The 72,089-nt window shown below is 35.8% G+C and overlaps 3 protein-coding genes across 3 annotated transcripts; 2 read left to right on the top strand and 1 right to left on the bottom strand.

Moving 5' to 3' along the window:
• The first annotated feature begins 35,739 nt into the window (after positions 1-35,739).
• Positions 35,740-36,201, top strand: LOC145060158 (uncharacterized). The gene has a single exon (XM_079007871.1). The coding sequence runs from the start codon at positions 35,740-35,742 to the stop codon at positions 36,199-36,201; it is 462 nt and encodes a 153-aa protein (XP_078863997.1).
• A 216-nt stretch (positions 36,202-36,417) lies between these two features.
• On the top strand, positions 36,418-36,987 carry LOC145060157 (uncharacterized). The gene has a single exon (XM_079007870.1). It carries the CDS (start codon positions 36,418-36,420, stop codon positions 36,985-36,987), a length of 570 nt encoding a protein of 189 aa, XP_078863996.1.
• Positions 36,988-39,552: 2,565 nt separating this feature from the next.
• On the bottom strand, positions 39,553-42,483 carry LOC145056824 (uncharacterized). The gene is made up of 2 exons (XM_079004551.1): positions 42,226-42,483; positions 39,553-41,760 (listed from the first exon to the last, which is right to left on the bottom strand). The coding sequence occupies exon 2, from the start codon at positions 41,725-41,727 to the stop codon at positions 39,832-39,834; it is 1,896 nt and encodes a 631-aa protein (XP_078860677.1). The 5' UTR covers positions 41,728-41,760; positions 42,226-42,483; the 3' UTR covers positions 39,553-39,831.
• Positions 42,484-72,089: the final 29,606 nt, after the last annotated feature.

Here is a 72,089-nt window from a genome sequence, read left to right as displayed (position 1 = left end):
AAAATAGATAAATTTGGACTTGTTATGGTGATTAAATAATAAGAAATTATTTATATTAAAAGAGTATGATTCCATAGATCAATTAATTTGTTATTGTGTTCATTTTGCATGTTACATCCTGAATATTAAGTTATTCAAAATGCCATAGTTAGTCATACTTCTAAGAGTATGTATTGATTTAAGATTGTCATGAATTGTTTGTAGATTGTCCATAAGGATTGGACATCGCATAAGGATTGTTGTAATATTCATGAGTACTTTGAAAATAGGATTTTTTAAGTATTGATTAAACCCGCGCTTAGATGTTACTTCATGGATTCAATCACGAGTAATTCTAAGAAGATTATATTTTCTATTCTTCAAACGGAGATATATAAGTCATATGTTTCAAATCTGTTTTGCATTGCTTTACTGTAACGCATCTCGTAACTGGGTGTTATAAAATGTAATTCCATGCATGATTTGGTGGGTAAAATATAGGATTCTATAGTCAAAGTTGATTCGTTCCTTTTTCCTTAACAAGAAAAGAGATATATTTGGTCCCCTTGATGATTTGTTACCGACATCTAAAGTGCTCGCCGAGCCCAGACTAAATTGATGTTTTCAATTAGTAGTCTGAATTTAGTCGTCATAAATTGGAAAGTCGAGAAATAGAATCTTGGACCATGAGATTGATTCTAATCCATGTCTCATGTCCATACGATATCATTTAGAACGCATAGATAACTAATCACTTATCTTAGGGCCAACATCTAATCAGAGTTTGGCAGTGTCTTTGGAAAACACTATTTACTAGTTATTCGGAGTTGTACTTGCAATTATAGTTAGCGACTTATCCAAGCAGGAAACTGTTGGATTTATGTGTCTAAGGTCCTAACTAAATTGGTATAATGTTGATAAATAAAAGTAAAGTCCTTTTTTGGATGCCCTTATGACTAGGAAATGACTTGTATTGATCAAAGGATAGCTAAATGATTTGTTAATTTATTATGTGATTAACAAAATTAATTAGAAATTGTTAATTAATAATTTGTTAATTTATTATATGAATAATAAATTAATTATAAATAGTTAATAATTAATATGAATTAATTAAAGATAGCCATAATTGATTAATTATTAATCAGAATTAATCTGTAATTCATTGGAATTAATTAAAGGTGCAATGGATGAATTGTAATTACTCAATAGTTAACAAAAGAAGCAATTCTAGGAAAGTCCATGGCATGAACGATTTCGCAAGCATATTTAGGGTTTCTAGAAGCACCCTAATTACTGATAAGGAAAGGGTTCAAATTTGGTATTGTTTGCAAGTTACCTAGACTATAAATAGGACCCTTGGGATACCTAATTTTGTGTCTTTCTCATACTTAAGGTGGAGAACGAAATTATCCTCCTCTTCTCCCCTTTCTCTGTTAATCCTAGGGTTTCTTGTGTTGTAGGTGTGAAACATTAGAGGCTCGCATACTATTGGAGCTAGGTTTTCCAAGGAGACAACAAGATTTGATTAACTTGATTGGAATCAACAAAAGTTATGTATTATTAAACTTGAATTTCGATTCATAGGGTTTAGTTTATGTTATTGTATAAGTAAGTTGCTATTAGATGTGCAATAGACATAGATCCATTTTAGATTGCATGTACCCTTAAGTTTCAAGAGAATTTTAGTATTTACAATGGTTTTGTAACCTAAACTAAAGGGTTTTGTTGCATAAAATAAATAGTTTTTCATAAAAACCCGCAACGAAAGCTTTAAAAATTTCTTATAAATTTCGAGTGTGAAAACAAAAAAAAACCATCAAGGATCCTTTTAAAAAGGTTAGAATAATATTATAACAACCATATGGTGTTTATAAATAACAACCTTTGTAGCCTTTGGACCCTTTTGGATTTGGGGTGTTAAAGTAGATGGCAAGAACAAGAAGCTTGATCTTCTCTACAAGTAATCCACTAACAAGAATAAGGTACCAAAATTGCTAGATTTCTTCTTGTACAACTTTGTTGTTTAAGCCTTAAGTGCTTAATCAATTAAGCACTAGAAGTAAGACCCAAAGTAAACACTAAAAGAAAGTAATGTCTTCAAAAGAGGAAAGAAGGCTCTTAGATGTTCACGGTTTTGAGAGAAAGAAAGAAGAAGTTTTTAGACCAAAACACCTTCTTCATGTAAGAGACCCTCTATTTATAACCCCATCCAAGCATGGCCTCTTGAATATAATATTCAAAAGTATGGGATATAAAGGAGATGCATGGGGAACATCATGATGGAGGTTGACAAGCAGCCTCCTTACTCTTACAAATTTCGGCCATATGGCCTAAATTATATAAATAATGTTCACTAGTCCTTTAACCATGGTAGAGTAAGCCTTTGATTTAATCAAGTTAACCAAAGTGTCCAAAACTTTGTACATGACTTATTATATGATACCTTATCATATAAAGACTATTTTCTACTTCTTATAGAACAATACTTTTTGTCTAATTAAATACAAGAGTTGAATTTATTTATTAATAACAAATTACTTAATAAATATTCAATAAGTACCAACTTGATTAAGGTGTGACCCTATAAAATCATGTCATTAGCAATGTCACTCAATAATGATTCTTGGGCATACAGATCTAAAAATTTACCACTTGCACAAAATTCATTATAGATTGACATAGACAGTAGTTGGCGTCTAGCAACGGGCTACTGCCCCTAATGACACACAAAGGGGTGTCATCAATCAACATCCAATTGCAGGAGCTCACTAGCTACAATTGAAGTATAAGGTAAGTGTATGAATACTCTCTTTGCTACCGACATCAAGTTGGATATGATACATGGAACGTGATCATTCTCATTTGCCATCCAACTTATAAGAAAGGCGCCTTAGATGTCTAACTCTCAACTTATAAGAGGAAAAATCCCATCTTGACTACATACATACTCTCATATAGTTCATGCTTTACACAACGAAGGATTTTATAACTGTACGGTTACGAATAGCATTTAACCATGTCAAAGTATAACAATCCCCATACTTGAGTTCTCCAATATGCATCTTAGGTTGAAAGATATAAAGATATTTACCTATGATCAAGATTCACTTATGATATCGATCCATGAAGCGACTCTTGATGCGGGTCATTTCCAATAGCTGTTCTCAAACAAGTACATATGAATTTGGATGCAACACCTTCCCATTTCACCTCTTGAAATCATCCAAGCCGATTCATATTAGTCTTAATTCACAGTTGCTCCCGTAACAGACTATGGACAATTTTTGAATAATTACATTCTTCAAGGATTGAATAACATGCTAATATAGAACACAATAATATGTTGGATTAGTGTCTAAGTCCATAACTATTTTGGTATGTACTTGACCCGATGGTGCATGCTCCTTTTGGGTTGCCTTCACCAAAGCAACTTGATAGGATGAATTATGGAGAGAGAAGATTAACTATGATTTATTAATATATTATGAGAATAATATATTAAAGGAGAAATCATATTGTTTAATTAATATTAGTTAATAATTAATTGATAATTAATTTTGTGGCTAAAAGAGATTAATTAAACTTAAGGGATTGGAACTGTAATTATAAGACAATTGCATTTGGGCTATGGATCACCTTGGAATAATAGGTTGGACGAATTCTATGGGGAAACCCATTAGAAATCGTCCAAGGGATATTCTAAAAGGGTTCATGGGCTGCTTAGGGCTTAAGCAGTCAGATTAGGGTTTCCTAGTTGAAAACCCTAATAGCCTACATGTATATATAGTACCCTTAAGCACCAAAAACGGGGATAAGAGTTCCTCTAGTGTTTTGGACGTTCATGGGCAGCCTCCTCTCTCCTTATTCTTCATCCTCTTGCTCTTGGTGTTTGTGAACCATTAGAGGAGTGACACATGTGACTCTAAGCTTTCTAAAGTCATTACAAGGAGGATTTGAGATTGTTATTACTACATAACAATCAAGGTAAGTTCTAAAAACCCTTTCACATGTTAATATGATTAATTGTATGCTAGAACTAGGGTTTAAAGTCTTGGATGAATTGCATGTACAATAGAGAAACCTAGATCCAAGCATTAGGGTTTGCATGAGCACATAGGATGTTCTTATGGCTAAAACCCATCAGTGGTATCAGAGCCAGGTTGGTTTCTATTGTATTGATGCCTTGGTTATTTGTTCAAGCTTCAAAATCGATTTTTCGGCCCCCTAACTGATGAACTCGGCGAGTCCATAGAGGAACTCGGCGAGTTCGAGCGTCAGAAAGAGGGAATTTCGGGATTTCTTGCTGTTTTGCTTGAGGATACTTGCCTTAACTGTTTTGGGTCTTTAATATTCGAATTTTATCTTATATTAGAGTATATCTTTGATTAAACAAAAGATAATTACCAATTGATTAGATAATAACTTCCTTATATGATTAAAGATTGATTATTTGTATTAATTGGGTAACTTATCTTGCAAGAAATTGAAATTAGGTCAAATATAGATAATGTCAAAATTAATTGCTTAATTTCTATTATTTGTTATTTGATCCTTGTGTTATGAAAAAAAGTTTCATTTGTGCCCATGTAAGTTTTATGGTTTAAATTTGAATTTAAAAGTTTTGTTTTGAAATTTAAATAGTTGAAACCCTAATGTTTTGAAATGTTTCAAAACTTGCCCTCAAGTTTGGGAATTTAAAATTTGATTAAAAGTTTAATTTAGAAATGTTAAATTCTAAGACCCTAGTATTGTTTTGAAAAGTTCATATCACACCCTTATAGTTTTATTAATTAATTAAAGTGTATAATTATTAAATTAGACCACCTAGTATTTTAAAAGTGTAAAATACACTCTATACTATATATATCTGATAAGTTATTAACTAACTTGATGATCGATTAGATCTTCTTAACAGGTAATGCGATGAAGTAAAAACAGTAAATAACACAAGTATAGATCAAGATGTGTCGAATGATTAGATCAAACAATCCTCAGCAGAGCTCGACTAAGAACTTCCGTTGTAGAGGATTTTAGGGTTACAAGAATGATAACAATAAACTTGCTGAATAATTCTCTGATCGTTCTATTCTATCGTTACGTTCTAGGAAGCATGCAAGCTCCTATATATACTAAACCCTACTAAACTCACGGATGGACAGGCCCATACCGGAGATACAAAATGGACTAGCTAACGAGCCCAATAGACGCAATACATTACACAAAACACGACCCAACAATCTCCCCCTTTGCGTCAAATTGGAGCGAGACTACTTCTTCTTCTTGCTTGGGCCAGCAGCGGGAGCCTTCTTTACAGTATCAAAAAGACGTGTGATAAGAGAAAGGATAGTCTGTCTGAACCGAATGTACCATTGAATCATATCATCAAAGTACTTGATATCATCCACTGTGTTCTGCTTGCATTTGTGGATGATCCCCAAAACGTGCTCCAAACATGCAGTGGTGTAGAGATGTTTTTCAGCCAAGGCGAAAAGACATTTATGTCCTTCGTTTCTGGTAAACATGACTGAATTCCTCCTCGAGTCAATCTTCCCCATCTGCATTTGGTTGAGATCACTGGCAGAGCCAACAGGAGAAATTGTAGGTTTCTTCTTAAATACGCTCGCAATCTCCTGATCCATCAATGCAACTTCCATGATGTAGCACACGAGCATCCTCTTGATATGGTCGATGATCGGACCGTATTCAGCTTCGTTGGTGAGAAGGATGTTGTGCAAGATAATCCAATCATGGGGATTAAGGTTGGGAAGATCTGCAAGGGAAATAACATGTTCTGTTTTGGCAGATCCCCGAAGTACCTTGAACCGAACGTTGATGAAGTTACCTTCACTGTACGGCTTCAAGACCCGAACGTTAACAATTTTCTGAGCGCTCCGAGTCTGATATTGGGGTTGAGCAGCCTTCAGATAGAAATCGATTAAGTCCCGATCAACCTGTGGATGAGGATGAGGGAACTTTATAACGTTGGAAAAGGCATGAAAGATAAAAGCCTTTCGGGTCAGTGGCATGTCGAACTGTGAGTCGACAGTATTGGAACGATCTAAAGAGATCACCGGTTCCAGCCACAAGATAATCGGTGTGTCGATGGCTTCTTTAATCATCCTCTCAAGAGTCCAGGAAGGAAACAGAGTTTTCCTGCTCTCAAGAAGGTCGTGGGCTTCCTTCTGTTTACGTTCGGCTTCTTCAGCCTCTCTTGCCACACGAGCACTGATGTCAGCCTCATTGTGTCGACTTTTACGCTTCAACAAGTCGGCGATTGTTTCTTTATCTTATTCTTCTTCTTCAGCAATGTTTTTGCCTTTGTCTTTCACACCAGAACCGGAGGCTTGGCCTACTGGAGGAGGTTCGGTTGTGTGTGTTGCTGTGGAAGTAGGAGGTGGTTGAGACATTGTTTCCTTCTCTCCCCCTTGTTTCGGAATGGACACGAAATCAAGGAGCCCTTCGATTTTGCTGAGTAGAGCGAGGGCGGGAGCGAGCTTCTCTGCAAGGTCACGCCTCACAGTGTAGTTAAGAATTGGATCATGTGCTTCTAGGATGTTGGAAATGGCAGAGTGGACATCCGAAACACACGATTTGATGACCTCCCTTTCAGATCGAAGAGATTCAATCTCCTGTTGAGAGTTGGAGAGTTGAATGCTCTTGACCTTCAGAGCGGTAGTCTTCCTCGCTAGAACATCCATGAGAGTGTTCTCGGCAGCCAAATCTTCTTGAAGCTTGGAGAGACGTTCTTCGATGGTTGTTCGGAAAGTTGAGTTGTCGTCAGAAATTGTTTGACGAAGAGAAGCGAAGGACTTCAACTCAGTTGCGACTGATGTTGCCAGCTGGTGGACTAAGGAGAGAGAAAGATCTTCCCAAATCTTAGATTGAAAAACAAAGGGTTTTTCGGAGTTGACTGATGCGTGACAGTTGGGGTTGCCGATGATCACGCATGAGAGAGAATGTCATGCCCCTAATAACACGCCTTCCCATCAGGCGCCGTTTGGAGATGAAACGCTTCAGATTCGCACGCTTCCCTCTTGCGCCGTTTGAAATCAAATCGATTAGACTCCCGCCTGCGTCATCATGTCATCATCTTATCCCTTTAGAATAAAACAGCATCTTTAAAAAAATTCCCGACGTGGATCAATATTTACGACATCCTTTAATAAATCACCAATCCAATTAAAATGCCTTGTAATTAATAGAACCTGAATTTTGGAAAATCAAAGATTTTCGTGCTTAGGGTGTAAAAGAAAAGAAATAAAGCTACACTTTTGGGAAAATATGTGATGTCAATGAAGACACGAAACAAATGATCCCGGGCACGAATCTCTTCCTTCAAAGTCAAGAGAGACTTTAAAGTGTTTGTGTGGTTTCTCGTTGAATAGCGATCAGACACTTATTAAGAAGTGTTGAAAGACTTCTTTTAATGAGGCTTATGAGGGTGGATATCGCTTCGAATCAAAATTCCTAATCTTGATATAAGACAGAAATTAAACGAAGTACTTGTGAGACCGGTGTAGTCTGTTGAACAAGTAGGTTGGAGATAATTTAATTTGGCTAGGAAATTTATAAAATCTCAATAAAAATTAAAACTGGATCCCAAGGGAAGAAATGTTATGGGTGTTAACAATTTCATAGGAATCACTCAAAAGAAAATTAGAGATTTCATATGGTACATTCGTCAATTCATTACTGAAAGATTGAGCAAATTAATTGTTCACCGTCAATGCATCTTGGGTATTTGAATGTTGGGTTTCACTTAGCACGTAGTGGCACGAAGCTAAGATCATAAACACAGAAATTGTGCAACCATAAACCTCAGTGGTAATTTCTGAGAGTCTCAAGGGTTACGTTTGTGAAGCGAATGTGATGGAGAAATACAATGTAGATGGTGTAAAGAAATCAAAGTACCTCTACTATAAAAAAAATAGGACCAAGCAGAAAACTCATATCTCATGTGAGAAGAGAGTTAGGTAGCTCATGATTAGAATAAATAAGAAAGCCTAATTGGGAAGACAAGGTTTGTTTATACCAAGTCAGTAAGGCCTATTATTCAGAATCAGGTGAGGCTTTGGACACATACAGCAGCATGCTTCTAGGGACACTTAGCTAATGAAATTATATATCCACAAGAAAAGGAAAAAAAATAAATAAAAAAAAATAATAAAAGCCAAGCTAAATAAGATAATAAAAAAATATATTTTTGGAGTTTTTGAATTTAAGAAAGAAAAAAAATATTTTTGGAATTTTTGATAAAATAAAAAAATAAGACAAAAAAAAAATTGGAACCGAACCCGAGCGTTCGGTCTATTTCGGTTGAGAAAAACTTTGGAACTGAACCCGAGCGTTCGGTCTATTTCGGGTGAGAAAAATTTTGGAACCGAACCCGAACGTTCGGTTGATTTCGGTCGCCAAAGAAAATAGATTTGAAAAAGAGAATAACTTTGACAATAAGAGAAATGAATTTGGAAAATTTATACATAAGATCTACAACCAAGGAAACTACCTTTGAGTGATGAGCGAAAAGCAGATAATGCAACCGAACCTGAGCGTTCGGTTCATTTCGGTACATTAGCACAATTTCGCTTCTTGCTTTTGAGCTTGAGAGGTAATTTTTGGTACTGAATCTGATTCCATCATACCTAGCCCTTGTAGTATTTTGTTAAAAGATGCTTCAGGAAGAGCTTTGGTGAAGATGTCAGCCAATTGATCAGTGGTTCGAACAAAGTGTATTTCGACATTCCCATTTTCCACATGATCCTTAATGAAGTGATACCTCAGTGCTATGTGCTTAGTCTTCGAGTGTTGCACTGGGTTATGACAGATCCTAATTGCACTTTCAGAGTCGCAATATAGTGGGATCTTTTTCATATTGAGTCCATAGTCCCTGAGTTGGCTTTGGATCCAAATCACTTGAGAAGTACAGGAGGCAGTTGCGATGTATTCTGCCTCAGCGGTAGACAGGGATACACAGGTTTGTTTCTTTGATTGCCAACTAACCAACTTCCCGTCAAGGAATTGGCAGCCTCCAGTGGTGCTTTTCCTGTCTAGTCCACAGCCTCCAAGGTCTGCATCTGAATAGGCTTGAACGAAGAAACCTAAGTTGGATGGATACCATAAGCCTAAAGAGGTAGTTCGCTTGAGATACCGGAGTATGTTCTTCACTGCAAGCATGTGAGGTTCACGAGGATTTGCCTAAAATCTAGCACAGTAACAAACAAAAAACATTATATCAGGCCTGCTAGCAGTAAGGTACATTAAAGAACCGATCATTTGATGATATAGCGTAATGTCGACTGCTGGCTTATCCAAGGATGGAGTGAGCTTGGTGTCGAACGCCATTGGTACTTTAACCTTTGAGTCTCCCATCATGCCAAATTTAGCAAGGAGAGTCTTCGTGTAAGCTTCCTGGTTAATAAAGATGCCTTCGGGTCCCTGTCTAATATTTAAACCAAGGAAAAAGTTAATTGGACCCATTGAGCTCATTTCAAATTTAGTCTCCATCAGCTTTCTGAATTCAGCCGTTAAGCTAGGATTCGTTGAGCCAAAGATGATATCATCGACATAGATTTGAACAATCATAAGGTGGTTACCTTCCTTCTTATGAAAGAAGGTTGGGTCAACCGAACCTTGTTTGAATTTGGACATCTTTAAAAACTTGGTTAGCGTTTCATACCAGGCCCTCGGTGCTTGTTTCAGTCCATATACCGCTTTGTCCAGAATATAACAATGATTGGGGTATTTTTCATTGACAAATCCAGGTGGTTGCTCTACGTACACCGTTTCTTCAAGTTCTCCATTTAGAAATGTGCACTTTATGTCCATTTGGAAGACCTCAAAGTTCTTGTGTGCAGCATAGGCAAGAAATATTCGAACAGATTCCAGCCTAGCCACAGGAGCAAAAGTTTCCTCATAGTCAATTCCTTCCTCCTGGCAGTATCCTTTCACCACTAGACGAGCTTTGTTTCTTATCACATTGCCTTCCTTATCCATCTTATTTCTAAAGACCCATTTGAGACCAACAACCGAGGCATCTGGAGGAGTTGGAATGAGGCGCCAAACTTTATTTCTTTCGAATTCATTAAGTTCGTCTTGCATAGCTTGAACCCAATCGGAGTGATCAAGAGCAGTGTTAACTGTCTTTGGTTCAACTTTTGAGATGAAGAAGTTAAACATACAGAACTCTACTTTTGAAAATAAGGAAGTTTGCTTTGCCTTTAGTTGAGATCGGGTCAAGACCTTTTCAGAGACATTACCGACACCCTATGAAACAGGATGATCTCTGGTCCATTTGACAAGAGGAGGGTAATTTGGATCATAGGATGGATCCAATTCAGCATTTACCATCTCTTCTAGTTTAGATTGACTATCATCGTCATAAGACATATCAGCATTCTCCCCCTCGACAGATGAGCTTCCAGGTGTAGCTTGACTTTCCGGAGCTACAGGAGTTTCAGGTGGTGTTGAGCTTTTGGGTACCACAGGAATTTCAGGTACAGATTGGCTTTCGGGTACAGCTAGGCGTTCGATAGCAGCTGGAGAACAGTTCTCCCCCTCAACATGTGAGCCCGGTTGTGAAGAAGATGGATTCTCCTCCTCAACTGAATCATCGTGCTGTGGAGGGTCGATGGAACTTGATCCTCCTTCATTCATTTGCTTGGCAGCATTTTCGATGAGTTGCTTCAGATGATCTACTTTGTTGTTTGTTGCACTAGCTTCCGAGAGAGCGGCCTTCTCTGGTTCATCGAATAACTCAACAAACTTCTCAAATAGGTTTGCAATCGAGGTTGTGACTTGGCCTGTTTGAGAAAAAATTTCTCCAACTGTGTCTTCACTGGCCTTCAGCTTTTTGACATAGCTGTCATCGAAAGTCACATAATAAGTTTCTTCAATCTTCATCGAACGTTTGTTCAAAACCCTGTATGCTTTCGAAGTGAGAGAGTATCCCAGAAATATCCCTTCATCGGCTTTCACGTCAAACTTGTTATGATGTTCTTTAGAATTGAAGATGAAACACCGTGAGCCGAATACGTGGAAGAATTTGACATTTGGCTTCCTGTTGTTGATGATCTCATAAGGAGTGAGATTAAAGCGTTTATTGAGATAGGACCTATTCTGCGTAAAACATGCTGCAGCAATAGCATCAACCCAAAAATATAAAGGTAAAGAGGCAAAACTTAGCATGGTTCGGGCCGCCTCACACAAAGATCGGTTTCGTCTTTCGACAATCCCGTTTTGTTGAGGGGTGTAGGGAGCTGAGAAGTTGTGACTGGTTCCTTTTTCTGCCAAGAAGTCTTCGAATTCTTTATTTTTGAACTCAAACCCATTGTCGCTCCTGATGTTGCGAACGACTTTCCTTAGCTACACTTCAACCTCCTTGATAAACATCTTTAGCTTGAGAGTTGCTTCAGATTTGTGCTTCAAAAAGAACACCCATGTAAAACGTGAAAAGTCATCAACAATGACAAGAATATACTTGCTACTGTCGATGCTTTCGATAGATGATGGACCACACAAGTCAATGTGAATTAACTCTAATGGTTCAACAACTTTAGTGTTTACAATCGATGGGTGGCTTTGACGACTCTGCTTCCCCATTTCACACGCAGCACATAAATGTTCTCGATCGAATTTGAGCAATGGAAGACCTCGAACATGACCACCTGTGACAAGTTTGTTGATATCCTTGAAGTTGAGATGAGAGAGCCTTCGGTGCCACAGCCAGCTTTCGTCAGATTGTGCTTTGGATAACAGGCAGATAGCTGGATTTCCTTTGATGGGTTTGAGATTCAGGGGAAACATTTCGCCTTTACGCTCCGATTTGAGAATTACTCTTTTTGTTTTCTTTTCAATTATCTCTGAACCCTCATCGTCGAAAGAGACCTTGAGACCGGTACCTCCAACGAGTTGAGATACACTGATGAGGTTGTGCTGTAGTCCTTCAACGTATGCAACCTTTCTAATCGTGAAATCTCCATTTTTTATCATTCCATAACCTTTTATTGTGTCGCATGAGTTGTTCCCGAACTTGACGTTTCCACCGTTTGAAAGAGACTGAAATTCCCTCAGCTCTTCCTTCCTTCCTGTCATGTGACGTGAGCAGCCACTGTCAATATACCATTCTTCGTCGAACTGCTCGTCACTGATAACCTGCAAAAATTAAGCAGATTTAGGAACCCAAAGTTTCTTGGGTCCACGTGAGCCTTTCACAGGAACAGGAATAGTAAGGGAGATGTCAACAAGATATGTTCTTTTTATTAAAGTTGTTTCATCTTTCTTTTTAATGGTGAAAACTTTAAATTTGTTGGGATTTGTTACAGACGGTTTGGGTTCAGGACTTGACGTTTGAGCCTTGGAATGATTTTGATCAGTCTTAACTAAGGAAACCTTCGATTTTCCTTTCAAATCTGTTGAAGATTTTGGATTTTGAGTATGAACAGAATTGGATTTAGAATGGGGTTGAGAAGAATTAGAACGAGAGAAGTTAGACTGAGAAGTTTGCTTGACTTGAGGTTCTAGGTGCCCCTTTTGTTTTTGATCATTAGTGGGACCGAACCTTGAACCTTGATTGCTTTTGCTTTCGGAACCGAACTTATGCTTTCGGTAGTTGGTGTTCTCTGAACCGAACCTTTCCCTTTGGTTGTTATGATCCTCAGAACCGAACCTTTCCTTTTGGTTATTATTACTTTCTTGCTGCCTCACAGCACTTTTCTCTGACTTTGAATTTCTGTCATGATAAGAGAAATGGGCGTTTTGAGATCGCCAAAAATGTTTTCGTTCAGAGAGATTTTTCTTGTATCTCTGATTCCTTTGCTGCTTCTGATCCTTTACTTGCTTCAGCTGTCGGTGGATGTTGGCTTTTTGCTTTTGCTTCTTGCCAGCCGGTTCACTTTGAACTGAAGATGTTTCGCTTGAAGGAGTGACTTTTTCTGCAGGAACTCCTTTCTCTTCAGGAACATCTTTTGTACCACTAGTACTTGGTATGTCGAAGTTATCAGGCTTGTTCAAAGGCTCTGGCACATATCTGCCTTTGGTTTTCCAGGACGTCCGTTCTGACAGACCAACGGTTTCATCAGCATTGTCGATGGGGGCAGACCAGAAGAACTCATCACAGCCATCAGCATTATCTTCATTTACAATGGTTGTGAGTTCGGTTGTCTGATGTCTGGTTACTCCTGTCACCTTATACACCTGATTTGGAGTTGTCCTTACCTTTTGGTATACAACAGCCTTTTCTTCAAGGATCGGGGACTTTTGTTGGGACAAACGAGCAAACTCCACAGAATTTTCTGAAATAAGATTTTTGTGGTTTTCGGGTTCGCTCTTGACAAACTCAGAACAGTCAATTTCATCCTCTACAGAAATTTCACTCATATCATCATCCTCATTAAGCTCAGATGCATTTTCAACATCAATTTTATTTTCTGAGCTTAAGTTGGCATTCAATGAGTCAAACTTTTGTATGGTTTCGGTCCTTAGTTTCAATTTATCATTTTCATCCAAAAGGTTTTTCAGCATGTCCTTATGGTCCTTGGACTTTATGAAAGATTCAATTTTGTCTAGTCCATACATATAAGTCGGATTTACATCCTCAGACGAGACTACGCTTTCGCAATTATATGCTTCAGCATCGATTTCATCTTCCTTAAACTCAAGAAAGGGCAAAATCATGCGATGAATTTTCTGTCCTATTTCACAGTTAAGATGAAGTTGAGTGATGTTAGAATAAAGACGCTTAGCAATCAAACAAAAGACATTTCTTTGTTTCAAAAGTTTTAAATTGTCTCTTTGTAAATAAATGATTTCGTCTTTGGATTTGATCAACTCCGACTCCTTCAACGCTATCCACATCCTCCGTTCCTCACTCTTTGAAGACACCCTGCTTATTTGGTCAGTTAGGTTAGAATTGGTGACCCGTGTTTGAGTTAAACTGCTGTCTAGATGAGAGATTCTTGAATTTACATTTTTTAATTCTTTTTCATATGAATTTTGTGGGACTTTGAATGAAACAAAAATGGATTGTACCTTCTTGATTAATTCATCAAGCTCATTAAACTGCACGCTGAGAGGTTTTGTTGTGAAGCACAAGTCCTCTCGCTCCTTCTTGTCTTCATTCCCACCGTCTGTGTTGTATCCCCTTATTTGAGATACATCCGACACCATCAGACACTTTCCACCACTTCCTTCACCTTTCGCAACATAAGCCTTTCCATGAGATGGCTTTCTGACTTCATCATCCTCAGAGTCGGTTGACCAGAACTCCACGCCACCGAACTCATCATCCGCTACCGAACCCTGCACAATTAAAGCATTCATAGAAGGGTTGGCAGTAGTTTTCTTTCTCTTAATCTCTTCCAGCTTTTTCATCAACACAGCTTCTTCATCTTTTTCTTCATCCTTTTCTGCCATTTTCTTTAGGACACAGTCTTTGGCATAGTGGTTCTTTCCTCCACAGTAGTAGCAATTCACGCCAGAATCCGCTTCAACTTTCGGCTCTTTCTTTGCTTCTTCTGCCTTCGGTTCCTCCCTCACTTTTTCAGAACTATAGCTTCCCTGCCAATTCCGGTTCTTATTGGTAGGAAACCTTTTCTTAATAAACCTCTTTGGATTTGACACCATCATTGCATAGTCTTCAGAGGTAAGTTCATAGTCTTCTAAGTTAAGGTCTTCATCTTCCATCACACTTTTGCTTTTAGAAAAAAGGGCCAAGGAACCCAAGCTTGAAACCACATTCTTTTCCTGCAAGACAATCTTTTCTTGGGATTTCAAAATTCCTACCAGCTTAGCCAATGAATAAGATTTGAATTGCTCATGAGCTTTAACAGTGGACACAACCGCTCTCCACTCAGATCTAAGACCATTCAAAAATGTAACTTTTTGTTCAATCAACTTCCTTTCAATATCGTGTTTAATCATCTTACTGATAAGATGATTGAAGCGATCGAATGTCTGAGTAACAGTTTCCTCGGGATTCTGATTAAATTCTCCAAACTCAGATAAAAGTAGGGTCTGAATGGAATGCTCCAGATCTTCGTCTGTGGAATATAACTCTCGTAGGCTATCCCATATTTCTTTGGCAGTGCTGCATGAACTCACTAGCCTGAAAGTATCTGATTGAAGAGCGAATCTGATTAGTCTCAACGCTTTAATATTGCACTGAAACTTATCCTTTTCGTCTTGAGCAATATCTTTTACGTCCTTCAACAGATCATTATACTCTTTCTGAGTTTTAATGATTCTAGACGTTGCTGAATGAGCGAATGGTCCAGACACGATTGCTTCCCAAATAAGATATCCATTGTCTTCAGATCCAATGACATAATCTTCAAAGTGATGTGCCCAGACTTCGTAATCCTGGGTGTAAAGGATGGGAATCTTCGTCGTTGATCCAATGCTATTTGAGATGTTTATGGGATTTGATTTTGACTCGTCCATGCTTGATCGTATAACCTGTTTGAAAGATCAGACTGTAATATATATAAGATTAGGGCAAAACAAATAAATGTTGAGTTACGTCAATTATGGGATGACAGCTCAATAAATATTAGTTAATGCGGAATAACCCTAATCGCAACCTTTTTCACAGAAAAGATGTGTATGAATTACACAGCCTCCTGCTCTGATACCAATTGATAAGTTATTAACTAACTTGATGATCGATTAGATCTTCTTAACAGGTAATGCGATGAAGTAAAAACAGTAAATAACACAAGTATAGATCAAGATGTGTCGAATGATTAGATCAAACAATCCTCAGCAGAGCTCGACTAAGAACTTCCGCTGTAGAGGATTTTACGGTTACAAGAATGATAACAATAAACTTGCTGAATAATTCTCTGATCGTTCTATTCTATCGTTACGTTCTAGGAAGCATGCAAGCTCCTATATATACTAAACCCTACTAAACTCACGGATGGACAGGTCCATACCGGAGATACAAAATGGACTAGCTAACGAGCCCAATAGACGCAATACATTACACAAAACACGACCCAACAATATCATTAAAAGTCTAATATTATATATGTATGAGTAAAGTGTCAAGTCTTACCGTTAGTAGGCCTTATTCACGAAGCTGGTCTATAAAGGGTGTTTAAGGAAATTGCCTATAAAATGGCGATTGAATGGGTATCCACTCTTACCTACCGCACTCTTGACTAGTGGAGGGTCGTTAGCCGAACGGGTAGGATAGGACAGAAACCTTCCATTATAAGTATAATGAAGTACAAAAGTAACTAAATGCTTTCATAAAATTCCCAATCTTAGTTACTTTAGGCAAAAGTGAATTGATGCAATTCCATGAAATTACACTTTGTACCCTTGCGAAGACGTTAATGGAGCGTGTGTGGTTAATCGGCACATCGAATAGGTAATTGTAACATGTGGGGGCACCATGTAAGTTTGCATGGTTATTCACACCCGCTTTGTGATCCTCGGTATCCCAGTCACAAACTAGAGGGGCATATCGAGATTTAAACATACCATTGAAAAGTTCAATGAATCTCAAAAGATCTAGGAATTTTCAATAGATTTAAAACTTAAATTTCTTTTTCGTTTTTCATGGTGGAAATTAGTGAATCGTCATTCACTTACCTTCAAATATTCTGCAACTAGATTACGGCATCCCTTTTCTAGGTTGTAGAGTATTGTGTTGGGTCATAGCCTTAATATCTCATTTGGGTGATTCTTTAAGGACTCAATCAATTAACTAACTTGAATTTAATTATTCTCCCGTTTTGTAGATGTCAAAGTATGACAACTATGGTATTCCCAAATCCCGTGGAACAAGCTTTTCACATGAAGATGATATTCCATGATTCGATCGAGGAACACGAGATCATGCTTCACTTCCTCCACCTCCTCCTATTATTCTCCCTAACCCACAATTCCAAAAGATTGAAAGTTTCAAACTCACTCAAGCCCTTTTGGCAAGTAAACATGAAGAAGAAAAGTCAGTTTGTGCACACATCCTAGAGATGAAGTCACACATTGATAGATTAAGAATGTTGGGATCTATTGTCTGTGAGGCGCAAGCTGTTGACTGGGTTCTTCAGTCACTTCCTAACTCATATAGTGAGTTCGTAAGAGAGTACTATATGATGAACCACGACGTAACCCTCATTGATCTCACCTATATGCTTATTGCTGCTGAATCAGCAATGATTTGGCGCACTGGAAAAGCAAAGTTGATTGGTGGATCGGCCTTCCAGACCTCTATGGATATAGGAAATGGAAACGAAAGGCATGCCATGATCGAAAAGTTTGATCATAAGAGAAAGGCAAATTCAGAAGTAGTTCCGTGTGCTGTTCCAAAAGAGTCAATTTGCTTTTATTGCCAAGAAAAGGGGCATTGGAGACGAAGCTGCCCTATTTACCTAAGAGATCTAAGAGATGGGAGAGTCAAAACATATGGCTCTGCTTTAGGTAAAATCCATTAACCAACTCTCTTAAGTTCCTATTCTAGATTCTTAATACATGATGTGATAAGATTACATTTCGATGTCTTGTAGGATCGAAGAAAAGAGAGGAAGCTTAAGGGAAGAAGTGAGCAGAATCTAATCGTGAAGAAATGGATTTTGATCGCATTACTTGAAGATTAGAATCTTGAGCTACTACTTGGAGTTAGAATAAGATTGCAAAGAAACATGTATTAACATAGTTTTTCAATTGAATTGCATTGTAAGGCGTGTATGAAAAATTGATGTTTGACAGTTTCTATTATTAGCAATAATGGATTTGATTCTTAATTATGTTATTTGTGGAAAGGTCAAGAATTTGCCAAATAGGGAAAGTTTCTCATCGCCCAAGTTTCAATTGGATAGAAACTTGGAATCATACAACAAGTATTGCATGATGAATGAGAAGTTTCATATTTGGAATTTAGACTAATTCGTTTACAAAGTGTTAAGTGAAGGACTAGGAGATCGAGTACACAAGGTTGTGTGTTGATGAAGTCCACCACAAGAGTAACAAGGTATTCTTCATGATTTACTAAGGTTAAGTAAATATGATTATACTTATAAGATTAAGTGTAATTCCGAGTTGATTGAAAGAGTTTAAATCAATAGCAAAACGAATAAGAAGAATCAAGTAGGCAGAAAGATAAAAGTTTCTCTATTCTAAGAAGAATGGAGAGTACCTTTATTATGTTTTATGATAGGTCTTAATGATTAAGAACCATATCTCAATTGATCCTCTAAGTGAGTCTTAGTGCAATTGTATGTCTGAGAAGAGGAATCAAGAATTGAAGAAATGGTTAAATCAAGAAGTCAATCATACTTCGTTCCAAAACCAACTCTTAGAGTTAAGATTGTGACAATGAGTGACAAGTATTAAGAAGGTTTATAACATTCATCAAATGTGGAATTTGAAAAAGGGTTTTCTTATTACTACACATTTGAAATTGGAAAGTTGTGATGTCTTAGGTAAGACAAAGACCAACTAGGACCAATTTTGTGAAATGTTTAGTCTTGATAAAAGCTACACTAACTTTGAATATTTGTTTGTCGAGAAATGTTGATTGACAAGAGAATCTTATATGTCAAGGAGTCAGTGGGAGTCTTAATGGTCTTGAAAAGTTTCAAGAACTAATCAAGAATAAACCTTATCGATCATCATTAGCACACGACTTGAGGTTTACAACCTATCGTGTTGACACTATCTTGTTTCTGTGCCGTTCCAATTGAGTTAATTATGCATGTAAGTTCTATGAGTTCTCATTTGAACACATAAAAGGCAAGCACCTTGATCAATGAAAAGTACATTGATAAGAAAGGGTGAGCTGCTTAACTACTTGAAAGACATGGTGGGCAGCCGTGTTTCCATAAGGCAAGAGATCAAGATTAATAAGGTTCGGTCCATATGAATTTGGATTTGTAGCAACTTTGGTTTTGACAATTTGCATGGATAGGAACACATACAACATTAAAATCTAAGTTTCATAAGATTTCCTCCTTCATGAAGATGACTGTGAGGAAATGCTTTCACTAAGAGAGATTTTAAGAAGATAGTGATTGTGAAATTGTATTCTTGAATTCGATTATGGTTACGGTATCCCTTTCCACAATTCGAATTGTGAGATTTGGCAATTAGTCTTAATTGTTTAGACACACATATGAGCTATCTAAGGCAAAGGTGTATAAGTTTAAGAAGCTTAGATAAAGGATTATCATGTCAAAGCTAGTGGGAGCATAAGTGTTATGCTTATTTGATAATAATCATCGTGATAGTGGGAGCATAAATGTTGTGCTTGTATGATTATTAGAACAACTATTGCAAGTTAGCAATATTAATTATAGAAAACAAGAGTTATCCTTTGCAAAGTCGTAAGGGTTGAATAGTTGTTTTGCTATAATTAAGGGAGAGAATATTATGCTTCATTTCAAATCTAAAGGCTTAGGTTGTGGAATATTAATAAATTTAGTCAAGGATACATAGTGTGTTCTCAAATTTCGATTATAATTATGGCATAGTTCGAATTGTGAGAACATGACACATAAAATATTATGGCAAAAGATTGATAAAGTATCAAATCTTTATGTAAGACATTATGCATCGTGTCCCATACGCTTCGGGTATAGGATTGGTTGCAAATGCTATAATATTTGAACATTCTAAAATTTTCCAAATGTCTAGCACATTAAGAGGGAAAAAGGACAAGAATCGGTTTTGACTAAGATAATTAAACAACTATCAAATGACGATCCAAAGCTCGCTGAGGATTGGTCGCTTGTGAGTAGTTGGAAGTATGGTATTGGATGGACTGTATCGACATTATTATGAATAGATAAGATTCTATTAAGAATGAATTGTCATATGGAAAATATGGAAATGTTTTCATATTGGGAGTTGGATATTGAGAATCTATGTCTAGATTAGAAACTATTATGCAAAAGGGACAAGAATAGGCTTTGACTAAGATAATTAAACAAGTATCAAAGGACGATCCAAAGCTCGCTGAGGATTGGTCGCTTGTGAGTAGTTGGAAGTATGGTATTTGATGGACCGTATCGACATTATTATGAATAGATAAGATTCTATTAAGAATGAATTTTCATATGGCAAATATGGAAATGTTTCCATATTGGGAGTTGGATATTGAGAATCTATATCTAGATTAGAAACTATTATGCAAGAAGGATGTTCAAAGGAATGTACTTTGAGTGAGAGACATCATATCTATAGAATTGTTTCTGATAGAGATTAGCCAAGTCTTGATGATTTTGAGTTATGACTTTACGAAAGAATCATTGCATAAAATGTTAGAATCAAGCATAAGTAACAAGAATTTGATATTCTTATACTTATGATAAGGATTGGGAGTTGTGAAATGAGTATGATTGGAAATGTGTTCATTTGATCTATTTCACAAAGTAAGGACTGTAGGTAAACATTGTGTGCATGCTGAGAGGATGGGACAAGTGTAGTAATAATTCAAGTAAGAAGTTGATTACCTGAAACAACAAATAATGAGTAATCAATATGGTGATTAAATAAAATATTTTATTTATACCCATAGTTTGGGGCCATATGAGATTAGTATTATTCTTGTGTTTCACTTTGCATGTTTTGAATTCCTGAATAATTAAATTGGTTAAGAACAATCAAATTATTCGAACGGACCACAGTCGTTCATATGTTGGAAGTAGGTATGAATGAAGACTGTCGTGAAATGGTGTGTGAATTGTCTAAAGTGTATTAGACATAAGCAAATGTTTGTTGCAACATTCATGAGTGCTTATGAATATGATTTGAGCATTGGATAAACCCACACTCACTTGGATCACTTCATGGATTTTATCACGAGTGATTGGTGAGACGATAACATTTTATATTCTTGAAACCGAGATGTGCAAGTTGTATCTTGCGAGTCGGTTACACATTGATAATATGTAAACGCACCAGTAACTTGGTGTCATAAAACATATTGTTGGGGTGATTCGGTGAGTGAGTGCAAGCAAGCATTGAATCAAAGTTTATCCGTTCCTTTTATCCAAAGTAGGATGAAAGTGATATATGTGGGCCCCTCGATGATTTAGTGATGACACCTAAGCGCTTGGCCAAGCCAGGACTAATTTGATGTGTTCAATTGTAGTCTGTTTTCAGTCGTCGTAAATCGGAAATCGAGAAACAACACATAGACAGAGAGAATGATTTAAATCCATGTCTCAGTCTATACGATATCTAGAATGGAGGAATATATGATCCCTTATCTAAAGGACGCGTATCTGATAAGATCAGAGTTGACAGCAGCTTTTGAAAGCTACGATTGCAAATCAGGATCTGAATTCATACGCATAATAGTTATTAGACTTATCTTGGTGGGAGACTGTTGGATTAGTGTCTAAGTCCATAACTATTTTGGTATGTACTTGACCCGATGGTGCATGGTCCTTTTGGTTTGCCTTCACCAAAGCAACTTGATAGGATGAATTATGGAGAGAGAAGATTAATTATGATTTATTAATATATTATGAGAATAATATATTAAAGGAGAAATCATATTGTTTAATTAATATTAGTCAAGAACTAATTGATAATTAATTTTGTGGCTAAAAGAGATTAATTAAACTTAAAGGACTGGAGCTGTAATTATAAGATAATTACATTTGGGCTATGGATCACCTTGGAATAATAGGTTGGACGAATTCTATGGGGAAACCCATTAGAAATCGTCCAAGGGATATTCTAAAAGGGTCCATGGGCTGCTTAGGGCTTAAGCAGTCAGATTAGGGTTTCCTAGTTGAAAACCCGAATAGCCTACATGTATATATATAGTACCCTTAAGCCCAAAAAACGGGGATAAGAGTTCCTCTAGGGTTTTGGACGTTCTTGGGCAGCCTCCTCTCTCCTTATTCTTCATCCTCTTGCTCTTGGTGTTTGTGAACCATTAGAGGAGTGACACATGTGACTCTAAGCTTTCTAAAGTCATTACAAGGAGGATTTGAGATTGTTATTACTACATAACAATCAAGGTAAGATCTAAAAACCCTTTCACATGTTAATATGATTAATTTTATGCTAGAACTAGGGTTTAAATTCTTGGATGAATTGCATGTATAATAGAGAAACCTAGATCCAAGCATTAGGGTTTGCATGAGCACATAGGATGTTCTTATGGCTAAAGCCCATCATAATAGTCAACACAAAAGTGATGTCTCATATTCAAAAGAAATTACATATCATTGCTACATAGTTCTGAATATCCATATATTAGTTATGTACATATTTAAATCCAATTACTAGCTAATCGTAGACCGATTCCTATTGCATGACTCTCAACCTTGCTTTGAGGTAGAGCCTTTATGAACGGATCTACTAGATTATCATTTGTATGAATCTTTTCAATGCATACATTTCTTAATTCTAATTCCTGACGAATAAAATTGAATTTTCGTTGAATGTGTCTAGTCATGTTGGTAACCATCAGGTCTCTTGCGAGAGCAATGACACTAGTGTTGTCACAAAGCATCTCAATGACATTTTTGATGCTTGGAACAACACCCAGATCACCGATGAATTTCTTCTTCCAATCAACTTCTTGAGTTGCTTCACACGCAACTATGTACTCTGATTCAGTTGTAGAAAGTTCAACCACTTCTTGCTTTGAACTTTTCCAGGAAATGGCTCCTCCATTAAGTGTGAAAACATATCCCAAATGTGATCGTGAGTTATCTCGATCAATGTTGAAACCAAAGTCAGTGTAACATCTTACAGTAAGCTCTTCTTCAACTCCTCTATAGACCATAAACATAACTTTAGTTCTTCTTAAGTACTTAAGTATGTTCTAAAACAGACACCCAATGTTTTTCTCTAGGATTAGCTTGATACCTACTAGTTATACTAATAAAATAAGATACATCCGGCCTTGTATATGTCATAACATACATAATCAAACCTACTGCGGAAGCATACGGTATTCGTTTCATTCTTTTGATCTCATCTTCAATACTAGGGATGTCAGCCTTAGAAAGAATGGTACTAGGCAGTATGGGAACAATTCTTCATTTCGAGTTACCCATTGAAAAACGTTCTAAGATTTTGTCAATGTATGTACTCTGACTCAAACCAATGAGTCTTTGGGATCTATCTCTATAGATGCTAATAGCGAGTATGTATGTAGCATCCCCTAGATCTTTCACTTGAAAGGACTTACTAAGGTAGGCCTTAGTCTCCTTCAATGTCAGGATATCTTTCCCGACAGTAATATGTCATCGACATATAGAATTAGAAAAACAATATGGCTCCCACTTGCTTTGATGTATACACATGGTTCTTTGGGACTTTCTGAGAAACCAATTTTTTTTTTTCATCAAAATGATGATACTAGGCCCTAGATGCTTGTTTTAATCCATAAATGGACTTTTTTCAATTTACACACCTTCTTTAGGTTATCCGGCTAGAGAAAACCGTCAAGTTGTTCCATATAAACATCTTCCTCAATATATCCGTTAAGGAAAGCGGTTTTGACATCCATTTGCCATAATCTCATGTAATAATATGCAGTTATGGCCATGATAATCCTAATAGATTTAATCTTAGCTACTGGCGAGAAAGTATCTTCATAGTCAACACCTTGAATTCGAGTATCCTTTCACGACAAGTCATTATTTTAAAGTTTGTACATTTCTGTCCATGTCTATCTTCTTCATGAAGATCCACTTGCTTCCAACAGCCCTGCTGTTAGGAGGTAAGTCAACCAAGTCCCATACTTGATTGTCATTCATGGATTGAGTTTCAGTTCTCATGGCTTCAAGCCATTTGTCAGGCTCTGGGTCTGCAGTAGCAGCCTTGTAATTTATGTGCTCACGTTGATCCATCAAGAAGACTTCCTCTTCAGGAATGACAAATCCAAATATGTCAGGTTCTTGATGAGTTCTACTAGAGCGTGATATAGTTGGTGTGGTTTCCGGCATCTGAACGATAATTTCAGGTTCAAAATGCTTTTTTGATTATCATTCTCAACTAAAGGTTGTGTCTCTCAAATTTCTTCGAGGTCAATAGGGCTCCCACTTACTTTATGCGAGATAAGACAAAACTGTCTAATTGGTCCTTGTGGTATTCAAAAATCTTTGGATAGGGTCCAAAAAGTTTTTAACTTGCATGGATGGTCCAAAATCAAGAATTTCCTGTAATTTTAGTCCAAAAAATATTGAAAAGACTATTTTGCCCTTCTCATTTCTTTTTTTTTTATTTTATATTTGTTTTAATACCTTATTAATTAAAAAATAAATAAAAGAAAAATAAAAAATATATTTTGGGTCCACCCCACTAGCAGGTTCTCTCTCTCTCTCTCTCTCTCTCTCTCTCTCTCTCTCTTTCTCCATTGTCTTCTTCTTCTCATCCTTTCTTCTTTCACACATAAACAAATACCGATCCACCATCGTCGGCCACCACTCTTAGCCACCACCACCACCATTTATTCTATCTTTACCTCTCTCTTATCTCTCATACATACACATAAAGAAAACAAAAATACAAAAAACACTTTTAAATCCAGAAATAACATCAACCCACATTCAGTAGTAAAACTTTGGATCTGAAGGTGTGATATGTCACCGATGGAGCTCGACGATTCTCAGGAGGTTGGAGATACATCGACCATCCATCTTCCCTCTTTGTTGCCTCCGTCATCACTTGAAACCCTAAACGGAAACGGATCTGAAACCCTCATTTGCAAATGATTGCTTGAAACCCTAAATGTCGCCGCCATCAGTGAGCTGGAACCCCTAAATGTCGCCGCCATCAGTGAGCTGGAACATCTCCGGAGAAGGAGAAAGACGGGCGGATCAACCATCGTCTTCGTCGAGTTGTAGATCGAAGAGACAGTTGTTTTGGAAACGGCCAACGAGTGGGTTTCTTCTCGGCGGCTCATGGGCCTTCTGAGGCGTTGAGGTGGTGGTTGTATGTTCTTGAGTGAGTGATTGTATGTTCTTGAGTGAGTGATGTAGTGATGTTTGACATATTTGGGGTTGATTTACTCTGGTGAAGAGAGGGAGATGATGAGGATGTTTCTGGTAAGGGTTGTGGTGGATGACGGTGACTGGCGGTGGAGTTTATCGGTGAAACCGGTGTTGTTGGGTGGACTGGCGGTGGAGTTTATCGGTGAAACCGATGGTGGATGAGTGTGTTCATCATGGATTGTGTTCGTATATGGAGTGTGTGTGTGGGGGGGGGTTCTTTCTGGAGAGAGAGAGAGAGAGAGAGAGAGAGTAGGGGTGGGAGTGGGCCCAGTTCTTTCATTTTTAATTTTTAATAAATAAATTATTAAAGAAAATTTAAAAAATACAAAAAAAGAAATAAAAAGGGCAAAACAGTCTTTTCAAGTCCTTCATGGACCAAAACCAAAGGAAATTCTTGATTTTGGATCTTCCATGCAAGTTGAAAACTTTTTGGACCCTATCCAAAGTTTTTGAATACCACAGGGACCAATTTTATAGTTTTGTCGCGAGATAAAGTATGTTTCAAGAAACATTGTTTTACGGGCTATGAACACCCAGTTTTCATCTTTCCGGAAGAAGTAATAACCCATGGTTTCTTTTGGGTATCCCAAAAAGATACACTTTTGAGATCTAGGGTCAAGCTTGTCATAATTTTCTCTTTTAACATATGCTTCACAACCCCATATCTTTAAGTAAGACATTGATGGAACCTTTCCATGCCATAACTCGTAAGGAGTTTTACTAACCTTTTTAGTTGGGACCATGTTTACAATTCGAGCTGTGGGTTCAAGGCCATAACCCCAAAATGAATGATGAAGGGAAGTATGAATCATCATAGATCGCACCATATCAAGTAGAGTATGATTTCTCCTTTCCAAGACGCCATTATGCTGAGGTGTTCCCAGTGGAGTGAGTTGTGACACTATGCCACAATTCTTCAGATGCTCATCAAACTCATAGCTCAGATATTCACCACCACGATCTGATCGTATGGTTTTAATCTTTTTACCAAGTTGATTATGTACTTCATTTTGGAAAACCTTGAAGACATTGAATGCTTTATATTTGTGTTTCATGAGATACACATATCCAAATCTACTGTAATCATCAGTAAATGTAATGAAGTATCTTTCACCGCTTCTGGTCATTGTTCTAAAAGGTCCACATACATCAGTATGTATGAGTCCTAGTAGATCCGCAGCTCTTTCACCAATACCGGTAAAGGGATATTTGGTCATCTTGCCACATAGACATGAATCACATATATCAAAAGACTTTGAGCCTGTTGACTCTAAGATCATATACCTTTTGGAGCTTAGCAATGCAAGTTTTACTTATGTGCCCAAGTCGACAATGCCATAAATAAGTTTTATTTGAGTAATTGAGTCTAATTTTGTCTTCTTATTTAAGTTGAACATTGAATTATCCTTTGTGTATGAACCATTTAAATCGATTTCATATATTCCATTTTTGGGATTAGTCTTAAAATAGAACACGTTATCTTTAAACACATAAATGTTCTCAGAATCAAAGTCAAACTTATAACGAAAACCTTGTTCATACAAGCGAGGAGTAGAGATAATATTCCTAGTTATACTAGGTACATAACAACAATTGTTCAAAAAAATATTAAGGCAATTTGGAAGCAAAAGATGATATTTTCCTTTGGCTTTTATAGATACTCGATTGCCATTGTCAACATGAAGTTCCAAATCGCCATCTTTTAGTTCTCTAACATTCCTTAGTCCCTGCAAATCATTGCAAATGTTAGTACCACTTCCAGTATCAAATACCCAAGAATTAGTACGGAATGCATGTGATTCAATCACATATATACCTGAGGTGCCAACCTTGTTGGCCTTGATCTTCTTAAGTTCCTCTAGGTATTTGGGACAATTGTGCTTCCAGTGTCCCTTTTCATTGCAGTGAAAGCAATCAGAGTTAACAACAGGCTTGGGTTTAGGAGTTGGGTTAGTAGAAGGAGGTTTCCCTTTGTCGTTTCCCTTTCCCTTGCCTTTCTTGGTAGCTTTGCCTTTCCCCTTAACAGTATTATTACCAGTTTTCTTCTTAGATATTTGACCCTCAAGGATCATCAACACTTGATTGTTCCCAGATTTCTTGATGTTTGCCTCAACATTTTTGAGCATGTTATGAAGCTCATTGATGCTCCTCTCCCAGTCATTCATTGTGAAGTTAATCACAAATTGGTTAAATGAATTAGGCAATGAGGCTAGGATCACATCGGTCGCTAGCTCATACCCAAATGGGAATCCAATGCGGGCAAGTTGCTCAACATAAGCTTTCATTTTGAGTACATGTGCACTCACAGAAGATCTATCAGCCATCTTGCAACCAATGAAAACATTCAAGGTCTCAAACCTCTCCTGCTTAGCCTGAACTTCAAACATGACTCTCAGTTGTTCAATCATTTCAAATGCTTCATGAAACTCAAAAGTTTTCTGAAGTTCAGGAGTCATAGTTGCAAGCATGATGCAATCCACTTTGGTTGAATCGTTAACATGTTTCGCCCGAGAATCTTTCGATGCTTTGGCAACATTAGCTGGGAGCTCTTCAGGGATAGGTTCATCAAGGACATAGTCCTTTTTCTCAAGCTTGAGGACAATTCTCAGTTGTCTGAACCAATCAAGAAAGTTGGGTCCACTTAGTTTTTCCTTTTTGAGGATGGATTGGATGGTGAGTGATGAGGTGGTTACAGTTGGGGTAGTCATCTACAAAATAATAAGATTCATTTTAATATCTTCGATATAAATTCTTTTAAAAAATAATTACCCTTCAAATTAAATTTTGAAAAGCTAAGATCCACATCACCCAAACTAACTTGAGGATGTGACCCACTACTCAAGTGATTTTGTTGATCGGTAGGTTACGATAACCAATTACAACTCTTATGTAATTATTAGATTTATGGGATCCAAAAATATTACTTTGTTTTTAAATGGCATGTTCATCCCATCTATGCCTCAAAAATCTTATGCTTAGGTGACCTTTATCACATATGAAATTGATCAAATCATCCATCTAAAAAACATGTGAGTTATATTTCATAAATGGTTCGGTGACTTTTATCCCATAAGCAAATACTAAAATACTTTGACTATTTTTGACAACTCAAATGAATAAGGTGACCCTAAAATCCACATGAATTGCACAAAAATCACAAGTGATTTTTAAATGAATTACAGAGATTTGAAGTTTTGTAAATAAGGGATTTTATCAATGTTTTATTATTCTAGCATTTTAAAACATTTTCTATAATGAATATTTCATGCATAAAATATTCCATGGTACATTTAAAGTTTTCCAAAAATCATAAATTTGAATTTATTTCTTATAAAATTTTACCGTTTAGAATTTATATTCAATTTTAATTCGACATTATACAGATTGGAACTGATTTCTAACTTTGTTAATAAAACAACCGTTTATTATTGAGTTATGGAGTTTAGATTAAGTTAAAAAAAATATTTTAAACTTTTTATATCTTTTAAAAGTTTGGATACTTTAGAGTTTAAAAATTCAAAAACTCTTTTAACGAAAAACTCAATTTTGGCATCTTATGTTGAAACTTTTGTATAAAATTCTAAACCCCAAGTTTGATGTTATTTTTTTGTGAAAATGTTTTTAGCATGGCAAAAAAAATTTCATACATACACCATTTTATAACAACAAAAATAATCATCAGAAGCATGCATTTAAAGTGTATAAACAAAGCTATTTTATAGTAATATTTATTGTGAGTCATCACAACAAATATTAAGTCATTTCCTAAACGACTTATTATGACACTTCAAGGTCTTCAAAAGGATCCATGTCTTCATAAGAACTTCATGCTCCATCTTGTTACATTTTTATAAAAATAAAATACAACTAGTCTAAAAATTAATTTATTACGTATAAAAATGAACAAATGAAATAATACATATTTATCTATTACATCATCATATGAATAAATAAATAAATACCAACCACAAATATCCTAATGGCTTGTTTATATGCAAAAAGCATATAAATATAAAAAATACTTTGTTTTTTCTAAGGCAACTTTTATATAACCAAAATGCAGGAAAAAATGGTTATATAAAAAATAAACACATTTTACTACAAGTTGCCAAAGAAACCAAATATGGACATTTCTTTAGCCAAAAAGAAATTCATGCTTGTTTTCCAAAGAACAAAGATTATCATAACATGAAAATCATTCTAACATTTAAAAGATGAGTATGATACCACTGAAGGGTTTTGTTGCATAAAATAAATAGTTTTTCACAAAAACCGACAACGGAAGCTTTAAAAATTTCTTATAAATTTCGAGTGTGACAACAAAACAAACCATCAAGGATCCTTTTAAAGAGGTTAAAATGATATTATAATAACCATATGGTGTTTAGAAATAACAACCTTTGTAGCCTTTGTACCCTCTTGAATTTGGGATGTTGAAGTAGATGGCAAGAACAAGAAGCTCGATCTTCTCTACAAGTAATCCACCAACAAGAATAAGGTACCAAAATTGCTAGATTTCTTCTTGTACAACTTTGTTGTTTAAGCCTTAAGTGCTTAATCAATTAATCACTAGAAGGAAGACCCAAAGTAAACACTAAAAGCAAGTAATGTCTTCAAAAGAGGAAAGAAGGCTCTTAGATGTTCACGGTTTTGAGAGAAAGAAAGAAGAAGTTTTTAGACCAAAACACCTTCATCATGTAAGAGACCCTTCATTTATAACCACATCCAAGCATGGCCTCTTGAATATAATACTCAAAAGTATCGGCTATAAAGGAGAGGCATGGGGAACATCATGATGGAGGTTGACAAGCAACCTCCATACTCTTACAACTTTCGGCCATATGGCCTAAATTATATAAATAATGTTCACTAGTCCTTCAACCATGGTAGAGTAAGCATTTGATTTAATCATGGTTAATCAAAGTGTCCAAAACTTTGTACATGACTTATTATATGAAACCTTATCATATAAAGACTATTTTTCTACTTCTTACAATATTGTTTTCAAAGAACAATAATTTTTTTCTAATTAAATACAAGAGTTGAATCTATTCATTAATAACAAATTAATTAATAAATATTCAATAAGTACCAACTTGATTAAGGTGTGACCCTATAGGATCATATATCATTAGCAATGTCACTCAATAATGATTCTTGGACATATAGATCTAACAACCCCCCCCCCCAATAAAAATTTCATAAGACCATCCGAAGTACCCTTAAAGGAGGGCTTCGTTCTATATCGTGGCACCAACCACGACCATAAATACCATCCCGCCTCTTCGTTGTGTGGTGTTTTCGTCTTGAACTATAGTGGGGAGGACTGAAGAGGACGACCAATCATGTGAAAGGGACCGTTGAACAGTGTGTGCATATATATATATATATATATATATATATATATATATATATATATATATATATATATATATAGGAGTAGGATCAATTGAGAACACCAAAAAGGTTGAGAACGCGAGAACACGTCTGGCCCATCTAAATATTCAAATCTAAGGCTATTATCAAACGGATAATTTATGTTAATTCTAAAACTATCGGTAGTAAAGTGTAACTTTTTAAATGGCATAAGGGTATAACAGTAATTGAAACTCTAGGTTAATCCTATAATTTCTCATTCCCACTTTTATTTCCATTAAATTTTTCCGTCTTCCTATTCATTCCACTCTCAAGCGATTTTTCTAGCCCTAATCGGACCTGCAAGCTACTGTGAAGATAACGGCCAATGATGGAGTCGCTTTTTTTCTCTACTCATCGATACAACACCCCATTTCTTCTCCGTCTTCGATCTTTAACAATCCATCTACCTCTCACCAATCTGCAACGCCGCCGCCTCCTTCTGATATGCTAGCCCCGCCAATGCAAGCTTCGCCGAAGATGTGCTAGCCCCTCTTGTAACTCGATCTCCAATGACACAAATGCGTTTTTGGATAATAGTTGGATTTTGATCAAGTATTTGGTTCATCTAATTCCTGTCGAAACTAAAAATCAGGTTTTCATTCATTCTCGACTCATGATTTTTTTTTCGAAAAATGATCTTTCTTCTTGTTCTCTCTTTAATTGACGATATCTGTTCGATTCCTTTCATCGTTAAGTTGAAATTGACTCAATCGCCTGATTATATCCATTCAATTTTATGTGTTTGGGATTAAAGACGAATCAAAGAGTATTATTGATTTGATCAGTAAGTTGATTTGAAGAAGATTTTAGTTGCTTATCGAATGATTGTAGTTTCTCCAACAGACATCGAAGCATTGAATTGAAAGTCAAATGCAAATGGTCAAAGTTAGTGTTCTTATAAAGTGTCCATATTTACATGAATTTGGATAGTTCTCAACTTTGGTCAAATTTGATGTTTTGCAAATTATCAAATAAATGTCTTGAGAAGCAGGGATGGATATCGAAGTGTACGAATGGCAGTGTATTCATTGGTGAATAGTAGTGAATTCATGTGTGAATGGTTGTATTTATTTATGAATAACAGTAAATTCAATTAAAGAAAGACTTATTTGTTATTTATGAATAAAAGTGTATTCATTTGTGACTAACAGTGTATTTATGTTGTATTTATGTGTGAATGGTTGTATTTATTTATGAATATTGATGTATTCATATGAATGAGTGTATTTATTTATGATTAGACGTATTCATTTTATGAAGAAATAATAATTTTTACACTATTTTTATTTTCAATTGATGAAAAAGTCATTGAATTATTTGTAAATTGATGTGTATTCATTTGTGATTGGAGTAATATTAGGTTTTTTGAAGAAACATTTCGTTTGTGAATATAAGTGTATTGATTTGGGATTGGATTTCTATTCATTTTTTTGAAAAACAAAAACGTGAAATAGGAGAAAAAATGATTTATTTTTTAGATTTAAAATAATTTTGAGTGAAAATCTTTTTTATATTCCATTAATAAGAAAAAAAAATTGAAATTTTCTTTTTTTTTGGTAACCGGTCCTAAATTTAAGGGAGATTTATTGAATTTTATTTCATTTTATTTTATTTTAATTAAAATATACAGTTACTAATGTGTCTTTATATATTGATTGGTCCAGAGCTGTTCTCGCATTCTCAATCTTTTAGGTGTTCTCATTTGATCTTTTCCCTATATATATATATATATATATATATATATATATATATATATATATATATATATATATATATATATATATATATACAACCTTTTACCACCATATTTGTATATAAATATTGATTCACATGACGATGGGGAATTTATCTCAACATTCTTTAATGTTGTGCAACACATACACAATTAAGAACGTATGAATGTTACGCTTACAAGAGCGGTTATCAATCGAGATCTCCAAGCCGCACATGGACTTTTGGTACGAGATTATTTTGTCGATAATTGTCTTTATAATGATGGGGCATTCGAACGTCATTTCTGTCTGAATAAGGCACTATGTTTTTTACGTACTAGCAATGTTTTAGAGGCGCGATATGATTATTTTAAGCACAAACCAGATGCTAGAGGTAGAATGGGATTTAGTATTATACAAAAATATGTTGCTGCAATTAGATATTTAGGATACGATATAGCCTTTGATGCGTCAAACGAGTACTTGAAAGTATACGAGAGGACCGCAATTGAGCGTGTAGATCATTTTTGTGCATATGTTTATGAGGTTTTTCATGAAGAATATTTACGCAAACCTACTACATGTGATATTAAGAGATTGTATTTGGTATATGAAGAGAGGCATGGATTTCCATGAATGAGCGGTAGCCTTAATTGTACACATTGGGTGTGGGAAAACTATCAAACTGCGCGCGGTCAATTTACTCGAGGTGATATAGGTGAGCCGACTATGATACTAGAAGTTGTTGAATCTCAAGATTTGTGGATATGACATTCGTTCTTTCGAGTTGCGGGGTCTAACGATGATCGTAATGTTCTTGGTCATTCCCTTATTTTCAACAATATATGGATCAGAAAAGCACCTGATATGTCCTTCATGGTGAACGAGCATTCATACAAACATGGTTACTACGTTTGTGATGGGATATACCCAAATTATGCTACTTTTATGAAGGCATATGTGGTACCTCGAACTGAAAAGGCAAAGTTATTCACAAAAAAACATGAATCTACTAGAAAAGGATATAGAGATGGCATTTAAAGTCCTAAAGAAGACATGACATGTAGCGGAACACGTTAAAGAACTCTAAGATATGGATAGGATAAAACGGATAATATATGCATGTATTATAATGCATAATATGATTAGTAAACATGAATGCCAAACGATTTGCACGTATGATGCAAACGACATAGGTAATCTGATTCAAGAGTTCATACTCGGAACAACTGAATTTTTAGCAAGAGTAACTGAAATTCACAATAGTGAAACGTGTTTCAGTATTCGAAAAGATGTAACGGAACATTTGTACCGAAACAACATGAACGAAGAATAGTTGCTTGGTCTTTTTTTAAATTGTAATGTTTTTTTAAATGGATCTTTTATTTTATGTAAGTTTAGGATTATTGTTGAATATTTGGTATTTTTTCTATGTTTTTTTTTTAAAAATTTAGTTGCTTGGTCCTTTTTAAAATTGTTATGTTCTTTATTTTAAAAATCTAGCATTTTCATTATATTTTTAATATATATTTTTTTAGAGAACTTTTTATATGCTCTTAATAAACATCAAAATATCATATTTTTCCAACCTAATATTTAAACATCATATATACGTTTAGTTAGCTTTTATAATATCATATATGTCCAAATCTTATTTTTGTAACATTTTTATAATCATTTACTGTAATTTAAAATCATTATAACTATAAGAAAATATAGATACCAATAATACCCCTAATTCTATTTCTATAATTACAAACACTAGGGTATCAACAAGAAAAAAGTATATTCCATTAGATCGAACAAGTTAAGAAATCTGTCTGCAATAGAATCCGATATAAATAGGATCACAATAAAGACAAGCCACTGTTAATGAATAATCGTTAATGAATAATCTGAAACATAATTATAGCTTCTCCAAAGAATAATATGCTAAAGACCCTTGATGAAAAATAAGGAATGAAAAAAGAAATCTTGATTAGAAGTAATGAAATCAATTCCCCATTATATATATATATATATTAAAGCACATGGAAGGTTTCAACAGTAAACTTTCCATGTTTATACTTTTAACACTATATTTATACTTTTTCTTAATTTTGCCATTAAAATTTCAATAAACTTTTTATTTTTATTATTTTGCCACTTTATTTTTACTTCTTCATATTTTTGCCATTAAACTTTCACTTTTACTTCTTTAAAACCATTTTTTTTTATTCTTTTATAATTTTACCACTTTATTTTTACTTTTTTATAATTTTGTCACTAATGTTTCAACAAACTTTTTCTTTTTATAGTTTTTGTACTTTACTTTTACTAATTTTGCCACTAAAGTTTCAACAAACTTTTCCTCTTTATAAGTTCGACATTTTATTTTTACTTCTTTATATTTTTGTCACTAAACTTTCACCCATGCAACACACGGACCTTTTCCTAGTTTTATATGAAAACTAGTGGGAGAAGTTTAGATTGAGTTTGTAGATTTTTATGTTTGTTCTTAGGAAGCATGAGATAGGGGATTAAACATTTGTTTGACGGAGCCTCAATTTATATATGTTTTTGGTTAGAAGCTTTCTCAATGAATTGGAAGAAAAAAGAAAAGAACACCAGTCATTTGTGTTTCGAGGAGGTATCCTTTTTTATGTTTGTGATGTTCGATTAATTTATTCCTACAAAATAAAGGAGTATTATGGGTATTTTAATTTTTGTTATAATTATAATGGTTTTTAATTACAATAAATAATTCTAAAAATATAAAAAATACGATTTAGACAAATATGATATTTTGAAATTTTATTAAGATTATATATGATATTTAAATATTAGACCAGACAAATATGATATTTTGATATTAATTAAGGACATATATGAATTTTCTTTTTTAAATGAATGAAAAACTAGTTTAAAAAAATATCTATGTGTTATTTATTTATTTTTGACTTAATTTTAAATATAAAAAATAGATGGAGTGGTGTTTAATGATATATATATGTGTACCAAGTTCATAGTAGTTGGATGTGATGATGAGATGAGTCACACCATACTACTAGTTAATGGTGAGTATATCGGATATCATACCGAACTCTTTTAATATTGTTATCTAATGCAACTAAGTAATGGTGGGGATAATGAATGAGAGTATTTAAAGAATAATATATATATATATATATATATATATATATATATATATATATATATATATATATATATATATATTATATGGACTTTTGAATAATTATAGCATTCAAAATTTTTAAAAATCAATATATAAATTCTTATCCAGAATTTCGAATATATGAAGTTCCAAATAATTTAATATCAAATTCTCCAATTAAATAAAAATAATGTAGATACACCAACTTAAAGGTGTGTAAGGCTGCACGGTGTGGGTGCGGTCCGAGACCGTACTTTGTGCCACGTAGACCAGGAACACCACCCTCAGACCGCGGTCTGGTGCAGCCTTGGCCGCACTGCGGTCCTTAAGTGTCGCGATTTCTGATTGGTTGAGAGGAAAAAGGGAGGATCGCCGGCTTTTGTATTTATTTAATTTTTTTTTTTTGCTTTTTCTTTCTTATATATACATGTCTAACATCATTTTTTTTTCACAACACAATCTCTTGTCTCTCTCAAAAAACTTTTTTTAAAAAATCAACACTCTCTCAAAAATGTCATATTCTGAAGAATTTCAGACTATTTTTGATACCGCTATTGCATGTGTTCAAATAACGGAACAAACATACAACGTTGTATGTAATAACGTAGCTGCAAGTTCTCAACGGAGAACACGAAGATATATTTGCAGAAATCGTGAAGAAGCCAACCAACGTTTGGTGCAAGACTATTTTGCAGAGAATGCCACTTATAAAGGGTATTATTTTCATAGGCGCTTCAGAATGCTCAAAGGTTTATTCGAACTTATAGTTGAAGATGTAACGAGGGAGTGCAGTTTTTTCCAACAACGCTACGATGCTAGAGGTACACCCGGTTTCACTCCCTTACAAAAATGCACGGCCGCACTTCGTCAGTTAGCATATGGCATTCCGCCTGATGCGTTAGACGAAAGTTTTAGGATGTCTGCTAGGATAGCACGAGACAGTCTCCATTTTTTCTGCAAAACTGTGATTTAGTTTTATGGTCCAAAATATTTACATAAGTCTACACGTAATGACATCCTGCAATTGCAAGCTCATCATGCTAGTGTGCATGGGTTTTTTGGAATGCTAGGAAGCTTAGATTGTCTCTATTGGGCATGGGAAAATTGCCCTACAGCATATCATGGGCAATTTACCTGAGGTGATCATGGTCACCCAACGGTCATACTTGAAGCAGTTGCATCACAAGATATGTGGATTTGGCATGCTTTTTTTGGTTCTCCTGGTTTGATTAACGACATCAACGTTCTTAAACGTTCACCAATATTTAACAACATATACGATGGATCCGCACCAAATTCTTCTTTTCAAGTGCGTGGAACACCATATAAGTATGGTTATTATCTGGTCGATGGAATCTATCCTGAGTATGTTGTGTTTATTAAATCGTTTACAGCTCCACATGGTTCTAGACGAAAGAAATTCAAGAGAGTTCAAGAAAGAGCTAGGAAGGATGTTGAGCGTGCTTTTGGAGCTCTGAAGAAACGGTGGTTCATATTGAAAAAACCAGCAGCTTATTTAGGCGAGGAAAAACTTCAAGAAATCATGTATACATGTCTTATATTGCATAACATGATTATTAAAGACGAAGGAAGAGCGATATGTGCGTTTGACGAGGAAGAAACCATATCAGAGATACAACCAATAGAAATTGGCGGCGAAGAGTATATAAACAGGAGAGTAGAGATACGTTGCACTGAAACATTTCACAATCTTCGCAATGAATTGGTGGAAACACATTTACGGGGTTCAAAACATTAACCTTAATTTGGATCCATCGGATGACCCCGAAGACGAGTTCTTGGAGAATGACTTTATGTAGTTTGCTTTAGTTATTTTATTTGTGTTTTTTAAGTTTCTACGATTATTTAAATGTCATATGTGTGGTTTTTGTGTTTTTTTTTGTAATGCAATGTATTTTTTTTTTCAAGTAATGAAAAATTATGTTTTTTTATTAAAATAGAAGTTTAATTAAATTAAAATAGTTAAAAAAAATTAATTAAATTAAAATAGTTAAAAAAAACACAAAAAAAAAGTGTGGCACCACTCCCTTGGTGTGGCAAGAAACCACACTTGAGTGGTAAAAAATGACATGACACTTATATGGCGGGAGAGGGAGTGCGGTTTCGGTGACACCACACCCTTCAGCCTAAATTGGATTTGGATTTTCTTTTGTACGGAAAGATGTACGATATGATTATTTTAAAAACCTATCACAATGTATCTAAGTTTGATATATTTTATCGTGCTGATTGACCTAACCGGATATGCACCATCGGATATGTACCCTTGACTAAAATCTGACTCAAATTTGGTAGGATAATCATTGGACGGTGAAAATTATACTCCCTCCGTCCCAAAATTATAGTCCATCTTTTATTTTTGGTTTGTCCCAAAATAATAGTCAACTTCTAAAAATAAATAACATTTTTACCAAAATACCCCATCATTATTACTTAACCAACTAAACATTTAATGTAACATTAAATGAAAAGTAGGGATAAAATTGTCATTTTATTAAATAAAGTTAGTAGTAATTAATGTTTTTCTTAATATGTGTGTTTTTTTTCTGTGGGCAATAATATTAGGACGGAGGGAGTATTTTATAAGGAAAAAACAGTAATTTGACCATTAATATAGCCATTATTTTTTTTGAACGGCTAAATATATTAGGAAAAAAAAACAAGAAAGCTGAGATAATTACTAACACATAAAAAATATTTAATTCGAGAATTTGGTATTATATAAAATGTTATTAAGGGTTCTAAATACTTTTTTTCATATAAATTATATTTTAATTTTTTTAGTTAAATTATTTTTTCATCTTAATTATGTCTCAAACTTGATTTGAACTATGCGTCATTTCACTATACGATTATGTCAAAAAAGTACTTAAATACAATATATTAATGTATTTGAATAATTCTCTCACACATGTGAGATATGATGTTATTATGTGGGGTTTTAATTGTTGGATATATTCTATTTTGGATGTAAAACGTGATTATTCTAGTGCATAGTTATGTGAAAACGGAATTTAAACCGAGGGCAATGTGTTTGTGTATTTGAATAGCATAACAATTGGTCAATACTTTCGCTCAAAGGCAAAGATGAAGAAATCGGGTTCTAAAACTGATCCGGAATGGTTCTCTTAACCGATTTGGATTTATAGGTTATACACAAAAACCAGTTTTCGCCCCCATCTAGTTCGGTTGTTAAACTGTTTTTACCCCCAAAAAAAGTGAACCAATGTAATAATTCGTCAGGTTTCACCAAGTTTCAATTGTCCGATCCTAATCCAATATTCAACATCAGGTATTAATGGCTGTTAGATTAATCCGTTAAGTTGAAATAATTTTAGATATAAACTATTTCTGTCATTTTGTGAAACTTACTTACCATTTGTGAAATTTTAGATAATGGCTATTTGAAATATTACAGTTTTAGTCTCTTATTTTTTTCTTTTTTTATATTTTCGGCCTTCTTTTTTCACAACTTTATTATTATATATATTTTTTAAATATATAAATAATTTTTTTGTCTAGATTTTATCTAAATATTTAAATTACTATAAATAATTAAATATTTTTGTTTTCTATTTGTTATCTAAAAATATTTAAAGCGTAAAAATATCATTTTGACTTTCTAATTTTTATATGATACAATTTTTAAAGTCATAAATGAAGATAAATCTTAAAATTAAATCATATAAAAATTAAAAAGTCATAAAATGATATTTTTACGCTTTAAATATTTTTAATTAACAAATAGAAAACGAAAATATTTAATTATGTATAGTAATTTAAATATTTTAGATAAAATATAGACAAAAAAATTATTTATATATTTAAAAGATATATAATAACAAAGTTATGAAAAAAGAAAGCCAAAAATAAAATAATAATAATAATAATAATAATAATAATAATAATAATAAGATACTAAAATTATAATATTTTAAATGGTTCTTGTGTAAAATTTCATAAATAATCTTTAAGCAAGTTTTATTAAATGATAGAAATAGTCCTTATGAAAATTGTTTCAAGTTAACGGATTAATCTGACGAACATCGACTATTTATGTACAATGTTTGCTTCGTGGGTACCATACAGAAAAAAGTTATTTACTCTAAATCTTAGTTTAAATGGTCAATGTCATGTAATTTATTTTTTTGTCCATCTTATGTGACATGTGGACATATTTCATGCGAGATATCCTTCTAAAATTACAAGATTTATGAGAAACGATCATAGAAATCAAGAGAATCAAGTAATTAACTAATCTATCTTATTTATAATTCTTAAAAAGAACCAAATTACAAACATATTCCAAAAACTGGTTTTATATAGTCGTAAATAGGTCATATCCGATACCAAATTATACATAAAGAAACATAGTAAATAGCACCATACTTAAACATATATTTAACCATACACTAAAACCCATAAACAACATAAACCTCTCCATTTTTCATAAACTTTCACCGTAAACACGGAATTAACTTATTTTCACAACTAACCAATAACAAAAACTCATCAACCCATATATTCCCAAATCAGCATTTCCATTTTCCAGTGCAAAAATGATGAATTTAATCTTCAATTTTTACTTTTTCTTGTTCCTGAACTTCTCCTTAAGCAACGCAAACTGCTTCTTGCATTGGTTAACCGTTTTCCCCGGAACCGCAGCCGCCACCCGTTCCCACCTCTGGTTAATTTCTTTCGGGAAAGTCTTCAAAGCCTGAACCAAAGCCGTTTCCTGGACCGGGGTCCACACATCCTGGTCCGAACCCGACGAACCCGCCTCTTCACTTTGACTCGGTTGTGGTTGTGACTCAGTGGGCCCCACGGAAACCGAAACCGAAACCCCGTCGACTTCCTCACGCGTCGTAAGTGGGGACGCAATGGAAACCGCGGGTTTTCTCTTTTCAAGAAAAGAATCAAATGCTTTAGCCGAATCAGGTTTTTGTAAAAGAACCGTTTTTGTTGCTTTCAGTATCTCCTCCACAGACCGCCCGGTACCAATATACTCCGCCACCACCTCCCATCTCCGAGACGTCCCTTTTGGGTATTTCACAATCCCCTTCCTCAACAACTCAATCTCTTCTTTCCCCCATGGTTTTTCTTTCTTTTGGGCAAGACTCCCGTTGACTTTTATTGACCCGTTGACTTGATTTTTCTTTACCACACTATCTTTCTCTTTCTCGGATTGTTGGTCCCCGACGCTAAGTGCCGATTTTAAAAGCTCCGCTTTTTTATTATTCCCATCTTGCCCTTCAAAATCGTCGCATAATTTTTTTAATTGCAACATATCAAGTTTCATACATATACTTTCCACATCATCCGAGGAAAGATTAAGGATATTCTCGGACACAACCGGGGACGAAATCGTCCGAAGACGCGTCCGTTCTTTTCGTAATAATTTCTTTTCTTTTTCCTTTATTTTTTTCTGATTCGACGCAGCCTCGGCCGCTTGTTTATCTTCCTCTTCCTTTTTCTTTCTATTTTCTTCCGCAACCTTTGCAGCTTCCTCTTCTTGTTGTTTCTTCACTATAAACTTTGCTTCCTTTTTCTTCTGTTTCTCTAACTTTAATGTTTCTTTTCGCCTCATGATTCGTGGGTCCCGTTTATACGCATTATCCACAAGCGATCGAATTCTCGCGTGTTCTTCCTTTCTCGCCTTTTCTGATAACTTTGCGTTTTGTCTTTCCATCCATCTTTTATGATCTCGTGACTCGGCTTGTTCAAGGTCAAACTCTTCATCATGTGGAAACTCCCTCCAACTTTTAAATCCATACCAAAAATCATAAAACGAATCGACTTCTTTAAGCGGCATGGTGTCGTCTCCTAGCGGCGGAATCGGTTGCACCACCGACCACCGCCCGTTTCTCATGAAAGCGGGCCCGAAAACTTTGAAGAAATCGTTAGGTGAACAGTCTGTGGGGATCTCATCATCAAACTCATCAGTAGAATCATAAATTCTCCTCCTTGTGGAATCAATCAACACTTCATACGCTTCTTGAATTGCTTTAAATCGGTTTTCGATTTCGTCTTTTTTCGCTTGTTTTCCGGCTTCTGTCTCCTCTCCTAAGAGAAGTGCCGCCTGTTTGTCCGGGTGGTGTTTCAAGGCGGTTTCACGGTAGCTTTTTCTGATTTGTTCCTCGGTGGCTAAATACCGTAAATGCCCTAACCCTAATAAAGCATAATGATCTTGTTGGATTACACCATCAGCAGTTTTCTTTTTCCCTTTGCTGCTGCTATATGAATCGGATGATTGCATGTAGTCATGTTCTTTATCTTTTGGAAGAGTTTCATTGTCAGATGTTATATTTTCTTCTTCAAAATAGCCACGAAGTTTGAGTGCAATGTCATGAAAAGAATGGCCAGCTGGTTCGTAGTTTGATGCTTTTATTGGGAGGGAATTTGAGGATATGTAAAGTGGGTCCCCATTTATAAGCTCGTTTGAGTAAGTGATGAGACGAATGGTTGATTTGGGTGTCATGTTTAGGGCAACTCAAACATCTACAGCTTCAAGCTGACATTGAAGTGAAAAGGGTAAAAGATCATGAACACAACAAGATATATAAACAATTTGAAGTTTCATCATGCTTTTGATAGAAAAAGCTTTGAAAAAGTATTGATCTTCATCTTATATACATGAAAAAGTGAATAGATTCAAGTCATTCAACCAAGATTAGCACAATCATATCACATATCATCGGTATATTTTTTAAGATCAAAGAGTTTTGGATGATAGTTTGAATATAGCTCAAAAGGACTAAACAGAAAGGAAGCTTTTGTTAATTTACAACAATCGGCAACACTCGGAAAAATTCGGTTACCATAAATATATTCCGACACATACCAACTATTACAACATGCAATTTACATGAAACGACAGTAAATCCAACAAATATTACATAGTAAGTCGGCTGTGATACATGCCATTAATAGACCTATAGAATTTATGCTTTTCGATGTAAAATAATGCTTTAATTACCTGATGGATGATGAGGGACGGAGTAAAGGCGATGAGGCGGCGCCTAAGAGAGCGAACGAAAGATTGATCGATCTGTCGAATTAGAGTTTATAGATGAAGGAGATGATCAAGATTGAGCAAAGATCGAGAAATACCCAAGATTTATGGAGTTTTGATGAAGAGGCGCAGAGAGATTGGAGTGGGGGAATAAGGATTTCGTGGTTTAGGGTTAATAGGGTTGGGCTGTAACTTGTAAGGGCCTGAAGCTTAGTCTAAGTGCACATTTTAGTTCTGATACTTGTAACCTGCAAGTTGAAAGTGGAATGTTAAATATTTCGCCCCTCAATTATATCTCTGCCCATTTTAGTCCATCAACAACGTTTATTATTATTATTATTATTATTATTATTATTTTCTTTTGCCATTTATTTTCGTGAATAGTCAAAACTAAAAGCCATGTTGTAACTAGTTTGGGTACCAAAGGGTTTTTAGCCCAACGGTATCGAGTGTGTCATCCCTCTTTAAGGTCGAAGGTATTGAGTTATTTATGGTGTTGTATCAATTAATTATGCATGTATTTAGTCTTTATTATTATCAGATTGGGTTTGTCCATCCGTCATTATGGTGCTAGGGTTATACTATAAATATAACATGCATTTATCGTTTTATGGTTAATGTTTTTGTAGCCCTACGTATCTTTACAACGAAGTTCTTATCGAACTCTTCTAAGATATTGATAATTAAGCATTCGACACTTTTTCAATCACATTTAATCTTTACAACGAAGTTCTTATCGAACTCTTCTAAGATATTGCATGGCCAACTCGACAATGCCACAGCATAGCGTTTTGTTCTGAGACCTTTGAAAAGAGACAAGTGACTTCTTCGGGTATGTTGATGTTCATGTCAATAATGTAGGCATTCACATCCCGCTTTGATTTGATGAGAATCCACTCCTCTAGGATGACAATAACAGGCTTTAAGATTAGACATTCTTTATCGGTGAAGTGAGTTGAGTAGCCTTTGTCGCAAATCTGGGATACACTTAACAAGATATGCTTTAACTCGGGAGGATAGTTAACGTTCTCAAAACTTAGCACTCCATTGGAAATGGTTCCCTTTTGAGTAATCTTTCCACCTTCTCCGCCCGCAAAGGAAACATAGCCCCCATTAAAAGATTGAATGTTGCTCAATTGGGAGATGTCTCCTGTCATATGTCGGGAGCAGCCGCTGTCGACATACCAAGGTCTGACAAAATTCCTCCGCAATTGTCCATGCACGATGAGCGGAATCATTTAGATTTAGGAACCCAGGTCATTACAGTCCTGGGTTGACCCTTAATATTCACAGATTTATCTTTTGATTTTCCTGAATTTGAATTTTCATTTACAGCATATATAGAGGATGATGATTACTGATTAGACTTTAATTTTGGCATCCATTGATATTTAGGTTTTGAAACAATTTTCTTTTTAGTTTACTTTGTGCAGGTGGATTTTCTACTTGAAGAAGTTGAAGATCCAGACCTGCATTTTGACGAAATCGACTTTGACTTAGCTTTGGTCGATTTTGGCAAGCTCTTTGGAATTTTATTAAAAACCTGTTTGTTCTTATGAAAAACTACCATTTTATTGTTTTGTTTTGCTTTCCAGTCATCATCTCGAGATCGAGTTCTTGAGGACTTTCTAATTAAAGACCGTCCCCTAGACTCATTCTCTCCTCTTTCTGACAAGTAATGCATAAACATCCAGTTGAGACAGTTTTTGGCAATATGACTAGCAGTACCACAATTGAAGCAAATTTGTTTATTATCATTGCACTCAATACTGCTTTTGTCAGATTTCTTGCTTTTATTATTGTTTCTAGCATTTTCACATTTGCCAGAACAAGTACTAGACTGTGCAGCACACGTAAAAGATGTAGAAGCACTCGAATCAGATTTAACAACTTTATCAGAAACAACACCATTATTTTCAAAATTATCAGTTCGAAACAACACACCACCAGAAACAAAGACATTAGTGTTTGAATTTAACACAGACTCATGACAAAATTCAACACCAAATTTAGACACAGAATTATTCGACTCAAACTTTTCAGCTTCTTGCTCCCCCTGAACTACTGACACATCTGCACTTAAGGTAGAAATGTTAGTATCTAAAATTTTATTATTAGACTGTGTTGCTTGTTCAGAAGCTGACTTTCCATAAACCATGAAAGGTTCTTTGTCAATTTCATCTTGAGACAAAGGAATAGCAGTGTAATTATGATTGAAGGGAGGGGGACACTCTCAAACCCTAATCCTACTTTTATCTGATTACCACAAGTAATATCCTTCCAATGCATTTGTTCCTCGATCATTTTTGCAACAGTTTCACTTGACCCATTGAATTTTTCAAAATTAAATTCAGCATTTTCAAAATGGTTTTTCAATGCGTCAAGTTCAGCGGTTATAGCAGCAAGTTTTCTTTTGAGATGATCATAATTTTCACACTTGTTACTGTAATCATCTTGCAATTTCTTAAAATCTTTTGTTTTATTCTCTAATTGAGTTTTCAAATACTTTTGATTTTTCCTAAGAGTGTATCCCTCATATTTAAGGTCCTCGTTCTCTCTCTTGATTAATTTGATTTGTTCACGTAAGAATTTAACTGTCTTAATGCAAGATTGAGAGCAACCAGATTTACTGACCTCGGGCTTGACAGGCTCAGGAGTAGTTTGCACCATGAATGCAAATTGAAGATTCATCGTCTTTTCTTATGGGTCTCTCTCTGCTTCTTCCTCCACACAATCCTTGATTTGGGCCAGATGTGCATTTTCAGGTCCTGAAATATTCAGAGCCTGAATTTGATCTTCCCAATCAAAGGATTGGGCCACCATTGCCAAGTTAGCGGTCTAATTGCTTCCAAAAGATCCATTGTTGTTGTTGTTCATCGGCACCATCGTTCGCTTAGCATTCTCCCTTCGATTTGGCTTTGGACACTCCCTTGTAAAATGCCCAGGCTCATGGCAGTTGTAACATCGCAATTTTCCTTTGTTGAAACCCACTTTCTTGTCGGAATTCACACTCCAATTATTCTTTCCTGTTTTCTTGGAGAACTACTTTGCCTTGAAAACCGCCATGGCCATTTGTCATGTAATGTCCATCTCTTCCACATCCTCAGGATGGATCTGGTCTAGGTCAGCAAATGAGAGTTGTGGGTAGAGTTCTCCGGCCACAAAAGCGTTTTAGCAATTAACCAGTCCAGTGGCGAGGGCCAGATTTTCTTCCTTTTCTTTTAAAGATGAATCTTGAGAACTGAATCCATGAGATTGAATGGGTGCAACTGAGGATGAACTAACACTAGAACCACCTTGTTGAGATAGAGATTGAGGTTGAGGAACTTGAATGTTTTTCATTTGAGGGATCACATATAAGGTAGGCTGATGAGTCACACAAGGTTGAACTTGAGGAACATGAGATGCTTGAGAAACTTGAGGAGTAGAGAAGCTTGAAAAAGCACTGTTGTTGGTGGTTTGGATTCCAAGATTTGCAAAAGAGTATGAATTAACATGATTTATCTCTCTTTGTTTGTCATCGAGATCGCAAGCCTTAATGATTGCCATTGTTTCGGCTAAACTCAAACGGTTCAAATCTTCTGTCTTCTTTATCACAGAGACATTCATATCCCAATATTTTGGTAGAGAATTCAGAAACTTCTTGTTGATTTCAGATTTTGTAACCATACCACCAGCAGAACTCATCTCGGTTGTGAGTGTGATAAACCTTTGCAATTGATTCTCAAGAGTTTCACCCAAGACATAGTTAAACATGTTGAACTTCTGTCGCAACATGTCTTGGCGACTTTGTTTCATATCTTCATTTCCTTCATATACTTTGATCAATGCTTCCCATAATGCCTTTGCGGAAGTGTACTCACGAAAACCTTGAGCAATTTCTGGGGATAATGCCATAGTAAGTGTGGCAAGAGCCTTTTCATGTTCCTCGACTCTCTCGAAATCATCACCGGTGTAGTTCTCAACTTGTTTGTCAATTATGGTGCCATCTTCCAATGTTGTTGTGATACGGATCGGACCTCTCAGAATACTTGTCCAAATTTTAAAATCCTTCATCTTGATGTATTTTTTTCAATTCGATATTTCCATTAAGTATATCCTTCTGCTGACAACACTCGGGGAATTCGAGTAGTGGTACCCATAATAGCATCTAATTCATGATGAGCATACATGCTTTGAGATTCCATGTTTTAGAAATCAACAAAAACTTCGTTAATTAAGATGAATGCAACCACACACTTCAACCGCACACATCAATAGCACACGATAACTGCACACACCAGCGGTATACTCCAACCGCACACTCCAGCCGCACACTCTAACCGCACACTCAACCGCACACACAACCGCACACTCAACCGTACACGCTCAAAGACGTAATCGCACACCCTCAAATATCTAACCGCATACCTTTAAAGATCTAACCGCACACCTTCAAAGTTCCAACCGCATACCTTCAAAACTCCAACCACACACCTTCAAAGTCTCAACCGCACACTAAAAAATACTAGATTTTTTAACGAATTCTGATTCCAAACTAGTAAAAATGATGATTAGTAGCAGTTTCTCAATCAAAAAGTGTGAATGCACTTCAAAAGCAACAAATATCTTCAACCGCACACTCTATGATTCTTCAAATTGACACTGAATTGGCTCTGATACTAATTGTAAGTCCCAATCTATAGATCCAAATCAGTAATCAATGAATTGCTAACAATCAAGCAGAGTGTAGAAGGAGTAGAAGAAGAATTAAGCCAAGCATGCACACATCTATATCGTATAAATGTCAAGTACACCTTGAAAACACACATACGTACGTTACTTTCACTGACACGCTAACACAACCTATTTATACCATATGAAGCAGTACACCAGTGTGCAGCCGCACACACGCGTACGATCGTACACAGCGTATGCAGCCGCACACACGTGTATGGCCGCATACACACACCTACTAACAAACTATGACCACCACAACACACTCTATCATCCTACCAAGACCTATACAAAAGAATGCCTAGCCCAAACCACAAAAGTATAGCCTATCATGTATTCTCCTCCAAAAACAAGTAAAAACCAAAAACAAGGGGGTATGAACTCACTTTGTTTAGTTGTTCTCGGTTTGAAGAGGAATTGGAAGAGGTTGAGGTGATTCTCGGCCCTAGGAAGCTTCTTGAGAGGTCTTTGGGCTTAGATGGGTTCTAAGAAGTATGATCATGAATTTGCATGGGTTAAGATGAGATTTTTGATGAAATATAGAAGTTAAGCCATGAACTCAAGTAAACACTTACCAAGAATGATAATATTAATTGAAAAACTCCTTGAAGACACACACCAATGCTCAAAAATTTGGAGAAAAAGGAAAGAGTTCTTGAGAGTTTTCTTGTAAGAGTTTGATCAAAATGAAAATGGTGGTGGTGTGTGGTGCTCTCGAACGTAGATAAAGAGAAGAGATGAGAGAAGCTTGAAATGATGGTTCATGGAAGCATGAGAGTTCATGGGTGTATGTTGTGTATTAGGCATGTAGGACTAATGGTTATTAGTGAGGTGGCACCTCACTAATCACTCTTGCATTATACATTTTTTTTACTCATTGGGACGAGAATGGGCCTAGAGACATGAAGAGAATGATGTTGGGCTTAACCTTTTAGCTTTGATCGAATTTCTTAGGCCCATAATTACTTTTCGGCCCATTGGGCTTCTTTGGATGGTTCACGGCCCAATTAGCATGAGGGAATGGGTTTTATGGCCCATTAAAGCTAATTAGGTTAGATACGGCCCAATAAGGCTTATTGGAGTAGTTTATTCCATTTTAGGCCCAATATGACCCAAAATGTTAAATCTCATGAAGGTGGGTTAAATTAGAGCCCATTTAAGGGTCCTAAGCCCAAAAAAGTCAAATTGGAGGCTTAGTGGTCCACTAGGCCCAATAAGAAAATCCTAGTCCATAATGGACTTAATCCGGGATTTTTTAGGGTTTCCAATCTTTTGTTGACTATTTGAAGTGTTTACATAGGGTGTTTGATGGAACTTTGGTGTTATTGAATAAACATCATGCGTACTTTCAAGTTTTTGTCATAAATATTATCATTGTTAATGTTTACATAAGTATTAGAATTCCTAGTTGTGACACCAATCTATGGATCTACCAAAGTCCGTTGATGATACTGATACTGACGGTGGAGGATTTGGTGGTACTTTCGAAGATCTTGAATTTGATGAAGAAGAAGAGAATTTTCCTGATCAGATGCTAATGTCGATGAAGAACTTTAAGATTCTGAATGAAAATTTAAATTCAATTATTCAGTCTCAAGCTGATATGGGGGGAAGTCAGTCTATTTCAAGTTTGGAAATTGATGGGATGTTGAAGGCATTCAAAGCCAGGGTGGTTAGTAAAGTTTCTGGCATGATTAAAGATTCAGAATGTCGAATTTTGGAAAAGGTAGACCATAATGATCAGAATAATGAGTTACGTGTGAACTCTCAGAATTTGATGTTTATGGGGGCAATGAAAGAATTGAAGCAAGTGATTCGTTCTTGAAGTGAAGAAAGTTCGTGAAGATGTGAATTTTAAGCTTCAAGAGCTTCATGAAGATATGTCGAAAGAGATTGCTAGTGTTCAGCAAGACTATGCATCTCTACATCAGAAGGTGGATATTATCTGTGATGTTGTCACGAAGTACGTTAAAATGTACGAAAGTTTGAGTCCTCAAATTACTCAACTTTCTACAAGTGATAGTCAAAGTTTTGTGGAAGTTATTACATTGTTAAAGGAGTTGAAAGAATTTGTTGTCAAGCCTGTTTCATCTTCAATTATTACCTCGGAGTTCTTATCTCAAAAGTTTATGCAGTTCTAAGCGGTTCTTCATAAGAATTTGGCTCCTTTGTCCAGGATTTCCAGTCTTTTACCAACAGATGCCCCGCCTGTTGTCACAGGGGTGAAAGGGGGAGAAAGGAAGGTTGGTGAAGCGAAGGTTAGTGAAACGAAAGTTGGTGATATGGCTTTGCATGAAAGTGTCAAGACTGTTGGAAAATTTTTCTCAACAAAAATTCCAACAACAAAGCCTATTGTTTCGACTATTAGACCGGTTAGTTCAATGGTTGTTACCACGATGCCAATTACAAAGCCAATTTCGAAAGGAATTGTTATTGGTTCTTCTGCTGAAGGTGGTAGTAGTTCGAAGCCAAAGGAAGCCATTGATATTTCTTCGCATAAAGACAAATGGAAAACAATTGTGGTTGAAAAATTGAAAGAGGAGAAGAAAGCTGAAGCTGAAGCTGAATTGGAGAAATTAAGAGTTGTTCAAAGCATAATGAGACTTCATGTAAATGATCCTCCTGGAATGGACAAAGGATATCTTGCTAAACATTACAACTATGAAACAATTGAAGCAAAAGTGTAATTCAATCACATGTATGCTTTTGAGAAGAAGGCAAAAAAACCTACGTGGTTACAAACACGGATATGAGCCAGTTTGACTCTCCAATAAACGAAATGATGTTCATCATGGAACAGTACAAGATTGCTGAGAAATTTGATAATGATGATGACTACACGTATATGAAACTCAAGTTTCATGTTGTTCTTGGGAAAGCTCCAGAGGAGATATAGTCATTGGTGAAGAAAAAGAAGGTGATCAACGTTACGAAGGATGTTTTGTTTGAGAACATGATGCAGAATTTTCGTTTTCATGTTACGAGGGCGAATGGTCAAATCTGTGATTTATCTGTTGCTGATTTTCCATTGATGAACTTATATGATCTTATACAAGTTTCATTAATTTTGAAAGATAAGGATGCTTCGTATCTACAAAGATCTGATCCAGAAGTGTTTAGACTTGGTCTTGCCCACATCAAAATATTCATAGATAACTACTATGAGTGTTTGGCCCTGACTGATGTGGAGTTGCCTACTGCAAAGGGGTTGGAAGTGAAAGCTCCTATGGAACCAACGAAGACTCAAGTTGAGTTGAAGATATATGCAGATGGCGAGTTTTCTTCAAGCCATTAGGATTGGTCTTCGCAGGAAAGGATAAGAAAGGAAAAAGCAAAAAGATTTTTGTTCCAGGCATGCGAAGTGGAGAGGTACACTACAACCCGGTATACAAATTTTATTGTTCGTATGAATAACTGTTCAAAGAACAATCAAGGGGATAAGAAAGAGTTGAAGAAGATTTTGTCTTGGTACACTGAGATATGAAGGGTGATGATGTATGCTATACAGATTCTCACGAATTAAGAAGGTCAACATTATTACAAGGGGGGAGATTGTAAGGGTCGAAGACTTTTTGTATTATGTCAAAGACTATAATATTATTTTACAAGGCATTTATGTAACGAAGCTTAGAAGTTTAGTCCTTGTAATTTTTTGTTTGATTTCATGTCTCCTATAAATAAGGACATTACTTAGAGTTAGATAAGAGTCTTGTAAGAACTTGTCTACATTCTCTCTATAAGAACTAAAAGCATAATAGAGCTAAAACTAGATTATATTTACTCTCTTTGTTCATTTACTCGATTACTCTGATACATTCTTGATTCATCACGTCATCAAGGGCCAACATATGACTAATACAGATAGAGGGTTATAGAGATATTAGGGTGCATATGCTATGTCCCAGGTCGGATCTTCTAATCATGGAGAGGGGAAAAAATATGGCTAACAGACAGAAATAGTTTCATATATAAGGAGGTGCATAGAAATAGAGTTGCATATGTTGCATTCCAGGTCGGATCTCTTCCAATCACACAGAGGAAGCAACATATGACTGACAGATAGAAAGCAAGAAAATAATTTCCTACATACCTATTTTATCAGAACCCCCCAAGTCGCCCTATCAGAACAAGAATTAAGGACATAAGTGTTAGATTAGTGTCTAAGCCCATAACTATTTTGGTATGTACTTGACCCGATTGCGAGCATTATCCTTTCGGGTTGCCTTCACCATAGCAACTGATAGGATGAATTAAGTAGAAAAAGGATTAATTATGATTTATTAATATATTATAAGAATAATATATTAAAAGAAAAATCATATTGTTTAATTAATATTAGTCAAAGAATTAATTAAGAATTAGTTTTTGTGACTAAAAGACGTTAATTAATTAAAGGGCACTAGAACTGTCAATTGTGTGATAGTTGAATATTGGGCTAATGGACTCCATAGAAGTTGGACTGGATGAAATCTATGGGGAAACCCATTAGAATTCGTCCAAGGCTTCTAAGGAAGGAGTCCATGGGCTGCTTAGGGCCTAAGCAGTCAGATTAGGGTTTCCTAGTTCAAAACCCTAATAGCCTTAGTATATAAGGAACCCCTAAGGCCCCAAAAAACGTGAGGAAGTGATACCTACAGGTTCTTGGTCGTTTTTGGTGCTCCTCCTCCTTCTCCTAAGTCATCGTGTTGCTCATGGTGTTTGTGACTCCATTCGAGGTGCAACATTTGAGGCACTAAGCTTTCAAGAGTCAAGATCAAGAGGAATTGAGATTGTTATTGCAACATAACAATTAAGGTAAGATCTAAACTCTATTCTTCTGCCAATTTTGATTATTATATGCTAGAATTAGGGTTTATGAGCTTTGGATGATTATTTGCATGTACATTTAGATAATCCTAGATCCAAAGTTTTAGGGTTTTGTATGTACACCACAGGATTGATGTTTTGCTTAAAACCCATCAATGGTATCAGAGCCTAGGATGGTTTTCTAATATATTTGATGCAAAAGTTATGTTTTCAAAGTAGAAAAAAATTTCCTTTTTGCTTTCTGCCTGTTCACCACGAGGTGGTGGCTATCACGAGGTGGTAAAATCACCACAAGGTGGTGTCGGGTCAGATGGCAGAAAACTCAGGATTTTGACATATTTTGAGATTGGATAATTACCAAAATTGTTTTTGATTGATAAAATCAGAATTTTATTAATTTGTCATGATTATCCTTGTTAAAATTAGAGGTAATCGTCATTTAATTAGATAATTATTGCCTTATTTGATAAACCCAAATTATTTGAATTATCTTGCAAGAAATTGAATTAGGTCAAATTTAGATAATCACTAATTATTTGATTCATTGAATTATTTGTAATTTGATTTAGAAAGTTTTGAAAAGTTTCAAAACTTGCCCTCAAGTTTAGGAATTTAAACTTTTTTATTAAAAGTTTAATTTTGAAATATTTAAATTCTAATCCCTAAGGTTTTGAAAAGTTTCAAAATTTGCCCTCAAGTTTTGGAATTTAAAATTTGATTAAAAGTTTAATTTTGAAATATTAAATTCTAAGACCCTAGTACTGTCACAACCCAAAACCTTTTCTCTCGTATTTTTTTGGCCAATTCTATCAAATGTTAAATTCGATTTCATCATCTTTAGCATCGTTTAAGGGTTGGATAAAGCATTCTAAGGCTCGTATAATCAAAGTTTGGGCTCTAGGTTGGGTAATATCAAGTCGTAGTACAACTATCGGGCCATACACACCTTTAAGAGGAGTGTACGGCCATACACATGAGTGTGCGGCCGCACACCCCCCCTCTTGACCGCACTCCCTTCCTATTTAAGGGATACTTGGCATTTATTCATCCTTTTGGTACCCAGAACTCTCTCTCTCTCTCTCTCTCTCTCTTACTTCCTCTCTCTAGAAGCTTCAACCAAGAACACTCCAAGGGACTTCAAACACATAAGTGATCTATCCTAGAGTTTGTATTACTTGATTTCCTCCTCATCTAAGCCTTGTTCATCAAAGTTTCATAGTTTTCTTCACCCCTTTGAAGGTATACGGCCGCACACCTTCATAGGTGTTGTCGTACACACCTAAAAACACCCTCCCAAGTGTGAACTTGACCCCTATCTGCCATTTGGACTCGGTTTAGGCCTAATTGCACCTCAAAATCGACATTTTGGGCATAAACGAAGGGTGTACGGCCGCACACCCCTATGTACGACCGCACACACCTATGTACGGGCGCACACACATCCTTAGAGTCGCACACACACACACACACGCACACACACTTTGATCATGTTTGGCCTCAAACTTGTAATACCACTTAGTATGGAACCTAGAATCACACCTTGGATGCATGTAGGACCTTGAAAACACCTCAAAAACACTTCCCTTCATGAGTGTACGTCCGCACACTCAAGGGCCACACACCCATGGCCACACACTCCAATAGGGTGGCCATACACCTCCCTCACTCAACCATACACAGTTTAAACACTTAGTTCAAGTGTTTCCAGTCCCTTAGAGTGGTTTCCCGTCATGTTTAGCTATAGAATATTCTTATCTAAAGCATAGATATGTTATTATATGTTAATAGGATCCACTTGCGTTCGAAACATCGATTGACACTCAAAATCCACACCAAGTTAACACCGGAATCCTACGTTAAACACTGACTTCATACCCTTACGCTTTTATGATTTTAAATGTTTTTAGGGGGGAATACAAGCAAAAGTACAAGGAAACTTGTGCTCAAAATATATTATTTTGTCTAATTTATAATATATTCAATATGATTTTAAACATGTAAAACAATTTTCACCAAACGATTATGAAATCAACTTGTAAAAACAATTTGAAAAATTAGAGTGATAAACTTGTGAATCATGTGATAAAATGTATTATTTTATAAAGAATTCATGCAAATCATAAACAAGATTTTCAGTACTATTACTCTTAAATTTGTTAGTCTAAATTGGAGACGTGTCCTTGGTAATACTCACCAACGTAAAACAGAGTGTAGGACCACCCTTATGACCAGAATTTCCTGGAGGGAAAGCGTGGCTTTTGTGTATAGATCTATACGGGACTGACTATCCTGCACCTCGCTGCTAGTTACAGCCAGACTTAAAAGTTTGCGGGTGACAAAGTCATAAAGGATACTGGCCCTGTTACGTGTCATATCAAGTTAATGTATGGTTATAAAACTCACAATCTAGATAGCATAGATTTATTTGTAATAATAAACCAAGGGAACTAACCTCAAAGTAATAACAGATTCGATTACTAGAGAGTATTAATAATACTCTTAGGATTTAGTTCACCACATATTTTATTAGTTTTATTAATGTAATAAGACTAACATACCTTATTGAGAGTAACCAGGGTTTTTCAAAGGAAACTACATTTAACGATATAAGTATGGTAGATACTTGTGTTGGATTAATGTCTAAGTCCATAACTATAATTGGTAAGACTTGACCCGACCCGGCATGGTCCATTTGGGTTGCATACCATCATGCACTTGGATAGACTATAATGAGAGAAATAAGACACTTATGGTTATTAATATATTATAAGTTCTAGTATATTAATAATAAGAATAATAAGATTATTTAATTAGTATTGATCAAGAATTAATCTAGGATTAATTAAGTGATCAAAAGAAGACTAATTAAGTATATGGGTTGATTGTGTAAATCATCCATACTTGTATAGTGGGCTAATGCTCCATGGATAATCAAGTTGGGCTAAAACCCATGGGATGGTCCATGGATGCTCCATGGTGTATTTGTACCCATGGATCATGGAAATGAAAGGTCATGTCAATTAGGGTTTACATGGTGTAACCCTAACTATATAAGCATCTTATTCTTGACCAAAATTGGCCACTAGTGTGTGAAAAGAAAGGGCTAGCCGATTTCATGAGTTGTAGAATTCTCTCAAGCTATTCTAAGTGTTTTGGTGATTGTGATTCCATTTGAGGCTTCCACACTATTGGGGCTAGGCACTCAAGCTTCATGAAGACTTTCTACATTAAGAGGTATGTATTCTATCTTGTTACATTCATTGATTTGTATGCTAGATTAGGATAATACCTTGGAAGTTCTTATTTGCATGTATAATAGAGAAAACATAGATCCAAGGTATTTAGGGTTGCATGTACACTTAGGAAGTGTTAGAATGCTCAAAACCCAACAGTGGTATCAGAGCCTAGGCTTGCTTTCTCTTATACTTGATGCAAATTGTTGAAAAATGCTGAAAAACTCGATTTTCTGGCTTTCTGGGCACTAGACTCGCCGAGTCCACTGATGAACTCGCCGAGTCCATGAGTAAAATCATCCTACTCGCCGAGTAGGTTCATGCACTCGCCGAGTAGGAGCCCCAGACAGCATATTTTCGAGGTTTTTGGCTAGAAATGGACTAGGAACATTACCCTAAGTTGTTTTTGAACTTATAAACTTGTTTTTGATGTGGTAATGTTCATGTTAATCCAATTTCAAAGATAATTGTTAATAGATTCATGTTTTGAATTAGTTTAGTGATTAGGCTAATTACATGAAAAAGTTTGATTTGAATTATCTTGTTCTTATGAGTTGCTTAGATTAATAGAAAAGTTAATTGAAATAGTTGTTTTCAATCCAAATTAATCTAAGAGTTGATTCTAAAATCTGTTTTTGTAACTTGTCCTCAAGTTATATGAAAAGTCACATTTAAGTTTCATAAAACTCATAAAAGTTGGCAATGGTTACAAAAGATGAAGAGTCTTGTCCTTAAGTTATGGAGGTTCAAGAGTCACTTCATTAAGTAATAAAATATGTAACCATAATTAAATCCATAAGTTATAAAAATAAAGAAAAGTTAATTCTTTTATTAGTTTAAAGTCTTCCATAACTTGTCCTCAAGTTATGGAACTTGAAGAGTTTTTGGATTAAAACTACTTTAAACACATAAGTTATGGAATTAATTAGTTTTGAATAGTTTCAAAACTTGCCCTCGAGTTTTGGAATTTGAAAAGTTTTCCTTATGAATACTTTAATTCCAAGTTAGCCCTTAGAATTTTAAAAGTTAAAATTCAACCCTTATACTTTATAATATTATAAGTTAATAATATATATATATATATATATATATATATATATATATATATATATATATGTATAAGAGTAAAGTCAGTCTTACCGCTAGTACGCCTCATTCACGAAGCCGGTCTATAAGGTGGGTATAAGGTTGTTGCCTATAAAATGGCAACTTAATGGGTGTCCACTCTCACCCACCGCTTGCTTGACCGGTGGAGGGTCGTTAGCCGAACGGGTTTGACAGGACTATAATTCTCCCTTCATTAAAAGTATTAATGATAAATACTAAGTAACTAAACTCTTAATAAATACCCAATCTTAGTTACTTAGGAAAAAGTGAATAAGGTGCTAATCCATGAAATTACACTTGGCACCTTGTTTAAGTCGGTTAGTGGAGCGTGTGTGGTTAACCGGCACACTAACTCATATTTAACAAGGTAGGCAAAGGGTAACTTAATGTTTATCATAGTATCGGTGGAGCGTGTGTGGTTAACCGGCACATCGATTAAGGGGTAAACACTTAAGGGTACCAAGTAATTTGCATGGTTACTTCACACCTTGTTTTGTGATCCTCGGCATCCCAGTCACAAAACCTGAAGGGCACACTCTAGATTGAAACATGCCTTTGAACAGTTCAATGAATCTCAAAGATCTAGGAGTTTCAAAACCAATTAAAACCAAATAATACATTTCGTTTATCTTGGTGGAAATTGGTGAATCGTCATTCACCTACCTTCAAATATTTTATAGCTTGGATTACGGCATACCTCTTCTAAGTTATAAAATAGTTTGTTGGGTCCTAGCCTTAATATTTCATATTGGGTGTCATATTAAGGACTTAAAATTAACTACCTTGAATATCTCCCAAAAGATGTCTGGTTTAGACACCTATGATCTTCCCAAATCTCTTGAAACAAGGTTTCCTAATGAAGATGATGTCCCATGGATATGATACTTCTTTCTCCTCCTCCAACTAATCTCCCTAACCCACAAGTTCTTGAAAAGTTTAAGGTCACTCAAGCCCTATTGGCAAGGCAAGGTCTAGGTGTGGACACATCTTGGAGATGTACTCACATATTGACAAGCCGGGAGAGTTGGGTGTCAAAGTCTTGAGAAAGTTGGTGGTTCAATCACTTTCTAAGTCACATAGTGAGTTCCTTTGGGACACCTATGAAACAGACTATGACAAGACCCTTAATGATCTTATCTATTTGTTAAGATCAACTTCCTAAAACTTTATGGACATAGACAATGATGACATTGGATATCCAGTAAAGCTCTCTCTTCCCAGTGGAAAGGGATCGGCCATAGTCAACTCGGTTGACCAAATGGTAAAGAGAAAAGCTAAGTCTGTGATAGTCTCGTGTACCATTATCAAAGGGTCCATATGTTTATATTGCCAAAGAAAGGGGCATTGGTTGCGAAGCTGTCAGATTTACCTAAGGATGTTAAAGTCAATAAGTTTGACTCTACTTCAGGTAAAGTCCACTATCTAACTCTGTTAAGTTTCTATTCTGAGATTATTGATACATGATGTGACTGGGTCACATGGTGATGTTTTAAGAATCAAAGAAAAGTGAAGAAACTTAAAGAAAGAATATGCTGAATCTGATCGCATAGATGGATTTCTATCGCATAGTTTGAAGATCGGATTCTTGAGCTACTTCTTAGGAGTTATGAGATATTGCATAGGAATAGATAACAACAAGTTTTCATATGAATTGTAAGGATAAGTTTTTCCGCAAAAGTTTTAAAATAAAAGGAAAAAAAATTTATTTTATTTATTTCAAAATATCCTTACAATGGCATTTGAGGAAAAATTGTTGCTTATATGATTCCATTAAAAGCAAGAGTGGAAATATGAAATTGATTCTTTCATTTGTGGTAATGTCTAGATTTACCAAATAAGTAAAGATTCTCATCACCCAAGTTTCAATTGGACCCGAAATTGGAATCATGCAAGTTGTATAGCATGATGAATGAGAACTTTCAAGTTTTGGAAAATTAAGACTAATTACTTGTTCACATGGATGTGTGAGTCAAGTAAAGGACTAAGGGATCAAGTACACATTCTTGTGCACTGATTAAGTCCACCACAAAAGTTTGATAAGACTATTCGTCATAATTTACTAAAGCTCAGTAAATATGATTATACTTACAAGCTTAAGTGTAACTCTAAGACATTGGAAAAAGGTTCCAATGTATGACAGAGCGAATAAGAAGAATCAAATTAGGCAGAAGGATAAAAGTTTCTCAAATCTGAAAAGATGGGAGAGTACTTTAGTATCAGTTTTGTGATCAATGATTAAGAAACCATATCAAAATTAGTTCTCTAAGGAAGTCTTAGTGCATTCTTATGACTAAGAAGAGGGATCTTGAATTGTTGAAATGGTTAAATCAAGAAGATGAGTCATACTTCGTTCCAATACAAGTCTTAGAGTCATACTCCAAGATTGTAACTTGAGTGACATGTCTTAGAGAAGGTTTAAAAACACAAGTCAAATGTAAGAGTAAAAGTTTTCTACTCTTGTACATTTGGAATTGGTAAGTTGTGATGTTTTGGATAAAACAAAGACCAACTTAGGCCAATTGTGTGAAGTGTTTGTCTTGATTAGAATCCACACTATCTCTTGGATATTTGACAAGGGAGTCTTATAGGTCAAGAGGACAGTGGGAGTCTTAAAGGTCTTGAAAGTCTCAAGAACTAATCAAGAATAGGACCTGAAGTTCTTCACTAGCACACAACTTGAGGTTTACAACCTATCGTGTTGACATATTCTGTGCCTATTCCAGTTAAAGTTGGCTTTGCATATGAGTTCTTAGAGTTCTCAATTTGTTGCACAACAACTTGGAAGCAATGCAGGTCCTTGCGCTGCCAGGTGGCAAGAAATTAAGATTGAGTTCAGTCCATATGAGTTTGGATTTGTCATTATCCTTGTCTTGTGACTATGGTTTTGATAATTCACATGGATAAGAACACATACACCATTAAATCTAAGTGTCATAAGGTTTCTCTCCGATTCATGAAAATGATGGTGAGGAAACACTTTCACTAAGAAGATTTTATCTAGATAGCAATTGTGATATTTGCATTCTCAAAGTCGTTAGTGGAGCGTGTGTGGTTTACCGGCACACTAACCTGGACTTGTGAGAAATGGAAAAGGTCAAAACAATCAAGACTATGATTACGGCATCCCTTTTCATAGTTCATGAAATTGTTTAGACACACCCATGTGCTATCTAAAGGAAGGTGTATGATTTTTGATAAAGTCTTATCAAAACAATCTAGTATCAGAAATCTGAACTTTGGTAAGAAAGTCAATGAAGTATTGATTTCTAGAAGTCCAGGTGATTTCTGAGAACATGTCAAAGCTAGTGGGAGCATAAGTGTTATGCTAATAATCATCATGTTAGTGGGAGCATGATAATTATGATAAGTATTGCAAGTTAGCAATGTTAATTATAGAAAACAAAAAAAAAGTTTCAATTCGTGAGGTTGCAGGGGTTGAAAAAGTTGTTTTGCTATAATTAAGGGAGAGGAAATTATACTTCATCTCAAATCTATAAGCTTAGATCGTGAGGTTTTAATCATTTAGTCAAGGATATATATGAATTTCATGTTGGAATGGCTCAACATAAGGAAGTTCTGTATATGGGTCCATTATTTGCGTTCTAAAATTCGATTATGATTACGGCATCCCTTTTCATAATCTGAATTATGAGAACTTGGCAAGTTGAAATGGAAACATTATAGCAAAAGACTAGTTTAGTCTTTATGTGAGACATCATGAATCGTGTCCCATATGCTTCGGATATAGGATCGATTACATGTGCTATATTCATCCATTCTAAAATTTTCCAGATGCCTGGGGCATTAAGAAGGGAAAAGGTTTAGAACTGGGTATGACTAAAAGGATTAAACAATTGTCGAGGAAAATCTAAGGTTTACTAAAGATTGCTTGCTCAAGGACAGTCGGAAGTATAGTGATAATTCTGGAAGGACCATATTGACATAATCTGTAAGGAGGCAACTCTTGTTCAGAAGTGATAGTAAAAATGGAATCTGGAAATGTTTCAAAGTTAGAAATTTCAATCTGTGTAAGATTAAGGAAACTTAATGCAAGAAGGATGTTTCCAAGGAGTTGATCTCCTTTGGAATACTCTGTAATGATTGTTGCCAAGTCTTTGTGAGTTTGTGCATAATCGTTATAAGAGGATCAATGCATATAAGTTTAGAATCTAACAGATTTCAGTAAATGGCATGAATTTGGAATTCTTGCATTTGCAGTAAGGATTTGGGAGTGTGATAAAAGAATCATTGAAGTTATGTTCAATTGATCTAGTTCACAAAGTAAAGATCATAGACAAACATAGTATGCATACTTGGTGTATGGCATGACTGGTGTTTAAGAAAACATAGTGTACATGCTTGGAGCATGGGACAACTATTGTTTTAAATTCAAGAATAAAGTTGATAGCTGAAACAGTATACAATGAATAATGTGTAATCATATGGTGATAAATAAAAGGTGTTTTATTTATGTTCAAAGTGTTGATACCATATTGGATTCAATTATTATTGTGTTTCATTTTACATGTTTTGACTTCCCGAATAAACTGGGTTATTCTTCTGGAATGACTAAGTTATTCAAACCATCCATAGTCGGTCATATGTTGGAAGTAGATATGAATTAAGACTGTCATGGGTTGGCTTGTAGAGGTCTAAGGTGTTGGACAAAGGGCTACAACACTCATGAGTGCTCATAAGTTCTGAGTATTGGATTCAACCCGCGCTCATTGGAATCACTTCATGGATTTTATCATGAGTGATCATGAGACGATAATATCTTATATTCTTCAAACCTAAAGATATGAGTTGTTACTATGAGTTGATAGTACATTGATTGCACGAAAACGCATTTGGTAACTCGGTGCTATAAAACGTGCCTTTGTGTATGATTCAACAAGTAGTAGAACAAGCTATATGAGTCGAAGTTTATCCGTTCCTTTTACCTTCTGGGATAAAAGCGATATCTGTGGGCCCCTCGATGATTTGATGATGACAAATGGAAGTGCTCGGCCGGGCCAGGACTGATTTGATTTGTTCAATTAGTCAGTCGTCATAAATCGCAAATCAGGAAACAACAAATGGACAGAGAGAATGATTATAATCCATGTCTCAGTCCATATGATATCTAGAATGGAGGAATATATGATCCCTTATCTAATGGACAAGTCATTGACAAAGTTCAGAGTTCATCTACAAGGTCAGAGTTTAACAGAAGCTTTTGAGAGCTACAATTGCCAGTTGGTTCCTGAAGTCATACGCAATAATAGTTTTAGACTTATCCAAGTGGGAGACTATTGGATTGATGTCTAAGTCCATAACTATAATTGGTAAGACTTGACCCGACCCGGCATGGTCCATTTGGGTTGCATACCATCATGCACTTGGATAGACTATAATGAGAGAAATAAGACACTTATGGTTATTAATATATTATAAGTTCTAGTATATTAATAATAAGAATAATAAGATTATTTAATTAGTATTGATCAAGAATTAATCTAGGATTAATTAAGTGATCAAAAGAAGACTAATTAAATATATGGGTTGATTGTGTAAATCATCCATACTTGTATAGTGGGCTAATGCTCCATGGATAATCAAGTTGGGCTAAAACCCATAGGATGGTCCATGGATGCTCCATGGTGTATTTGTACCCATGGATCATGGAAATGAAAGGCCATGTCAATTAGGGTTTACATGGTGTAACCCTAAGTATATAAGCATCTTATTCTTGACCAAAATTGGCCACTAGTGTGTGAAAAGAAAGGGCTAGCCGATTTCATGAGTTGTAGAATTCTCTCAAGCTATTCTAAGTGTTTTGGTGATTGTGATTCCATTTGAGGCTTCCACACTATTGGGGCTAGGCACTCAAGCTTAATGAAGACTTTCTACATTAAGAGGTATGTATTCTATCTTGTTACATTCATTGATTTGTATGCTAGATTAGGATAATACCTTGGAAGTTCTTATTTGCATGTATAATAGAGAAAACATAGATCCAAGGTATTTAGGGTTGCATGTACACTTAGGAAGTGTTAGAATGCTCAAAACCCAACAACTTGTACACCTCATTGCAGAACAGATAACCAACAACCCACTTTAGGGAAAATATGGGATTTTCCCAGAATAACACGGTATTTTCATAACAGACGGTCTAACAATTGAACTAACGAATATTCATATTCACTCCATGATTCATTGGATTGCACGTGTCTATACGATTCTGGAAGTCATGGGAGGAATGGGTTTCAAACATGCTTTTCATAAGAAAATACAGGAGTTTCTCAAAGAACACTTTTCAGTAGAATCAAAGAACAATTTCCACCAAAACTAAATGCTTATGAACTCACCAGTTTTATGTTGATATTCTTTCAAAAACCGCTTGTATTCTCAGGTCAATGATAAACCGGTACTTTGCCAGCTTTTGGAGAACACGGAACTTATTTAGAGACTCGTCTTTATCTTTTGCTACTTTTAATGTATACGGAATTACGTTTTCAAACATAAGTAAATATTCATAATGTATTAAATGTTTGGTTGTGTTTACTTTGATTACTATAATGCAATGGTTATGATATCACACATGACGTCCTCCACCCCCGAACGTTTCCGCCGTTCCGGTTTGGGGGTGTGACAAGTACTTTGAAAAGTTCAAATTACACCCTTATGGTTTTATTAAGCTAATTAAGTGTATAATTAAAAGAAAGTTCATAAATCCATAATGATATGGTTTATATTAAATTAACAGTATAATTTATTAAATTAGACAACCTAGTATTTTAAAAGTGTAATATACACCCTTATACTATATATAAAATTAAAAGTTTAATATTATATATGTATGAGTAAAGAGTCAGTATTACCGTTAGTATGACTCATTCACGAAGCTGGTCTCTAAGGGGTGTTTAAGTAAATTACCTATAAAATGGCAATTGAATGGGTATCCACTCTTACCCACTGGACTCTTGACTTGTGGAGGGTCGTTAGCCGAACGGGTAGGATAGGACACAACTTTCCATTATAAGTATAATGAACTATGAAGTAACTAAACAATTTAATAAATTCCCAAATCTTAGTTACTTTAATAAAATGTGGAATTGGTGCAAATCCATGAAATTGTACATTGCACCCTTGTTGGTCGATTAGTGGAGCGTGTGTGGTTAACCGACACACTAATATGGGACCAATGAAGGATGACAATGGGTATCTTGATGTTTATCATGGGTCAATGGAGCGTGTGTGGTTAACCAGCACATTGATTAGGTGATTCGTAACATCGAGAGTACCGAGCTAATTTGTATGGTTATCCACAGCTTGTTTGTGATCCTTGGCATCCCAGTCACAAATGAAGGGTACAATCGAGATTTAAACATGCCATTGAAAACTTTAATGAATCTCAAAAGATCTAGGAGTTTGAATTCATTTAAAACTTAAATTTCATTTTCGTTTTTCATGGTGGAAATTGGTAAATCGTCATTTACCTACCTTCAAACGTTCTGCAATTTGGATTACGACATCCCTCTTCCAACTTGTAGAATATTATGTTGGGTCCTAGCCTTAATATCTCATTTGGGTGTTTTATTAAGGACTCAATCAACTAACTTGAATTTTCTCCCATTTTGTAGATGTCTGATTCTAACTATGGTCTTCCTAAATCCCTTAGAACAAGCTTTCCACATGAAGATGATATTCCACGATTCGATCGAGGAACAAGAGATCATTCTTCACTTCCTCCACCTCCTCCTATTATTCTCCCTGACCCACAAGTTCGAAGGCTTGAAAAGTTCAAGCTCACTCAAGCCCTTTTGGCAAGTAAACACGAAGAAGGAAAGTCAGTGTGTGCACACATCTTAGAGATGAAGTCGCACATTGACAAGTTAAAAATGTTGGGAGTCGTTGTTTTTGAGAAGCTGGTTGTTGACTGGGTTTTTCAATCACTTCCTGACTCATATAGTGAGTTCGTAAGAGAGTACTATATGATAGACCACGACGCGACCCTCATCGTTCTCACCTATTTGCTTGTTGCTGCTGAATCAGAAATGATTTGGCGCACTGGAGAAGTAAAGTTGATTGGTAGATCTTCCTTCCAAACTTCCATGGACATAGGCAATGGCAATGAAAGGCATGCCATGGTCAAAAAGTTTGACCATTTGAGAAAGGCAAAGTTTGAGGTAGTTCTGTGTGTTGTTCCAAAATAGTCAATTTGTTTTTATTGCCAAGGGAAGGGGCATTGGAGACGAAGTTGCCCTGTCTACCTAAGAGATCTAAGAGGTGGTAGAGTCAAGACGTATGGCTCTACTTCAGGTAAAATCCATTAACTAACTCTATAAGTTCCTATTTTTGATTCTAAATATATGATGCGATAAGATTACCTTTGGTGTTTGTAGGATTGAAGAAAAAAGAGGAAGCTTAAAGGAAGAAGTGAGCTAAATTTGATCGCGAAGAAATGGATTTCGATCGTATGATTCGATGATCGGATTTTTGGAGCTGCTACTTTTAGAGTTACGATAGATTGCTTAAGAATATGTAATAGCATAGTTTTCATTTGAATTGCATTGCAAGGACAAGTTTTTCCGCACTTTTTATAAATAAAATAAATTTTGGTTTTTGCCTTATTTATTTCCTTGCAATGGCATGTATGAAAAATTGATGTTTGTGTATTTTTATTTTTAGCAATGTTGAAATGGATGTGATTCTTAGTTATGTTATTTGTGGTAATTTGAAGAATTTACCAAATAAGGAAAGATTCTCATCACCCAAGTTTCAATTGGACAGCAACTTGGAATCACACAAGTGATATTGTGTGATGAATGAGAACCTTTGTATTTGGCGAGTTGAGACTAATTCCTTGACAAAGAGTCAAGTGAAGGACTAGGAGAATTGGTACACAACTGGTCAAGTCCACCACAAAGGACAATAAGATTATTTGTAATGATTTACTAAAAGTCTAGTAAATATGGTTATACTTATAAGATTAAGTGTAATTCTAAGTTGTTCAAAGGGTTTCAATGAATGGCAGAACGAATAAGAAGAATCAATAAGGCAGAAAGATAAAAGTGTCTCCAATCTGAAAAGATGGGAGGGTACTTTAAGTATCGTGTTTTATGATCGTCTTAATGATTAAGAACAATATCATAATTGATCCTCTAGGAACATCTTAGTGCACTAGTAGGGCTAAGAAGAGGAATCGAAAATTGTTGAAATGGTTAAATCAGAAGGATAAGTCATACTTCGTTCCAAAATCAAGTCTTAGAGTCATACTCCAAGATTGTGACTTGAGTGACACATCTTAAGAAGTTTTAACACACTCATCAAATGTGGAGTAGAAAAGTGTTTTTCTTACTCTTACACGTTTGAAATAGGTAAGTTGTGATGTCTTGAATAAGACAAAGACCAACTAAGATCAATTGTGTGTAGTGTTTGTCTTGATAAGAATCCACACTAACTCTTGAATGTTTATTTGTCAATAAATGTTTCTTGATAAGAGAATCTTATATGTCAAGAGGTCAGTGGGAGTCTAAATGATCTTGAAAAGTTTCAAGAGCTAATCAAGAGTAAACCTATTATTAAACACTAGCACACGACTTGAGGTTTGTAACCTATCGTGTTGACATATTCTTGTTTCTATGCCATTCTAGTTTGGTCAACTATGCATATGTGTTCTATGAGTTCTCAATAGACTACATAAAGACTAGCACCTTATTCAATGAAAGTACATCGACTAGTATAGGTGAGCTACTAAATAACTTGGAAGCAATGGTGGGACCATTGATGGCAAGAAATTAAGAATGAACAAGTTTAGTCCTTATGAGTTTGGATTTGTCACAAACATTGTCTTATGATGATGGTTATGACAAATTCACATGGACAGGAACACATACACCATAAAATCTAAGTGTCATAAGGTTTCTCTCCTTCATGAAAATGATTGTGAGGAAACACTTGCACTAAGAGATATTTTAAAGAGATAGCGATTGTGTAAATTGCATTCTCAAATTCAATTATGATTACGGCACCCCTCTTCATAGTTCGAATTGTGAGATTTGGCAATTAGTTTAAACATTTAAGACTTATTGCTATAAGTGCTGAAATTGTTTAGACACACATACGAGTTATCTAAGGAAAGGTGTATGAGTTTGAGAAGCTTAGATAAAGGCTTATCGAAACATATCGTATTAGAAATATGAACTTTGGAAGTCAATAAGTATTGCTTTCTAGAAGTCAAGCTAATTTCTGAATACATGTCAAAGCTAGTGGGAGCATAAATGTTATGTTGGTATGGATATAATCATCATGTTAGTGGGAGCATGATTATTATTTTAAGAATTGCAAGTTAGCAATATTAATTATACAAAAACAAAAGTTTCACTTTGCAAAGTTGCAGAGGTTGAATAGTTGTTTTGCTATAATTAAGGGAGAAAATATTATACTTCGTGTCGAAATCTAAAAGCTTAGATTGAGAAATTTTAATTGAATTTAGTTGAAGGACATATATGGATGTTATGTTGAAAAGATTAAACATAAAGGAATTCTGTATGTGGCAATATTATAGCAAGAAACTGGTAAAGTATCACGTTTTTCATTATGGATCGTGTCCCATACGCTTCGGGGCTAGGATCGATTGCATTTGTTGTAATATTTGACTATTGTAAAATTTTCCAAATGCCTAGGGTATTAAGAGGGAAAAGGGACTAGAACCGGATTTGACTAAAATAATTAAACAACTGTCAAAGGACAATCCAAGGTTCACCAAGGATTGGTCGCTTGTGAGCAGTTGGAAGTATAGTAATGGATGGACCATATTGGCACTATTATGAATAGATAGGAATCTATTTATGATGAGTTGTCATATGACAAGTATGGAAATGTTTCCATATTAGGAGTTGGACGTTAGGAATTTATGTATATTAGAAACTTTTATACAAGAAGGATGTTCAAAGGAATGTACTTTGAATATGAGACTTCATAGAGCAATCTGTAATATCATTGGCAAAGTCTTGGTGACTTTGGCTCTATGACATTACGAAAGGATCGTTGCATAAAATGTTAGAATCAAACATATTCTAATAGTGGCAAGAATTTGGTATTCTTACAATAATGATAAAGATTAGGAGTTGTGAAATGTGAAATCCCCAAAATCACGGCCAGAAAAGACCGATTTTGTTTATGCTTTATAAAAATCATAGTACTTCATTTTATAAAAAGGTTGCGGAATTTGTTCCCAGACAATACCTACTAAATAAAAACTATAAGAAAGAAAATAATTGTCTTCAAAATGAATAAGTTTAAGATAAACTCAGGAGTATAGAGAAGAAAACTCAAACCGTAATTCAACGATTAAATTTGCATCCAGAAGGTCTGAGAACAACACACATAATCTCAGAACAAATCTGATAATTCTTCATGTCATTAAGCACTAACCACATGTGTGATCCCTTCCTTTCATCCTTTCCCGCAAAGGACACATACTATCAAACAAAGTTCTGAGTGTTGTACAGTTGAGAGATGCCTCCTATCATGTGCCTGGAACAGCCACAAACAACAAACAGAAGTCTGATGATATGCCTCCATAGCTGCTCTGACAGAGCGGGATCAGTTGGTCTTTGGAACCTAGTCCATTTTGAAACTGGGTTGACCGTTACCGTCTACGCAAGGTACTCTCTCCCATAACATGTCCTGCTTATCACAAACAGAAGATGAACATATATTAGAATCATTAAAAGACTTGGGAGATTGAACCTTTGGTACCCATCTGTAGTTGGGTTTAACCCATTTCTTGTTCGAGCGGATGGGTGCCTCGGCACTTGCTTTTGAGCTTGATGTCGGCCATTGAGATGACTTTGACCTAACCAGTATTGGTGTCACTGGAGCATCTCTTGGATTGGACTTTTTGGCTGACATTCCCTTCTTGACCTTGGGATTTTTAATCTTGGCCTTGGGAGTTGAATTCTTGCCCTTCGTGGCATTCCAGTCGCCATTGTTTGAATGTGGCCTCGAAGGGTTTCTTTTGAAGTATCTCCCTCATGGCGCATTCTGCCAGCCTTATGCGTAATAGGGAACGTATGCGCGATTAGGACAATTTCTGGCAAAGTGTCTAGGTGTTCCACAGTGAAAGCAAGTATTTTTCTTCACTGGAAAGTAGTTTCTTCCTGCCCCTGGTGGAGTGTTCTTGCCTTGTCTTGGATTGTTCCCACAAGCACACTTGCAGCATGCCGTCGGTTTCTGTAACGACGTAAAAATTTAAAACAATTTTTCATTTTTCAAACACCATAAAACTCATATAATATTCTCAAATCTCATGTTTATCAAATGTCATCATAATAAAACATATCCCAAGATCACTAATACAAAATCCGCTATCAGTGTGTACAAATCATGCCGGCGCCTTCCTGCGATCCTCGCTGGTACCTGAAACACATATCACATAACACGGTAAGTATAAATGCTTAGTGAGTTCCCCAAAATACCACATACAGCACATAAGCCACTCAAGGCTAAAACTCGGTATGACCCTCCGGTCAATGTGTCTCGGCGGGACCCTCCAGTCCCGTATCTCGTTGGACCCTCCGGTCCGGTCTAGCTTGTTGGACCCTCCGGTGTGGTCTAAATCGTTGGACCCTCTGGTTCGGTCTGATCGAGGACCCTCAGGTCTCATGAGTCGTTGGACCCTCTGGTCCGCTCTATATAACACATAACATACATATAACACAAAGCAAATAAATTTCAATCATGCACATACACATAAGACCATCCTGTATGCACATAGACACCACTCTAGGTAATGTATAGTGAGAAGACTCACCTCGGGTAACTCGGATAATCTCAGACTCAAAATACTGATCTAGCCTCCGCCTAATCACATAAACAATTCTATCTAATTAACAACGACTCTCAAAGGCTAGATTAATCCCCCCTTACAATTCCGTAGAAGGGTAAAAGACCATTTTACCCCTCCAAGACCCAAAAGTCCACTTGTTGACCAAATCCTAAAAGTCAACGAAAATCAACTCAGTCAACGGTCCAACTTTGACCAGACTTGCCGAGTGCACTCGTGGGACTCGGAGAGTTCATGCACACCCTCAGAATCCTTCTAAGGCCTCACTCGACTCGTCGAGTTAACCTTTCACTTGACGGTTTACCACTGATCACGAATCGCAGGGCAACCCGACTCGACTCGTCGAGTCCTCTCATGGACTCGGCGAGTTTCCTCCATGGCAACTCCCAAATGACCTTCTGAGGTCAGATCTGTTTCTCTAACTTATAGATCTGACCTCCAAACACTCAAAAGTCATGTAAAGGCCCAATCTTTATGCTCATGCAACACTCATATGGCTCTATTTAAAGAAATAACTCTTAAAATGACAATCTAGGTTCAAAACTCCAATGGGACTGCATAAAGCTGGATGCTTGGGACTCTTTGGACCTAAAAGGGTCTAGATCTTCAACACAAACTTGCATGAGGGGTTTGAGGCATCCAAAACCCCAAAAAGAGATGATTCAAGCCCTAACCCCAAAGAATGAAATCTATACAATAGAGAGAAAGAGGGGTCTGATTTGGTACCTCAAGATGAATCTCCTTGCTTGACTAACTCAGAACAACACTTTCCTTTGATCCTTCTTGTTGGAGCTCGTCTCCTCCCTTGCAAAGACACACCAAATAGCTCAATATGGCTCTTTCTCTCACTCTACAAGCTCAAGCTCGTTAGGGTTTTCTCTTCTGGAATGGTAGCCGCAAATGAAGGCTGTGAGTGCCTTTAAATAGGGCTTAGGACCAAAGATTTAGGGTTCCTATCCACAGCTCGGACTCGTCGAGTCCACTCATTAATATAAGTCATCATTCGTGATCCTACTCGACAAGTTATAGCATCAACTCGTCTAGTCACTCCTCATATCTCAAAAATCAGAAACCCAATGAGCATACCTGGAAATCCGGATGTTATGGTTTCGCTTGTTTTGGTGGCCTGCATTTCTCAACAGCAAGTTTGTTAGGAGTAACTGAGTTAGAAGAAACAGGTTCAGTGTTCAAGGTGACATTGGTTTGTTCAATAGTGTTCTCCTTGTTCTCATCTTCTGCTACTTTACCTGCACATGAAGCAGATGCATCCGTATTCTTCACCTCAGCACCCTCAGTTGGCCCAGATTGTTCAATCTTAACAGCGGGTTGGCCATATGTGACATCTCCCAATTTCTCGGCCAGAAAAGATTGGATTAATTTATGCTTTTGAAATAAGATCAGAGTAATCTTTTAAAAGATATTGCGGAATTTGTCACCAAAACAAAACATGATAAAAATTTATCAAAACATTTCTTTAAAGAAATATGTATTTTCATTATATATATATATATATATATATATATATATATATATATCAAAACCTCGAGATGTCATGTTTTGATACAGACCAAAAGCATAAACAGCATATTATAGACCTTACAACAGATATTTACAACTACTGGCCTATAATCCAAAAATCTCTCTTCACCGTCCAAATTATGCTCTGGGTCCACTACCTGTAATAAAAATCTGAGTGGGTCAGGCTTGGGAGTCTGGTGAGCATATAGGGTTTTCAACCCACAAATAATAAATTTATTAAATTCATCAACAAAAATAAATTTATTAATTTCATCACCTTACAACAAATTTATCAATACAAAATAAAATTATTAATTTTATCAACCAACAATAACCCTGATAACCCATTCCCGTTATCCTCACTTTACGTCCCTAACACCTATCACAAAGGACCTAGCCTAAGGATCATCATCGGGATGGACACTACTGCTAAGGGGATTCGTCATCCATACATGTCCGTAAGGCAACCATGAGGTGGATGGAGTACACCGGTGAACATGTCGTTCACAAACACCTACATGTTGTGAGCCTGTCAATGTTCCATTGGACTGTCTAGAAAAGTCTGTGGTCGTCATCTATACTCCGCTAGATGACTAGAAACAACAAAACATCGAGGCCTCTCATCATTTTATTTCACCACACATCAACTATCTACCCATGTTATATCAACATATTTGTGTATATATATATATATATATATATATATATATATATATATATATAGTTTAGAACCTGTACAAAACCTCCATTCAACAACCATCTCAAATAAACAATCAATATATATACACATAACACATATTTTATAGAAAATACTTTATATTTATGTGATTGATGAAAGTGACTATACACTCACTTGATAATACGATGGTTGGACAACACCTCCTCTCTTAAAACAATCGTTTCTGATAAAATAGGGATGTTTTTCCAAAAACTAGGCTTCAGGTGGGCAGAGTTTCGGCTCGAAAACTCTTCCTCACGGGATCTTCAAGGCTTCAAAACTTGCTTCGGGTGTCAGGAATGATACCAAAACTTCGGGGGTTAAAAGTAGGCTAAAAGATGAGTTGGGAGTGAAAGAGAATTAGGATTGTAAACAAAAACCTGTAAGCCTTCGGTTACTATTTATAGTATGCTGAAACCTCGCATTACGTGGAGCGTAGTTCCGGTACGTGGGGCGTACTACCTTGCAAGCTACGACGCAGTGTGTACAGCTTAGTACGTTGGGCGTACTGCCTTGCGAGGCTCTACGTTGGGCGTACAGGTTAGTACGCTGGGTGTAGGTGATGCGTGGCTTCGGAAGTGACATCTTCGCATGATACGTGTCGTATGCGAGGGAAGGGTCAACGTGGTCAATCCGAGACCCTGCAATGCGTACGCTAGGCGTACGAAGCGAAGTACGCTGGGCATACTCTTCAGACCAGCCTCAAAATTTGTGCCAAAAACTTTAAATTTTCGTAACTTTCACATACGAACTCTATTTTTTACGTTCTTTATATATACGTGTAGGTGAGACCATGCTCTACAACTTTTGTTTAGAGTCCGTCGGCTAATTTTGACTTTATTTTTAAAGTTATATTTTTAATAGGCCGGGACATGAAAAGTCCGTTAAAAATTCA

Source organism: Lactuca serriola, chromosome 6 (genome assembly GCF_051521515.1).
Source record: "Lactuca serriola cultivar US96UC23 chromosome 6, Lser_US96UC23_V15, whole genome shotgun sequence".
Lineage (NCBI taxonomy): Eukaryota > Viridiplantae > Streptophyta > Magnoliopsida > Asterales > Asteraceae > Lactuca > Lactuca serriola.
The sequence above is the reverse complement of the archived record's forward strand: the minus strand, read 5'-3'. Positions and strand labels throughout refer to the sequence as shown.

Bases quoted from the DNA above. Each gene is read 5' to 3' on its own strand.
- LOC145060158 (XM_079007871.1), top strand. From the start codon at position 35,740: ATGTCATATTCTGAAGAATTTCAGACTATTTTTGATACCGCTATTGCA.
- LOC145060157 (XM_079007870.1), top strand. From the start codon at position 36,418: ATGTGGATTTGGCATGCTTTTTTTGGTTCTCCTGGTTTGATTAACGAC.
- LOC145056824 (XM_079004551.1), bottom strand. From the start codon at position 41,727: ATGACACCCAAATCAACCATTCGTCTCATCACTTACTCAAACGAGCTT.